The sequence below is a fragment of the Gymnogyps californianus genome, chromosome 8 (genome assembly GCF_018139145.2).
Source record: "Gymnogyps californianus isolate 813 chromosome 8, ASM1813914v2, whole genome shotgun sequence".
In the NCBI taxonomy this organism is placed as follows: domain Eukaryota; kingdom Metazoa; phylum Chordata; class Aves; order Accipitriformes; family Cathartidae; genus Gymnogyps; species Gymnogyps californianus.
The window spans coordinates 33,534,289-33,590,000 of record NC_059478.1 but is presented as its reverse complement, the minus strand read 5'-3'; the positions used below and the strand labels follow the sequence as shown (position 1 = coordinate 33,590,000).

At 39.5% G+C, this 55,712-nt stretch overlaps 1 protein-coding gene across 1 annotated transcript; it reads right to left on the bottom strand.

Annotated features, from left to right (window-relative positions):
• Positions 1–23,688: 23,688 nt before the first annotated feature.
• Positions 23,689–50,616, bottom strand: ATG4C (autophagy related 4C cysteine peptidase). Its single transcript, XM_050901273.1, has 11 exons — positions 50,555–50,616; positions 46,860–46,990; positions 45,466–45,549; positions 44,077–44,310; positions 40,602–40,932; positions 38,559–38,629; positions 36,942–37,078; positions 33,221–33,299; positions 32,482–32,558; positions 28,062–28,181; positions 23,689–24,049 (listed from the first exon to the last, which is right to left on the bottom strand). Exons 2-11 carry the CDS (start codon positions 46,933–46,935, stop codon positions 23,879–23,881), a joined length of 1,380 nt encoding a protein of 459 aa, XP_050757230.1. The 5' UTR covers positions 46,936–46,990; positions 50,555–50,616; the 3' UTR covers positions 23,689–23,878.
• Positions 50,617–55,712: the final 5,096 nt, after the last annotated feature.

Genomic DNA, 55,712 nt, shown 5'->3' with positions numbered 1-55,712 from the left:
AAATTCTATTCAGTGCCAAAACCTGTGGGTTATTAGTGATATAACAAGCAAGATAATAAATTATTTCAGCATAACATAAAATTGCACTGTTAGCCTTAGATCCAAGGAGGAAAATACAAATAATCTACCCAGCTTCATATGTTGGATAAGCAAATGAAACCCCCCTAACTGGACTATTTATTTTTGTACAGAGATTCACATGATGTACATATTCTTTGTGATCCCTTCAAATTGCAGTGCTGCTCTCTTGACTAGGAAAAATGCAGTAACAAGTCATACTGCTGATATTCTTCTCTCTCTTTTTTTTTAAACACCTAAATGTTTTAGCAAATGTTACAACTGAGTATTCTGTGACCAAAACTGCTGCGCACAGGAAAAAAAAGGCACAGTCAAGTCCGTATTGCTTCCATGTTAATTTGCGTTTATGTGGTTGGTTTACATATTATTAAAGCCACCCATCTGATCTATAATGGCAGCCCTGCTGACACTGTCTGACCCAGTTTGACAATCTGGATAGAAATTGTAGGGCTGGCTGTTCAATGTCTGTGACTTTAACAGCATTGCTTTGGGCCTGGAATCAATTCTCTCTGTTTACAGACCATTTCACAGCCCTTTACCTGCAACATCACTTGTGTCAGTCCCATAAATACTTTGGTGTATATAATGCTTGAATTAGCATAATGGTTTAGGCACAGAGCTTTAAGCACAAAGAAGGACATGTCAACATGTTCTCTTCACTTAAGCAATTAAGAGCCATTATGCTGCTTCAGTGGAAATATCATCAAGGTTAAAGACAATCCCAAACACCCCTCTAACCTTTTTATTCTAAGTCTAATAAATGAGGCATAGAAATTGAAATGTTAGTAAACAGTGCTACTTGCAAGCTCTTTTTGTATCATGTTTAATCAGACCTCTCATTCACCACTTGTGAAGTGTAAGAAATATGCACGTTAACCATGGTCACAAGTTAAAAGGATTATTTATCTTTTTGCAAAAGCTCACCTCTCTGCAAAGGTTTGTTTTACCTCTAATGTCAAGTTCTAGATGCTCTGACATGGCAGTGTAAAAAAAATAAACTAAACGTATCCATAGGTAACACACAGACTGGGTCACACATACTAATTCTTGCCAAAATCTTTCTCTGTATGTGTAGGTGGGTATCATCTGATTTTTTTTGGTGTTTACCCCAGGCTTTGTATTTTTCTCTCCATGTTACTTAGGAAAACAAACCAGTGAAAATTTGTTATTACAATGGCTTTATTTTTATTTTAAGCTGGCAAGATTCAGCCAAGCCCAGAACTAAGCTGCAGTTGCTTATGTGTAATTCTGGTGAGATGCAGCACGGAGGAACCTAGGCACTGAATTTTCATGGCTTGATTTTGGTGTGTGTGGTGGTTTGTTCGTTTGTTTTAATTCATTCATAATGCTCAGTCCCTTGATTCTGAAGGCTTTGAAAAGTCTTAGGAAAAAGTGGGAAAGAAAGTGAGCAGCTGTAGCGCAGAGAGAGAGAGAGAAACCTTTGGTAGGGAAAGGCCCTAACAGTGCAGAGAGGACAGAAGCCTAGCAACACTCCTATAGACAACCCAGCAGCGTGCTGCCTGCAGACAACAGAGCAGCGTGGCAGAGCAATCATTTCTCTCTGATACTGCCATTGTGCCAGAAGACAACAGAATAACCGCTTCAAAGTGTGGTGGAAGCAAGGTAACCCCTAAAAACATGATGATTCAAAGGGAAAGAACTGCTTCTCTTGGGAAGGTTGACTGGCACCACAGACCCCAAAGTCTGTACCCCCCCTCCTGCAGCAGCACGTGCAGCCCACAACATGTCATTATATTGGCTAGGCAGCCCACCACCAGCTTTTGCACCTCACAAGCCTCATCTTTAACCAAAAGGGACTGCTTTGGTGGTCAAAAGAGCCACTCAGCTCAGTAGTTTTGAGTTGGTAACACCCAGGATGGAGTTACCTCAGTGCTTTCCTAGACTATGTCTAGGAACCAAGCACCCTCCTAAGCTAAATCCTTCTGCAGTATTTGAAGTATTTCATGTTTGGGAAATACTTGAGCTCTGTTGTAGGTTAACATAAACGTTGGAGATGAAACAACTTTATTTTATTAATGCTTTGATTAATTTTTAATTTTTTTATTAATGCTTTTATTAAATTTTTAACTAATGTTTTGAGTCGCTTGCCCAAATCTTTCGGAAGAAGAGAGTGAGTGGGCAGTGTGGGCTACCTCAGTTGTCTATAGGCTGTAACAATTATATGGCAAGCACATGTGGTGGCTAAAAGCCAGGCTTCTCGGGTGTTCATTGCAGTAGTTGTTCTCTGACAATTACATGCTTCCTACTTGCACCTCTGTAAGCTGTACGGCTGTTAGCTTTCCTATCAGGAATCTTACTGGGCATCTTGGCTACTAGAAGCGACACTGCTGAACGCCCAAAGGACCAGCAGCCAGTGGCAGCTCCCTTCCTATTACCCTCAGGAAAGGGGCAACGATCCCGAACCATCTAGCTGGGGCTGTGCTTAGCAGTCTCAGTGGCTGTGTGGGCACAACAGAGTTTGCAGAGTCTCACCTCCATTCTTAGAGCTTTTTTTTCCTCTCTTTTTTTTAAAGCATATGATTTTTATATGCTCTGAAGAGGACAGTTTGAAGCACTCTAATTTCAGTTTTCAAGAACCTCACCATTCTCCAGGAGAACATGCTGAATTTTTGTACGGATCATCTCATCCTGCCTGCACCTAAACTCCATCCCTCCTCCCTACTGCCGCTCCATGCTGAGATATGGCAGCAGCTGGAAATGGCTCTTTCACTCCAGAAGAGCTTTAAACAAATCTCACCTTCATTTCAATACCATCAGCTTAAGCTGCAAACCCAGAAGCCTGATGGAAGCGAATTGCCTTCTTATTTTATGCTACCCCCTCAGGACCATCCTGAGAAGATTGCCAAATTACAGCGGAGATTTCCTCAGAACGAGGCAGAGCTGAAATTAAGTTAGGCTCACTTTTAAAGAGATCCAGCTATGGTAACTTTATAATTGAGCCATTTTGTTCTGCTCTCAATCAGCTTCAAATCGAAGGACAAATTGCTCAGAGATAGCATAGGTTGCAGTTTGAAAACTGACAATAATAAGCAAACTTTACAGTCTGATTTGATCTGCTCTCACTCCAGTGTAATAACTTTCTTTGAAGGTTGGTTTGAGATACGTGGTAATGCCTGGAGGCCAAGAACTTGATTTTGTTCTTCTTACAAGTTCTGTGCGCTGCAATCTCTGTACTATATATCAGAGGATGCTTGGCAGCTTCTCTTGACTAACCATGAATGTCATCCACATTCTTCAGGTGAGAGAACCACAGAGCATAGCCAAGCTGTGCTGAGGCATCAGTGCGTAGCCATCCGTATTTCATAAATCATATGGTTTGATAAAAAGCTGCAGATTGCACGTCCAAGGTGTACAGGAGCACCAGGGAAGCTCCTGCAACAGGATTTCTGTTCCATGTTCAGATCTCGTGAGGCAAGTTGTGTTCTTTCCCATAAAATGCTGTTCCTCTTCCATTGCAAGTGTGCTCCCCTGTTTCCTGAGGAAAATAGGCTGGAGGACAGTCATTTGGTGGTGTTTGGAGCTTGGATGGGAAACCTGTTTTACAGAGGTGAGAGTCATACAGAAGGGTCATTGCAGAAAGGTCTCTGCTTTCAGGAATAGAGGCAGTACATTATAGACTCACCCTGTACACTTCATACAGCACCTTCCAAACTGACAGCTAGTTAATAGTCCCTTTTCTCGTCTATGTTTAGAGCTACAAAGATTGTTTTTAGTATATAGTAACACTTTAGCACCTTTTGAGGATCTCAAAGCAGATATTAATTAAGCTTCCTAGCACCTATGGGAAGGGAGTAAATAGCCCAATTGCCACTTTATGGAAAGGAAATGACTAGCCAAGGTCATCCACTGAGGCAGAGCCAGGAATAGCATGTAGGCAATAAAACAAGAATTACACAGCTGCCTTTTCTCCAAAGAAAGATGGCCCAAAATAAGAGCTCACCTGAACTTTTACTCAAATTTGGGGGAAAAAATGTGCAAAACAATTCATAAGAATTTTCCCATCTACACCACAAAATCTCTGTTACATTTTCCAGCCCTAAATCTGAACGCTCTCACTCCATCTGAGACAGAACCTGTGCTTGATGAATGAATACAGTAGATATTATGCTCCTGGTAGGAGTCTTGGATAAGTAATTTTATTTTTTTCTTTTAGCCTGATTTCCTAAACATATGGACACATAAAGATAATGTTAATTCTGATATGTTTTCTGTTGCTAAGTATTAGCCTCATTTACCTATTACAACAGACTGCAATAGATCCAAAATTACGAATGTACAATATTCCTAGGGATTTCCTGGTTAAAGAAAAAGAAGTCAATTGCAAAGGATTATGACTACGACTGAGGATAAATGAAAAGAAGAACTTTTGAAATGTATTATGTTGCAAGTCTTTTTGGGACCCAAACAGTGTTGACCCATCCCCCGGAAGTTACAAAGACACAGCTGTATTTGCTTCCAACCGGCTGCTAGGATCAATACTCCTTGGTAGAAATAAGAGCCAGAGCAGTCTCTGCGACACTGGGAACTGTTTCTTCTGTTGTCTTGGGCTGGAAGTAGTTTGGTCGTTACTTTTCAGGGATGTTCTCAGCAATGGAAATTGAGAACTAGAAACAGAATGCAGAAAACATTTTGAGCAACACAGCAGATCTTTGGCCATTTGAAACTGATTTGGTAGAGCTCCGTAACAGCAGTTGTGACTGAGATCACATCTTCGCCTTCTGAAGCCTAAATACATGCTGCTTGCATTCAGGTAGATTTACCATCATCTGTTGTCCATGTGGGACCTACTGCAAGAAGTCATTCCACCCAGAAAGAATGAGCAGACATAGCCACTAACATTCTCATTATTTTATATCTATCATTTGTCATTCAAACATCCCTGTCCACTTTCACCCTATAAAAGAAATTGTAATTGAAAGCAAGCGTCAGTTCGTATGTTTTGAGGCTAGAGTGACTCTGTGATCATTTAGCTTTATCCAGACTTTAACAAATGCTGCCACAGATGCTTATTCCACTTTTTTCTGCATGAAGAAATAAAGAGCACTTGTACAAATGACATGTATGTCAATCTTTAGGTCACAATACTTCCTGCAGTTGCATCCCAAGTAGGAGACATCAAGCTAAAGGCATTTAAGAATTAACAGCCTGTACCCAAGACAGGAAATGGAGTTTATAAAACAGGTGGATGAAGACCAGTATTCACTTGCATCACATTAAAGCAAATCCATTTATATTTTATTTCCTATATACTTACTTGAATGTGCATTTTTACAATAATCAGACTCTGCAGTTTCTGTAGGGTATGTGATATTTGCAGGTGGATTGGTGTGGCCTGGTAGACCTTCCATGTAAGAAATGGACCATCAGTCGAGGAGAGGGAGACACTGCCCAGACAATCCTGTAGCAATCCACCAGCCGAGGGTTTGGCTTTCCACCCTTAAACTGCACATAGATCATAGGATTCTTCCGTAATGCCATAAGTTGTACTTAAATGCCGGGAAAAGTTAGCACCCGGTGCTCTAGGCAGCGACAGTTCTCTAGATTTTTGTACGACTGCTCACTTATATTGGTATTGCTATCCTGGGTGCATATTAACCATGATTGAAACAACGCCCATTGGAAGTCTTAAAACCTTAACCACCAGTTTTACTTCTAAAATAAAGTAAACTGCCAAAAGTTCTGATAAAAGTGACAATTTATATTTTTAAGTATTACATCCGGAATTTTCCTATAGCTGTAGACAAAGGAATTCTTACCCAGATAAGTATAAGAGCACCAATAAATTTAAGGTAGCTTATGCAAGTTAGGCACTAATGAATGTCATCTTCTGTTTTGTCATGAAAAAAGATCTTTCTGCTGCTAAAGGAGACTGATTTAGATTATGAATAGCTGTAGTGATTTGCAAAAATGGCTCCAGAGAGATAGAGTGAGATTCCATATACTCATGGCACTTGAGGTTTCTGCCCTTTTTGTTGAAAATTAATTTGTCCTGTGGGTTATTGGATTCTAGCTCAGCCAATGTATATTGCTCAGTCATCACAAATTTACTTAAAATTTAGTGTAGCTGAAGTTCATTCAACAAGACAAAAGTCTACAGTTGAAAGCTTCTAAAAATCTTTTTAAAAAACTGGCTAACAGTGTAATTGAAAGCACTGGAATCAAAGTAGATTTACAAAATGTTTTGCAGGTATCAATATATGGTTTATTATATTAAATAGACTCTTCAGTTTCCTCTTTTGATAGTCGAAACAAATGGGTGGTTTACTGTCCCCTTGATGCAAGGGGCTTTTTGTGTTTGGCCCCATGCCTCGAACCCAAAACTTACCTTCCTGAAACGAGAAAAGGTGCCTTGTAACATAGTCTACAGCTTCCTACACTGCTTCTTTAATTTGACACATATTCTTTTTTATGGAATAGGGAGAGAAACTCTGGCTATAAAATGTCAAATGCCTCCCCTTACATACCATTTATTTTCTTTTTTTTCTTTCCTTTTTTTTCTTCTTTTCTTTGTTTACCTTTGATGCACGAGTAGAAATTTTGTTTGTATTCTTGGAATCCCCATCTAGTTAGTGCACTTACTTCTTAGGATTAAACATTGCTGATGCTTGTAAATTTGATGTCCCAAAGACAAATAGGTTAAGGTTAAAAAAAAAAAAAAAAAATCTAATTCTGTTCAGATCAGCAAGCTTCTTGTTTAAATTTAAAGGCTGTAACTAATTTGATTGATGGGTCCAAGTCATCTGTTAGCCTCCATGTTGGTGAATCTGACCACTGAATCGCCACCGATAGGGACCCGGAGGTAAAGGTTATCAGAAATGCAACCATACAAAGGTAGCTGTGGTGCAAAAACTAACATGGGCAATGATATGAGGAGGGATGATTAAAGAATAAGCAGATCTTAAACGTTCACAGGAGAGTGGTTTTTCATTAACTATAAAGGATAAAAATCTTCTTGAAGAGAAATAATTCTCCTTATTTTAAGCTTTATCGGAAACAGTTTCATGTCTCATTTAAATGATGGGGATTTTTAAAAAGAAAAATATAAAGGCAGATAGAACTGATGGCATATGGGAAAAGCTCATTTTGTGCACAACTACTGTGGATGGTTCCCAAGTAGTAAGTCTATAAACAGTTTGTTTGTGTTCTTTCTACCAGGAATTATGCTTTAAAAAAGACAAAAAAGAATTTAAAATTCAGTTTAAATTTAATAGTAAAATCACTTCATACACATCTCAGTAAAATAAGAGGAAACCTTCTGAATAAAAATTCACGCACAGTCCAAATCTCTGTTCAGCTGGCTATTTTTTATGTTTCAATTTTTATTTTATTTTTTTCCTAGCTCTAGTGATATATCTGAATACAACTGATCAAGTTTAAGCTATGAGGCTCTCATCTCTTTGCTTGATACACAAGGCTTATACAATTGCAAGAAATGAGATACAGTGCGATAACCAAATCATGACACAATGGACTGGAAATTTTAGATTAATAAACCTCTTTCAGAAGAGAACTAAATAACTTTTACAGTTTTATCTATGGCTATTTGTTTCTTTGAAGATTTATGGTCCTTGCAACAGATATGCATCTTATCTTTCACTCTTCAGATTAAAGGAAGATGATTTTAAACAGGATTCTGACTGGCATAATCTGGAATTGCAGATGATCTTCCTTTAAAAAAATGCTAAAAGTGAACTTGCGAGTCAAATGAGAATATCATTACATATGTCAAAGGGGTCTGAGAAAAAAATCTGCATACAGCTAAACAAGATCTAATCCTTATTATCGCGAGCCGGTATCCTCAGGCAGCACTGTCTCAGCCAGGTGCAATCCGTAATGCTTAACAAGGAATTAAAACTTTTCATGCTGCTGCTGCTTTAATTGATTGATGCTAAAAGTTGAGAAACTAAAATCTAACCAGCTATTACAAAGCTCCTTTAACCAAGCCTTCTCCTTTGAAAGCGGGATCCTCAATTGAAACTGGCAGCCCACATTTTTAGGTTTCAAGCAGCTCTGTCATTCTAGGAGGAATGTGTCTGCCACTTCACACGATAGCTTGAGCTGAAAGACATGTACTTTGAATCAGAGAATCAATAGAACACTTAATGGACAATTAGGAGAACAGCTGTAGGACTGTCAAAGGCCCATCTGTACACAGCTCAAACAGCCTCCGCCTGGACAGGGCACGGAAAACACAGCTTACTGCCCCAGGGCACCCGCTCCCATTACAAAATCCCCCTTTCATTTCACATTTAATGTTAATATAGTATTCTTTTTTCATTACAAATTTTAACACGTGTAGAAAATTATGGAAATTGCTCGGGCCATTTGTCAACTTATATCATGTGAATTGATCAATAAATTTCACCACTTTGTTGTTAATGTAGATAAATTTTGGCATTTAATTAAGCTACAGCGAAAATGTGGCCACTTTTAATTTCAGCAGATGCTACCTTTTCATCTGTAATACAGGAATACATTGGCAAATACAATCCAGTCGCTAAATATTTATAGACAACATGACAATTCCTAAAAGAGTTATCATCAATGATTTTGGTTCTGAAACAATTAACATTGTTTAAAAGAGCTCATGTGGAAAGCTGAAATAAATTCTAAACAGCAGATTAAGTTATGGCTACAGAGATACATTGCATATATATAAAGCACATAAATCTACACACGTTATAAACACATATGCCCACACTGATTATTATAGGAATACTGTCTATGGTATATATGTGCAGAAACATATATAAATTCTGATAAACCGAGGTACAAATTCCCGTATGCATAAGTACTCGTGCACTACACGTACATCTTTACAGATATCTCCATGAATTAGACCTGTATGGTGATATTTATCTTTAAGGGAGCTGCTTTTTGCAAAAATGTAATGACAGGGATTGATCTCAGGAAGTAACGTCACAGAAGGAAACATTTCATATATAAACAGTTTATGTAGAATAACTAAGAGTTGACAAAGGCATTGCTGTTTATAATAATAAATGTATTTAACTTTTAAAAACACTGAGTAAATCTCTAAACCACAATAATCAGGGATTAGCCTTTAAACTTCCGGATATTTTTTAAGCACACACAGATTTGGCCAGACAATAAGAAACATAAATGAACATTTTAGGCTTTCTATATGGCCTTAGGGACCCCAAGATGAAATCCTACCTCTGACAGCCAGAGGCCCTAGACACAGCACTCAGCAGCAAGGCTTGACATGATAAACTGCTGTATCTCATTTGAGTGGGTAGGGGGAGGAGGTTGCCTGGTGGTGATATTGCCAGTGCCTCTGGGGTAGGAAAAGTCTTGAAATCCCATTGCTGGTTTTGCTATCATCCCCCTGACCAAGCAGGCTCCCACCCTGACCTGCAATTTTTGCTAAAGAGCTTGCTTATCATTTAGAGGACAACCGTGCTGGCAGCATGAACTTGTGTACAGGAGAAACCATGGAACAGGGAAATCAGGGCGGTCACACACACCCCTAATCCTTATGAAGGACTCTCAGTAACTTGAGCAGACAAGTTCAGCATCTTCCCACGCTCAGGCAACAAAACAATCCTATATTCAAGCACCAGGCAGATGGGCAGACATGCAGCATCCCATAGGTAAAATTCCTTTTGTTTGGCTTTCTCAGTTTTCACTGCTAGGTAAAATCATCTAACTTTTGATAAGGGGAAAAAAAAAAGAAACAGAAAAAAAAAAAAAAAAAGAGACCCACTCAGACACACCAATCATTTTTAAAGTGGAGCTTCTGGTTTTGTGGATTTGTCACCACTGCAGCATGTTTTATTTTCAGGTTTTCAGAGAAACTGGTCAGCAGATTTCTTGAAGTTGTTGGGGAGTGCAGGGAAGAGGACTGGAATACTGTTCAAACTGAGACTAACTAGCTTTTAGCCGAGGATTTGCAATTCACACAGAGAGAACAGGGAATCCAAACACAGTAACTGTGGTTTATGTATGGTATTTGAACCACAGGGAAATATCTGGACAGTACAGAATATACTCAATAAATATGGAACATTCTAACCAAATCTTGAGTCATTGAAATTATCTCATTGGCCTTTCCTCTTAAACAGAAAGCTTTGTCTCAGCTTACCAAGGCTTTTTTTGCATTTCACAGCGTAGGCATTTACTCCTCCTGGACTGGATCAACACATGAGTTCATCAGTGCATGCCTGTGATTCCTGTTCCTGCCGGCACCGCGATGCAGAATCTCCTTCTGCTGAGAAGGAGTGCTGCTACAGAGGAGGTCTCACGGCCAGGCTCTCACTGCTGCTCCTGCGATGTGCCACCCAGCCTACCTGCGCACAGACAGGCTCTCCTGACGTGGCTACATTCCCAACACCCTCGGAAGAGCCTGTGCATACGTACGTACAAACGCTCACTTGTACACAGGCACACACATAAGGAAGAGAGCGGTTCCAGTCGAGGATGATCCAAAGAGAGATGGTGATGGATCTCCACAGCTTCAGCCCAGAAGTTGTAACTTCTGCATGACATGACACTCTGGTGAGTGGAGAGAGGCCTGTCGAGATAATATGTGTGAATTACTTTTTTATCTTTTTTGTGGCCTGGCACGGTGGCCCATGCATTTCATGACAATTTTTTCTGGTGAAGTTAGAAGAACTTTGAAAAAGAAGCTAGCTTGAAGGTCTAAAAAAATCTCAGTGCCATCTGCTGCAGTTAAATTTCATGTGCACCTATAGAGGATCAATGGCGATACCCACTGCTGAGTTGTTTTAACACTCACCCTTTCTCCCCATTTCTGTAGCAGAAACAGAGGCAGTGAGCAGATTGTGAAAGGACCCATCCCAGCCAGTGGCACAGCACCAAACCCCTGAACCCCAACCTGGCAACTACAGCTCCTACATCATGCAAGTCGACCATGCTGTAGTGTCTTCTTCAGTGAAGCGAAAAATGCTTGACAGTTTGAGACAGCAGTGCTTGTTTCTCAGCCTGATGGCATTATGAGGAATATTTACTAAGTTTTTAATAGTAAAGACCTAAACTGTAGATAGGAGAGGATTACACTAGAATGAGCAACAAGAAAGTCTATTAAACAATTTTGGTTTTTAAAAGATCACAATAACAACAAATCCATTTGTCTGTTTCACCAGTAGAGCATTTTTGTGGGAGATCCCTATTTATCTGATTTATTAGAAATGCTCCATTGAGACACAAAGCATTTTTCTAATAAACCTAGAGGTTAGCACTATTGTTTTCAGTACAGCTGACCCTTGGATTTGCTGTAAAACCAGAATCATTAGAAATGCTCCATGGGTTATATTGGAGCATTTCTAATGAATCAGAGGGTCAGCTCTATTGAAATAATGTAAAATATCTAGATTCATGAGAAAAACTCCATTGAAATGCATGGAGCGTTTCTAATAAATCCAGATTTTAGTGGAGCTCAACCCTGAATCCATTAAAACGTTATGAAAAAATAGTTACTGAGCATGCACCTTAAGTACTTTTTTTCTGTGTTAATCTCTCATTTATTTTAAAATGCGTTGTAAAAATAGCAAAAGGCATCAGCAAAAATTTGTTATTTAAAGTCTGCCATTTCCTCTACTTACGTATGAGCAGAGTCACTGTTGCCACCAGAAAGACAGCCCCTGGTACCTCGTAACGTGTACTGGGCTCGCGTTGCACTCAAGCAGCTTCCAGGAAGGGGGATGCACACGCGCAGGGCTGCGAGCACGTCACACCACGCCGGGTGCACGCACAGCCCTGGATTTACTGTGGTCTCCCCCACATTAGGCACATACCACATGGGAGTGAGTGTTGTGAGAGTTACAGAGCTTCAGGTTGCAACTGTCCGGAGAGGAGCTGTTTGTTGAGAGCTCTCAGGTATCTCAGTGTGGGACTTCACTGCAGGAGGGATCGTGGTTTTTTGCAGAGCCACTTGACAGAGACTGGAGCAATGCTGGTGTCATTTTCCAGGAGAAAGCTTCCTGGGTCCCCACAGCAGGCTGTTCTCAGCAGGATCCCCTTGTTCAGGGATTGCTCTGAAGGGAAGGGCCAATTTTTAGCTGCATATTTAAGTGCCAATTATCTGTGGCAGCTGAAGGCAGTTAATGATCCTAAGCAGCAGGTTCGTGGGTATTCTCCTCCCAGAAGTACATTGTTCCTGACTTCGCAAAGGGCTAGCTCACTGAGAATAAGAGAAATGCACGTATGATGAAGGGCAGGTTAGAAGCGTTTGGCTTGTGTATTCTATGAAAGAAGCTGAGCCTGAAGTGTCTTATCCTTTACTGAATAATAGATGTAGAAGAGGATCTCTCTATGGCTTCAGGAAGGGACATCTTAAGTAAAAGCCTCGGTACCAGATACAGGTGTGATGCACTTTGGGCACATGTCCCGGGATGAGTTTCCAGGTACCTTGAGGCTTCCACAGTTCACCAGCGTAATTACTGATGGAGAGATTATGTTGTCTATACTTAAAGAGAAATCACACTCTGCTTTCCCCTGCAAGTTAGATGTTTATTCTTAATTTACAATCACAAAGCCAGCAATAGAATGAGATTTTTTTTATTACTGCCAAGCTGAATTGGCTTTTTCTACCATTTTTACTGTACAACACTACTCAAAGCCTGGCGGACTTTCAAGTTAAGTTAAAGGCAGATTCAACAGCTGTAATCTTCTAAGAGTGCGTGTCCTAAAGATGAGGTGGTTTTGGCTTAATGCAATTTCAGACTTTGTTCTTGCCATACAGCTAAATTACATATCCATGGCAGGTGACATCTTTAACCTATTTGTCTATTCAACATTGTCAGCTTGGTAACTCCCTGAAAACTGAAGCCTATGGTAATAAAAATTAGTTATTAATAGTAGCACGTTATGGGCCAGAACATGAAAAAACAAACAAGAAGCCTTTCTGATTTATTGTTTCACAACATAACAAGAAGAAGTAAACACTGGCAAATTTATTTTAAGGGCATGCATGAGTCAGTCCCTCAGCGCCTCTCTTGGACAGTCAGACCCCTCCTCAGAGCAGAGTTGAAGATAATTTTGTCACTTTTGCAGATGAACTTCAGGTGAAAGTTGCTGTGGCAAGTTTTCATGATGATGACGATGATAATGCCCACTTCTCTCTTTTTTCAAAGCTAGTGCTTTATTATTGCACCTCTTATCTTCCAGAATACTACTGCTGAAATGCACCTGCTCTAGACATGGCGCTGCACGTACCAGCCAGGTACAACACTGGGGAAGAGTTTCGAGAAGAGTTTGGATCGGTGACCCTCTGACAACCCCCTGCATCTCAAAAGCTCTGAAAACACAGGCAATTTATGGGCTCAGCCAGTAGACCCTGAGTGAGTGGCATGGGGTTCAGCATACCTGATGCGGTAGGTGAAAGAGCTGGATTGATTGTGCCGGAATTGATTAGACCAATGTTATGTTAGGCTGCTTTCTCCTTGGTGTTTTTGATGACTGTCTGAAGGCAGGGTAAGAAAGCACCTGGAGGTTTGGACATAGCTGCTCTGTAATCCATGGAGCTCTCTAGCCCAGGTCCCAGTTTCAAAGCAATTGGAAGACGTTGTAAGAAGCTTCTTTTTAGTTCAAGGGCAAGTCACGTGCCACTGAAAAATGGCAAACCAGTTTTGGACAAAGGAGAATCTCCTCTATGCTGTGTAACACTGGAACCTCCAATGCTCAACAATATTGATTGTTAAGGGGTCACGACGGTAGCCACACCAGCGCGGCGTGCAGCAGGGCTGTGAAGTCCTCAAGCAACTTCTCACTTTCGCAGCTTTACAGCCTACCTTAAATGTATTTCAGAATAGTTTGCTTAAAATTAAGCACAGAAAGACAATACATTCATCACATCCCCTTTACAAGTCTGTTCAAGGAACTAGGCTTGTGTGTGTCGTAGCGTTTTATAGCAACGATCTTTCTATAGGTCTCCATGCTTTCAGCAAATAACAGAGAAGCTGGCTCTCCTCAGATGCAGACTAGGTTCTGTTTATTTTATGAATGCATACAGTCAGTGTATCTGCAGTTTGTCAGCTTATGGTGCTGTTCGTTTAGCTGCTTTGTACCTATACACACACACATATATAAAATGTATATGAAAAGTATATTAATATAATTCTATCTCAACAGATTTAATTCTTAAATGCTACATATACTTGTTTAATCTCTCGTTTTAGAAGTAGGAAAGGTTAGATTATAACATCAGGTTAGCTCTCTTTGAAGCAGGTAATAATTAAGTTGATTCACTGTTGCAATTACTGTCAAATCCCCCTTAATTACCACGGATTTTATAGCAGCTTCATTATACGTCTGCTGTAATGCATTGTGGCCCAAAGGAGAAGTGTTGCAGGAAATTCTGCATAGCATGTATAATTCTAACCTGCAGTTAAAGCTTCTAGTGAAAGCCTCTGCACTAAATTTATCTTTTTTTGACATTTTTCCCCCTATTATTTAAAGCAGTTGAACTGCAGTAACACCACTAAAATATACACCTAACTTCATAAGTGAAAATTGATCTCTTCACAGGTATTAGGAATAAAAATGGAGAAATGATAAAATTAGCAGTGAATTATTCTTGGGAAACTGCTCAGCAAAAATGAAGAACACTTCTGGTCTGGCGTCATGGCGGGGGGGAAAACTTCTGCCCTATCCTGCAAATCATACACCCCTGAACAACCTTTCCTCGCTTGAGTAGTCCCACTGAATACAGTTTTTAAGATGGTAAGAATTTGCCAGATCAGTCTGCTATACATCAATATTTTCATCCGTTGTTCACTTTACATTTTATAAACTGGATTATACAAATATAAGGCACACGGACAACCAGTAGCTTTGACGGTTTTTATTTCACCTGCATATTGAATATGCTGTTACAGTATATTATAAAAATATTTGATGAAAATAGCAATTTGGACAATTGTAACACTATTTTATTATCAATCACGCAAGAACTTTTAAAGCAACTCTTCTTTAGAACTGACCTTCCAACTAACTTTTGTAACAACATAGCCTCATGAAACTGCTGCTTTATGGCTCATGTGTCACTGCTTGTTTCCATTGGAAAAATCTTTACAAATCAGGGTCTGTAAATTGAGCCTGCAACAGTTCAAAACAGATAACTGAATAATGTGTCCCATGGATTCTCTTGTAACGAAGGAATTTACTCCACAGAATATATTAGATGCAGAAAGGGCTTCAGTGTCAGTGACACTATTGGCAGCTGTGTTAACAGTTAAGGAGCTGGCTTTGTACAGCAGTACAGTTATTAAATTTCTCCAGAGACCATGACTCATTAATCAAATATTCATACATCTCTGTAAATACATACTGAACAGAGAATACCCTCAGAGTTGAGCATCCCAGCACAAGTGCTCTTTCATGTAACGCTGACAAAATCCTGAGAACATGCGGTCATGTTTTGCATTTCTAATGCTGTATGTACTCTTTAGTACCCCAATTCCTAAAAACAGAACACAAATGATCTTACTGATCGCAAGTGTTACACAGTCACAATTAAAATTGCTTCACTATTGCTTCATACCATCTTTTTAAAAGTGAAGACAGTGAATCAATTCTTCTGTTCTTTGTTTACCATCAGACAAGTAACTTTTTCCCATACGGATGGAGAAACCCAAGGCCATGCTCCTATTAATACAAGAATTTGTATTAGCATGAAAACAACAAACCGCTGGTTGAACTGTGAAGGCCAAAGAACTTCATATATTTGCAAAGACATGAGCTGCTTGTATTTAACAAATACTGTATTTTTTGTTTCCGCACTGCCATAAAACAGCACGGCTTCTCACCTGCTCCAGGAGAGGCACAAACACGTCTGAACTGAAGTTTTGACCTTGGTCAGGTTGAGATCATAGTTCAGAGCTGCAGCATCTCTCTGTGATCAGCTGAAGCTCTTCTCTATAAGCCTTTGAAAAAATTCAGCTTTCTGTTTGAATTCCCCGTCCTAATGCATTCATATCTAGGACTTTGGGTTTGACTGTTGAAAGTTCTGATTTATACTTCTGATTCAGGCTCTCTGTGGTTTGAAGTAGTCAGATGTCTTTATATAGTGTTATTTGTAAATGCGGATTATCATATTGCTGAATGTAGATTTTTAAAATTCTGTACTATTGTGCTCTGCTGAACTCAAGGGAACAAGGGAATGGAAGGGAACGACCTGAGTCTTCAAGTCCAACCCCCTGAAAGTGTGGCCAGCACAAAATCCCAAATGATCTTGATAAGAGAAGGGGGATTTACAGATAAATCCTGGAAAGAGGTGAGTCTCAGATTATATTCCTTTATAGTTTTTAGAGGCTGGGACATAGAATTCACCCCTGGAACCAGTCCCTAACTGCAGATTTTGAAGGGAAATTTGTAAACTTGCATAACATTCTTATATTCTGTAAGGCACTTGCAAATGGCCCAGTTTAAGGATTGAACTCTGATCAGAAAATACTTCCTTTTTTAGTTCCCTTTCTAATAAATATAGGTACTCTAGCTTAAGCACCTCCACAGTTCCTACCACACTCATTTCAGTGCATTTTAATTTTCTTTAACAAGGCTTGACATTTACATTTTTAAAAAGAAAATCCTCTCCTATATTTAATTAGGGCACTGATTGAGACAGGATGGCAATAACCTCCCGCACTTCTTCGTGTAAGACAAAACCCACGCCACCTTGCTCCACGAGTCAGCGCATGCCAGTAAAGCAGTTGCAGGTATCTGCTGTGTGCCATGCAGAAAACAGCATGAGGCGGCAATTACAATCTCCCCTGCCTCTTGTCCACCTAACTACAGGGCCCCAATCCTGGGCATCCTACACGTGATCCCACTACTCTGCATGACCTTATCCACTGACCCAGCAAGCTGCTGGATGTGGATAAATACCTAAAACATTGACTTTAATAATGTTCCCTTGGGGCACAGGGATTCACTGGCAGGATCAGAGTGTAGGAAAGGAGGAGATGGAAAATAAGAATAATGTGTGAAAGCTGAGCGGAGAGCCCACAAAGCCTTGGTTTTAACACATGCCTAAACACCCACTAGAGCTAGGCGAAAACAGCAAACATTTATTTGCGCATCTTCTTGCATAAATAAAACCCTGCTGATTTGCTTTGATGGCATTTACGACCACATTTATTCATAAACATTAGAGTGAGCAAGTTTTTATTTGCAGGAGCGTTCATAGAAAACAAAAGCGTTGTGAATTCTGGTGTGAATAAATACCAGAGAGCTCTCACACGAGAAGGGCTTCTGCAGTCATTAAGTAAAGCTCTTTTTACTATTCACACCGTGGATTCAAACAATTACAGCTGCCCGTGAACTGCTTACAAACAGGGAAGGGAACTGTTTATAAAGCTCAGTTCATCCAATTAGGCAACAGAAACCATCTCATGAAGATACCCAGTCATAGGGTCAAATGGTGATTACTCAGGGCTCAATCCTGACTCCCTCCAACGCCTCTTTACATCTTTTGGGCAATGCAAATAAGTTTCCAGCATTTTAAGACCCCTTTACATAACGTTGGCATGGCCTAACCAAGATGGTGGGACGCTGTAACGCCTTTGTGCTGCCAGAAAGCAGCTATAGGCTAACAGAGGCTCCAGCTGCAGGGCTCACGTAAGGAGCGTTAGGCTGAAATACTGCTGTGTGTTATACCTGACTGTGCCCCACAGCCTCCCGCACAGGGCTAGGGAAATGTGCTCCACGCACTGGGAAGAAGAAATGCATCCATACTCCCATAGTAATCAACTGCAGGGTGGTAAAGGACCGTAAAGGAACCTGGCATATTCTGCCCTCTTGGAGGCTCCTGGTAGCACAAGAAGAGCTGGTGCTCCAGCCTCCCTGAAAAGCCGTATCACCTTGAATGAAATTGTTGCATAAACAGAACGCGGGGCGGGCTGGATTTCAAATATGCTGTTTGTATTCATTTGTGGCATTATTGACCTTTCATAACTCACTGACGGTTGCTTTTCATTCCATCATTCCAGTTAAGAGATTGTCAATAACTCTGGAAATAAATCAGGTTTCCAGAGTGAGTCCATTTTCTTACTGTAATTAATGGCAAACAGGAGATCCCTTCCCTGCCTCCCCAAATACCCCGTTGTGTCCTTCTGGCTGCATTGTGCATAACTGAACTGCTCGCCTGCTTCTCATTACCAATGCTTCTGGGTTTGGAGGGGTAAGTTAAAGAAAAAAAAAAAACACAAAAGACTTTTCTTACAGTAAAAAATTTGTAAGCCAAGGGCAAGGGCAAAACCCAAGACCGGGGCCTGTTGTTGCCTCTGTAGCACAGCCGGGCAGTGGCAGACTCTGCCCGTGGCCGCTGCACAGCCAGGCAGCACTCGGGGGAGGAAGGGGATTCCTTCTCTCACATCCACACTCCCTATTTTCCAACTGCATTTTCCTGCCAATTGCAGATAAATGAACCTGATGTTTAAGTGCCAGTTAATGTACGTAGAGCAACCACTTGTTTGCTCTTACTGCTTTAACTAAGGAGCATGTCACCATGCTAAATGTCAATTGGGTGTATTTACCACATCGTTTTAAAAGTGCAAGGTCGTGTAGACTCCTCTGGGAGCCAGTGAACTCACCACAAACAGATCCAGACTCACATGGTCTTACCTTGTACAGGAACCGGGGAAGAGCGGGTTTTGTTCAGAACATGAAGCCGGTATTGGCTTTGACAATCAGGCGAGGGGATGCGTGGTGTCACCTCAACACCGGTTGCCACCATACCTGTAAGGAAATACAGCAGCTGCCTTTACACAGATCTTACAGTTACCTACTCATGTTCTTGCCATTTAGGGGTGTCTCATTAATACTGTGGGAAAAATGTAACTGCCAAGGGAGACGTGCTTGGGGGACTCCCACCTAGATGTTCTCACAGGAGCGGAGCTGCTTGGAGACCTTCAGTAACAAATTATGGGCGGCTTCACTTTTACAGCTCTGCTGAAGCACGGGGGACTGGCATGAGGGAAAACAAGTCTTTAAAGAAAGGCATCACAAACAAGCGATTCTGCTGGTAGCCACAGATGGGCACTGAGTAATGATCTTGAGTATCCTTCCGTTTCTAGGCCTTCTGGAAGTTGGTCTACAATTCTCCAGGCTCTGTTTCTTTCTGAGGTCAGTTGTCTCTACCAACATTAGTAAATAACCCCCTCTCCTGAATGGCCGCTTTAGAAATTTCCATTTCATGAGTGATTACAGGGCAAAACCAGCCTTCCAGCCTCATCTTTCCCGAGAGGCATCCCTGAGGGTCTGCTGGCTTGTTCCCTGTGGAGTTAAACCAGCGCACTGGGTTTCTCCACCAGTCTCCAGCTCAGTCTAAGACTTTGGGTTGCAAAGCTGTCAGAAATCAGCCGCTGCCTTTCGTGATTGCCTGCAGGGAAGGTGGGTGCTGGCCAAAGGCGCTTTTAAAGGCTGTGAGTTTGGCTTGAGATGCCAGCGGCCACAGAGCTAATGGGAAAGCGATGTGGTGGCTGGTGGATTTTTCCCCATGGAGGAGCTGCCCAGCCAGGTCACACGGAGAGGTCCTTTACCTTACACCACATGGGCTACCCGAGCTCCCAGTCCCAGCTACAGCGCTGCTCGGGGAGCGGCAAACACCGACACCTTCACCATCAGTTCTGAGAGCGTGATGGGGTTTTGGTCACTGGTCAGGTAGGGGCAAGTCAAAGAGGACCCTGAGGTCTCATGTTAGTTTGAAAAATGAGGCCAATATCTTTGCTAGAAGGGGAAGGCAGAGTCCCAGCTAATCATTTAGAGTCCTGAGGTTGTGTGAAGCCAGTAACAGATACTATAAACACACAAAGAAATGGTCCTTCTAAGGAAAAAGGAAATGGCAGAAAAGAAAAGAAGAAAAGGTTATTAGGTGATTAAAAGCTCAGACTTTGCAAAGAGCTACTATTTGCCACCTTCTGTGGTACGTGCAGTCTGGTTCCGTCAGGCAAGCGAGTAATCAGCCAGTGATTTGTGGAAGTCCTTCAAGAAAATAGGCCACTGCTGGGTGTGTGAGTAACTAATGCTCATTTGGTTTGTGTTTGAAGGCAGCAGCAGCAACAGTGATGACACAAATTAATTGCACGGTTTTCAGCAGATAATGCAGACAAGGTAAAGAGAATTACTATGCGATTAACATAGTTTCCAATTAAAGTCCCCTGTAGTTACCAAAAAACATTAATTTCTAGTAACTTGGTAATTTAACTTGTGTCACCACTGTGCACGAGTGCACCAGGGCAACTTATGGGCTTGTCTATGCTTAAGCCTTGTACGAAAAACATGAAAAAAAACCCCTGAAAATAGCTGTTACTTTTTAACAACTACTTGTAGCAGGCTTCAACTGAAACACCACTGTGGTAAACTAAAGGGTTTGCTAACAGATTAAAGGACGAAAAAACAGCTGCTGTTCTAGCACTGAAGTCTTTCTTGCCCTCAGTCAAAAAGGGGAAAAAAAATCCACTATGTAAATAAATTCAGCAAAGGTGTTTCAACCATTACATTTCCTTATCAAGTTGCAAAAAGACCGAGACAAATGAACCTATTTTGCCCTTCCAGAGAAGTTTGCTGTTGGGATGGCAGAACTACTTTTTTCTTTCTAACACTTACATGCTATAGCTCTTATATTTCCATTTGAGCATTTCTATTACAAGAAGACCAAACCAAAGGTCTTTTGAAGAGCAGCTCATTTCTGGAGACATGGCTCGCTTAGGTGGGTACGTGCACATGGGATTTTTTTAAGGTACCTGAACTTCAGCCAGTGGAGTTCTGGAAGAAGGAAAATTCATCCTTTAGTTCCCATCTCGGATAAAGCTACTGTACTGCAGCGGGACGGAGTGGCCCATGAGGTACTTGTAAGTGCACAGCAGACCAAGAGGCACAAAGGCCCAGACACGGAAAACTTGCAGAGTTATCAGGCCTGAGCAGTTTTGGTTCAGTCTGATGACAAAATGCAGTCACCAAGTAGTCTCATTACTGTTTTTATCATGGGCATTTCCAGAACATGTCTGTTTTCAGCCTGCCTGTTTCAAAATGTACGTGTACTTGGTGAGCAGTATGGGAAGAGTCGTTCCTTTGACATCTTCCCGATTGCCAGGCTTGTTCCCAGGAATGTTATGAAGGCTGCAGACTGCAGTGGGGTAGGATGGATAGTCTTTCAAAAGAGATGTGGGTCTTTGTCTATATGACTTGAGAGATATATCAATGTTATACAGTAACTTCCATTTAAAAAAACAACAATACCACATAATCGGGAAAAAAGCCCACTGTACAGCTCTATAGTTTTGTTAGTTTCATATAACTCAGCACCACTTTCAACTTCATTACAAATATTGCAGACTCCTGTGCATTAAAGCCTCTGAAGCTTATTAGATTTTATTATTATTACTACAACAACAGAAGCTGTAAATGGAAAAGACGTTATTGATTCAACTAACCCGCTGAATGCGGATTGTTCTTTACTGTGCATTTGTTAGCCTTTGGGCCAGCCTGGTTTTTAACAGCCTTGCACGGCAAGACTTTCAACACTTCTGGGGGAGAACGTTACACAGCCTCGTATTCCCCTGCAGGAACCTTCTCCTTGAGCATCTTCCCCTTTCCCAAAGATGTCTGTCCTTTCCCAGTCCCTCTTACTCCTCTCCCCCTCACCAGTGCACATAGACTAGATATTTGTAAACGGTAGTGCTTCCCTCCCTCCCTAACCTCACTCTTCAGCTACAGAGTACCAAAGTCACATAGCTACAAGTTAATCTTCCTTAAATCCATCCCTGCAGGCTCCTGATCATTTTCCTGTTCTTCTGTGCACTTTAATTAGTTAATGCCTTCCTTGTGGAAAGGTAAGCAGAAAGGAGAGCATCAGTGAAACCAGATTATACCAATTATATCCCCCTGCTCTGTGACAGAAGCTTTTAATGATGCAGCATAGGATTGCATTTTTTTTTTAAATGTGAAAGCAAAGTACAACTTCATGTCTAATTTCCTGTCCACTGTTACCCAAAGGAACCACTCAATGGTTTCGTATTATTTTTGCTAAAGCTACATTAACTTGTGCTTCACTAAACAGGAATCTTCTATTTTCTAGCTCTCACTGACATTTGCAATTCTCCTCATTTTGACGTCTAAATTCCATAAATATGTTGTTTACTCCCTCTTCTGGGCTATTAATGAAAAATATTAAGGAAGATCAAGCCAAACATCCTCACATACATGCAGCATCTAAAAGTAATATTATGCCAATTATTAGTAGGATTCAACAGTGCAGAGGTTACTAATTTAGACAAATTATGTCTGTGGGTTTTTTCCCTGAAAACAAGTGAACACAATCTCATTTTGGCTTTTTGGAATATTAACTCAATTAACACATGCAAATGCACACTCCAGCCCGGACACATACACATCCTTGATCTAGTTCTGCCTGAAATCTATCTATTAGTCACTTCTTTCTCATAAAAGGAAAAAAGGTGCTTTAATGAATACACGTGACGCTTATTATTTGGATCGGCAACATTTGTGCCTTCTGTGCCTGAACGGCACTTAGAATAGGTTAACATTTGGTTTACAACACAACAATAAAATTTGCCTTTATTGCAAATAAACAGAGTATTCACACCTTACAATATTGTTTTAGATGCAGGATTATATTCACTCTTAGAGGATCTAATATTAATATAAAAGGCACATGCATTTAATGTTTTCACACCTTTTTTATTTTCCAAGCAGTGTTAATATCTATTTTAAATATTGCCTTTACTTTGTTAAAACATGAAACTATTTATGTACATTTGTTTGCAATCTGAGAACACACACCATCAAGTAATCATTTGTACAGTAATAACATGTATCCAAAAAAAAAAAAAAAAACCCAAACCCACAGCCCAGAATTTTTAACATCCACTCCCCCATTTGCTTTGATTTAAAAGCTGCACTAATAGGAGAGGAGCCTCAACATTATAGTAGTTGAAACAGGAAACAAACACCGCTCTCTTCTAATAATAGTCTTTAGCTGCTTTGATTGGTTGCAGTTAATATTAATAGTATAACCTTTAAAAATTGTGGGGAAAGGTAATACTTTATCTTCACTCCTCACACTAAAGCTCCAAAGCAAGCTTAATGAGAAACCATTATAAAATCATACTGCTAAATAGTATCTTAACTCACAATTCAGCCTATATAATTATATCAGTATTGCAACTGACAATTACTACTGATATATCAAACTTACCTTTCTTACACTGTGCTGCTCAGGATGTGTGTCACGATTACAGCGTTAACTATTATTTGGGCTTACGTAGCAAGACAGATTAGAGTTCTACCCTTACCACATGAATACAGAACTCAAAATTTTGCTTACAAACAGAAACAACATGGTCTCAAAACCTATGGATCTGCGTCCATGACGTAAAATCCACACGTATCCGGCAGCCTCTGCTCAGGATTTGTCCTGGACTGACATGACATTAGGGTCACAAGTTAGGCTTTAGGGACTGGCCAAGCCTTTTAAGAGGGCAAGACCAGGACGTAGGCACATTTCAGCATACCTGGCTCTAAACAATGCCTTCTATCTTCACCAGCACAACGTGACATTAAACTCATCCAACTAGTAGTGAACAAAAATAATTAGTAAGTATGTTTATAAATGACATTTTAAAGACTATTAACATATAAAACATTATCATCTTTATGAAAATAGACCAATTTCAGCACAAGCTTGCCTTTTTGGGGGAGGAGGACACATACATTTTTTATTTTTTTAAAAGGCAAGTGTTCTCCTGGACAGCTGCCAATAATCTTGTGTAAAATGTCCTTAAAGCAAGACAAACTCCTCTGTACTAAATCTTTTTAATCTTTTCTTTTCATCCTCAGAGAAAAGGTCATTTTCTTCACGGAGTAGAGTGGAAGCAAAGTCATAGTCTCTAGAATGACCCTTTACAAAAGTAAACAAGGGATATTTCTCCTTAGATGAAGATTTCAGCATCTACAATGTAAAACATACCAGATAAAACGTTAATTGGAAATGGAGAAATACAGTAAGTAGTGATATTTATCTGATGATGACTGCAAAGTAAGAAATGCATTTTTCATCTTTATTATCATCATATTAAAACAAAAGCATTGCACCATCTAAACATCCCCTCCTCCCATTAAACAAACATTTACTTCCATTTCTTCTTCAGGAAGCTGCTGATTTGATGCCTAACCCTGCATCTTGCTCCATACAGATCACCTCGACGTGCTGTTTGTTTCAGTGCAGCTGGAGCTCTTGTAGGAAGATAAAAAATCTCTACAAAATAGTTAATGGCCATAACGCTCTCCTCAAGCACAGGTACGAATTCTGCGGCAACTAAGCATCTCGGAGATATTTTTATTGTAGAATCAGCATGTACAATAATCAATGTTTTTAGTAAAAGTTTAAACACATACACCTATGTAAATAAGCGAATCGAGAGCACATGGCTAAAACCAGACTGATGACAGTAACAGGCTGTGGTAACTACAGTGCCAAAAATCTACATTTATAAATAAGAAAACTGAGCATGTAGAAAGCGGGTGGTGGGGAATGGTAAATACTAAAACAGATCAGCAAAGTACCTTTAATAGCAGATAAAAATCCGCCAAATACCGAAAGACATTTCAGCCTTTCAGGCTGTTTTGGACACTTAATTGTTCACTGGGTTTTTTGAATTTTTTTTTTTTTTTTTTTTTTTTTTTTTAATTTCTTACCTGCTTTGAAAAAACAGCACAGTGATGCAGTGACATGCACAACTACATTAGCATAGAGGTATACACTGTGTGGAACTAAAATCACTAAACATTATTTCATGAGAACAATTAATCTAAAATAGTAAAAAAACCTAAATAGATCTTTAAACAGTAAGAACTATTTAAAAAAAAAACAAACAGCAGTCGGGGCTGAGGGGGGTGTTTAAAAAAAAAAAAAAGATCACACTCACAGTAAACCCCTTGATTTTTACTGTGGTCTAACATTTTCCACTTTATTCTTGTCTATTTTAATTGCATTTGGCTATTGTAATGTGAAATCTAGGTAAAAGAGCAAGGAGATATAGGAGAGAGACGCACACAGTAATAAGCAAAAGCAAAAGAGTAACAAGTGAGCATTAGAAAGGAAAAAAGTTTGTAAGATGTACAAATGCTTTGTTTCTTGAGAAGACCAGATAATTGGATGCAAACCTTTTCATCTCCAGGGGCTGCATACAAGCTGGCTTAGTAGGAACAGAAACTGATAGCCACCTGAAGGCTGTTTGCTGGCCTGTGAAGCTGACGGGTGGACTTAGGCCAGCTCCTAATTGCAAGTTTGCAACAGAAAACTCATCCGAATACCGCATCTCAGGGAACGCACGGTGACCAAACAACCATCACACCTTTAAAGACGGTCCCTCCAAATCAGGACAGAAATAAACCTGCAGTTCTACTGCGTTGTCTGTGTTCAACTTTCCCTGAAACTTCCTTCTCTACAGGTACGTGTAACACCTCTCTCTATGTACTAAGGGAGGTGATGAAATACTAAATACAGAACATAAACTGGACAGACAGGCAAATGCCTAAACAAGAGTCGAGTGGAACTTGGTTAAGATTACTACAGTTATTATCAAGCTACATCTCAGTGATCACAGATAATGTGAAACTCTAAAGAACTTGCAAGTTCTTTAGATACCACTGTGATGATTTCTAGAGAAGTTTATTGATAAACATCAATATTTTTTAGTATTTCAGTGTTAGACTCGGACTGCCACTGTTGTCACTGCAACAATGAATTCTTTGTGCTGAACTGCATCCAAGTTCAACACTGAATCAGTCCAGTTCTTCAGAGAACTTTTCATTTCTGCTAAGAACCTGGGCTACAAACAGGCAAATGCACTTGCAGCCCAAGCGGATTATTTAGTTGCTGTCATGGGTTTTGATAGGGAAACAATTCACTGCATTAGCCGAAAGACAAGCCTGGTACCAGTTAAGTAACGATGTAAAGTAGCAGCAGAGGCTGCGGCCAGGAAAAGGCAGAGCCGTCCCAGGTGCTGTGCAGAGGCCAGAGCTTCTTGCTGACCTCCTCATCTGCCACAGGGTGTTGAGAAGCCAGACAGAAACTGCTGTGCCTGCTCGGTGTTTGTGCTGGAAGTGCAAGACAGAAGTAAGACTACAGCCAGTCGGTAAATCCATCCTTCAAGTCTGGATGTGTTTCCAGGTCTCCTTAATCTATCAGCTATTTAATTCCAGGTATTATTAAACTACTTAACAATAGCTGCCTAACTAGCAAGTACAGAAACAAAGGATAACTTGAATGTGATTTGGATGGAGTTTCACCAGTCGCTCCATTTGGGCCCTTGATTTCAATGCCCTAATTTCTCTGTCACTGAATATATGGCTCATAAGGTTTATCCTCAAGTAATAAAAGCTAAATCTTTTCTCCCACCTCTTATTGCCCACAAAAGCGGCGAGAACCTGAATTTTTTAGTCTAGTCTACATAGGGCGGGCACACTGGGAGCATATTGTACTTCATAGTTCAAGAGTTATCGCACTCAACTTGCAAACAAAGGGAAAAATAATGGAAGAGCAGGAAAAAACAAAGGATGTGAAGCAAGGATTGAAAGATCACAGAATGTTTCTCACATGGTATTTGTATCCAAACTTTCCTCTATTTTCAAACTTACTGTGCCTGAAATATATTTATATAAAGTCACTAATATGAAAGAACTTCTATCTCAAATACCAGGATAATAGCTCCAAGACCTAGATCAGCTATGGGTATTTTCACCACCTATGTTCAGAAAAAGAAATGTACTTAATTCCAAACTTGAAAGAAAAGAAAGAAGGAAAAAAGAGAAAGAGAACTTCCAATGCAACCGATTCTGTAATTAGATTTTTTTTACCATGTTATTACATTCTTTCTTATACATGATAGAACAGGAAAACCTGGAAGAATAAAAACTTCACTATTTAAACTTTCCTTATATCCATTGCTTAGGGGAACTTCTACTTCTTTAAATCTATTTTCTACCTCTCTGTGTAAGAATCAAAGAAACAACTTCAGCATCAATCAATATCTACTAAAGATTATATACAGCATTAAGTTTAAAAATGCTTTTTTGGCTGTAATACTAATACCACTTAACAGGACATTCAAAATGCTGTACAAACATCAATTCTTTGTGCTGCTGTGATAACTACTGTGGTTAGAATATTCATATTGTGACCATCTTCTGCTGCCGCTGCATCCTTTCATAGACTATTTTTTTAAATCACAAAACACAGTTATTTGCTACCACAGCTAATACAACGTATTAATAATGCTGTATTTCATACACTCACATGCTGTAATAATCGAGAAAAAAAAGTCAATTACATTTGGACCTAAGTGAACCTATACCAGTGTTTTTCAAGTGGAAGGACATGATCAGACAGATTTGCTGGGTGATACCTGCTCCGCAGACTTCAAAACATTGTTACCAAATCATAAACACACTGCTTTACACTTAAATGCCATCAGAAAAAGCACTTACGCGAACAAGAAATAATAGACAATTTTGGCTTGATCAAATACTTCCATTTAAAAAAAAAAAATCCCTCCCGAGGGACTGACTGCCTTTTCAAAATCCCTCTTCGGGCGGGGGGCAATCCCTGCGGCTCGGCAGGGCTGGCTGCAGAAATATTCCCATTTCACGAGTGCCACCTCGTGGGCCCGCCTGTGCCAGCTCGGCCGCCGGCGCCCACTCTGCCCGCATTCCAGCAGCCTGCTCCTTAACGGACTGTCTCTCGCAACGCAAGCCAGGTTCTCCCCAGGTTTTACGTACTGGTAAAATCGGATGAAATGAAAAACAAGCTGGATTTCTCCTGATTATAAAAGCAGCAATAAATATCAAGAAAAGAGTGATGTCTATTTAGAAGAGCGAAGCTGATTCTCTCCTCTTATCCATACGCAGTACACACACGCTGTTCTGGCTGAGGAATCGATTTGGTAACTTCGACCACCTACCTTTGTTATTTCTTCAGAAGCCTTCTCAAAGTCCTGCACAGTTCTACAATAAAATCCTATTGTGCAGCTCGGATCCATTTTTTTGAAAGACATCTTTTTGGGAGAAGGACAGTGGAATGACTGCAAGTTTCAAGATTAAAAAACATGAAATACACGGTTAAGGTTGACAATGGTACAGACCAATGCATTTACTTTTTTTCCACCAACAGCTTTAACATACAATCCCCTGTATCACCTGAATTAAAACCTAACACACACTTTTGAAGTCATTTCTTCCGCCCCCCCCCAAACATTCAAGTAATTCCACTCTTCTCCACATGTATAAAACCTCCTGCTCTTTACGCTGTATTCACCAAACTTGCACACAACACCATGTTAGTTTGAAATCTGTCAAAGGTCTGCCGCTCCGAGCAGTGCTTTATGAATATTCCCAAGGCAGAGGAGGTGAATGCTCTTCTGCAAATTGAATTTGTAACAGCTTTTGCACTATCTTACAATTACTGCTTTACTACCACCGCCCATTGCCCCTTTCCCTCCCCCAGCCTCTATAAAAGAGACATAATGGAATAAACCAACCTCATGCATTTTCCTTTAGTAAATGAAATGGGTTAAGAAACCCACAAAAACCACAAAAGCAAAACCCTATTACAATAATCCACAAGTAGGAAAAAACCAAACAACATGCCCTGCTTTATAAATGGTTTTTTCCTAACGTGAAATCTCTTTTCATGACAGATGATGCTCCGACAGTGCTGTGAACTGATACTATCAGCAGCCATGCTATAAGAAAAAACAAACAAACAGACAAAACCCTTCCCCACACTCCTCATTCACAGCTTACGAAAGAAAAGACAAGTATATGCAATCTACCCTCATTATGTGTTTGTTTATTACAGGAACTGTAGCTCTGGTGAAGCTCATTGTCTAATAACTGAAATTATTTCATTACCACTGACTGTCTCGCAAAGGTAGTCCTTTCTATTCTGCTCCTAACGTGCAGGACTACCCTGTCATCCTACCTCTATTAAATCACTAGCAATCCTGCTACAGCTGCTCAGTAACAAATGCTAACACACCACGTCTGCACCACACTGCAACGGAGGTACCACTGTACTAAAATGCGGATTTTGTTTTTCATGAACTTCCCCACGGATCAATATTCTCCAGTGAATATTCTGTGCTATTTCCTTTCACATTTACATGTAAGCTGTGCACAGCTCGCAGCTCTCCTGGCACAGCGCTGCTCAGCGCAGGACCAGGACAGCTTACTAACACAACAGTAACACCAGGACAGAGCAACGCGGGAGATTGCTTACCAACACCACTGTGTTTCCTCTACAAAGGATAACTAACAACTGTTACAATCTTATTTGACTATAGCAACAGCACCCCCGGACAGCTAACATCAAGCAGTCTGTATATTAGAAACCCATTTTATCTGTTTTTTTGCCAATCAGAAAAGTCAATCTAGAGAAGATGACAGCACTAGTTACCTAATCTCAGAGTACCTGTCAGTGTAATAGTTTTACGTATTGAAGTATATTGTTCTTCACTTGTGATTACAAACCTAAGAGAGGTATTTCTATTAAACCTCTGCTAAAAAATATAAGCAAAGATGAGAAGTACTATTTCTACAAGTCGGATTTTAGTCACTGTTTTTTCTCCTAATTCTGCTCAAATTTTATACGCAGAAATTGTATTTTAAATACTCATTCCTGAGTCATCAAATACATAAATCGAACCCTGCCTCACATACCACATTTCAGCGACAACACTGTAACTACAGTTGTGCTGTGCTGTTCAGGGCAGTAGTCTTAATGCTACACAAATCACTGTACAACAAAGAGAAGTGGGTAGGCTTTTTTTTTTCTCCCTTCACTCCTCCAAACAAATGGATTCTGGAAGCCAATACAGACTGGATTGATTTCCAACTTATTCTGGACAATTTGTCAATTTTGAAAATACTCCCTACAGATAAATCTAACAAGCAACTATCCACACTAAGAAAGCAATTTCTGTTTACTTTTGACATTTCTGGACAAAGATATAATACTATTAAATGCACTAAGCATTAAATTGCAATATATTTTCCGTCTGCAGAAAAGCATTAAGATGCGATCAAGCCAAGCTGGCAGCTCGCGTACCTTCAAAATACATTTTAAAACCTTATTATTATTTGGAAATTCATATTAATGCCAGTCTGCAGCACAATCTGGAGGATTAGTCATGGGAACAGAAACCAAAAAGGTGTATTTTTTGTAGCTTGGCCACTGAGCTACGGTGTGACCTTAAGGAAGTCACTTCAGCTTTGCTTCTTTGTGCTCTTCCCATCTTTTATCTGGCTTACCCAATTAAACTGTAAAATCTTCAGAGAAGGCACTGTATTTTACTACAGTTATTAGCACAAAGGGGCAAGGATCTTGGTTATAATCTCTGGCTGCTGCCACAATACAAATAGGTAGAGCTGGGACTTACCAACTCTTCTTCCAAATATCTCAACGGGGTAAATCTAAAGGCATCTCTGAAAATAATGCAATTTCTGTCTAGGATATTTTCTGATACATTTTGCTGCTATGTTCCTTTTTTTTAATTCAGAACCTTCTCATTTTCTAGAGAATCTTATACTTCTGTATTATATGTCATGCTAATTACAGCATCTTGTTAAGCATAAATACTGAAAAATATGTAGTGTTTGCTTTAAGTCGGCCCTAGGATTTTACATTAGCCCTGTGTAAGTCCTTTGATATATGTAAGTACTTTTTCTAAATACTATTGGATGGTACTTTGATTAAGGTATTGTGATCAACTTCAACGTACGTTAACAGATCTTTCTTTTCATGATAACAGACAGGACCATTGCCGTTCACTCCACTGTTCTCAGTTTAAGTTAACTCTTAGCTGCTATACAAAAGAGAAGCCATGAAGATATAACTTCATTACACACCATTTGACTTACATTCTAAGTGTAAACAGTCAATTTAAGATCACTACTCAGTTCCTCAGGTGTGAGTTTAAGAGTTGCGTATGACTCACTTCCACTGTTTACAGGACTTTACTGCAAACCTTTAAGAATTCTACATTAAGTAGCTAGTACTTTAGAGGCGGTGGAGATAAATACATATTCCTCTTATTTAAATGCAATATGTTGTTTCTGAAGCTGTGTTTCCACATTTAGGAGTACTTAACTTCACAGAACACAGTGGCATGAGGAACCACTACTAATAACCAACTCTGTTCTAGAGCAGTTGATCCTGTCCTAAGCAGTGGATGCACCCAGAGAGTGTTTCTACACCAAATGAAGAGTTGCTCCGAGGAGGCTGGAAGTTCACGTGGAAGTTGGACACAAGATCAAGAAGGAGAGTTTGTATGGATGGCACCGAGTACTTCTACTGTGAGTACTGTGGCTATTGAACACTTACTTCTGCAACTGATTATGTTTTCCCATGGTACTTGTAAATTGAGTTCTTTAATAACCTCCTTTAGCTCTATCTATTTTCAATGCAAGTTATTTGGCAAGAGGTTAAAGAAAAGGGAAAACAATATTGTAAAAAACTCAAGCATGATTTTTAAGACCTAGGCATAGCCTGAAAAGATGCATTCACTACATCTAGATGCACCCAGAAAGTCGTGGCCTAGAAAGGGGTTGGGGGGGAAAGAAAGAACAAATGCAGCACCTACACTTTCAGACCAGTCAGTTTCTTGGAAACCACTATTCCATAAAAATAGCTTGATTAAAAATAATAACAACACCCATTAAAAGAAACAGTTCAAAAGACTTGAGTAAAATTCATCTAGTCAACCACAAACCTTGCTGATAAGCCTCAAAAATTGCCACTTGTATGAAGCTAAAGAAGTGACCTGGAAAGTTGTTAGGAGCAAAAGTTACATTTAAAATGATAACCACCTACTCCAGTATAGAAATATTATGAATTCCTGGATAAAGAGGCAGCAAGTAAACCTATAGGAACTCTGGTTCCAAACTGACAACAGGCTCCTACTATTGAATACTACAGTAATTCTCTCCATGATGTTGATTGCAACTTGAATTTAAAATAAAATAAAAATGACCAAAAAGACAAACTAACAAAACCAAATCCAAATAACTCAGTTTTAAGATCTCCAAATATTGTCTATTTTCTTTGATGGAAAACTACTTAAACGAAGTGATCATCTATTTTTGAGGTTTTCTGATCATTAAAAAGAAACAGACAAAGATTAATGAAGTAAAAATTAAAACCTCATATTGAGTTTTTAACCTCTGGTCATTTTTGTTGATTATAGGCCTATAAAGAAGGGCAGAACTTTGATAAATAACATGTAACTGTAAAACCATAAAGATGCAGCTAGCTAGAACATCTCTAAATAATTAGTGTTTGATTCATATGGGAAGAAAACAGTGCCAGGTCTATATCCATACTACCTCAAGAGGGAAATCCTTTATGCTGACATCTACAAAAGATTGGCAGTAATGAGGATCCATGTAAATCAAACTGTCATCTACAAGGACAAAACAGAAGACAAGTAATTCAAAAAACACCTTATTATTACACTGCTTACAATCCAATTTCTATGCAGAACAGCTGAAAAAAAAGCCAGCAAGTAACTGCTTGCCAGGCTGATATTCATTGACTGAAGCATAGGTTTTTGCAGGACAGATTAACTTTTGCATAATCAAATATGCTTGTATAAGCAGAATTTTTATAAAGTGATGAGACTGTCATTTAATTTTTGGTGATAAAATTACTTTTACAAACACACAATTATATTCTGGAGTTTGCATATGAAAAATGTATTGTGCTACTTCATCCTGACAGGAGGAATATATTGCTTGTCATTTAAGCACCAACTAACACCACTTAAACTAGTAAAAAGTAAATACGTAAATAAGAACTGCCAGATAGTAACAGCAAACACTCCTGAAGTTTGGTGAAACAGATAAATTATGCCTTGTTTATGCAACAACGGAAATTAAATGTACATTTTACAGAATCCAATTACTATATGGGGTAAATGACAAATGACTGGACTCGGGTAGATATGATGAATTAATAAGGTACTCATTTTGCTATTTTAATCATGCTATTTCCCACTGGTTTGATATTAACTTCCTAACTCTTAAAGAAAAATATTGAAGAGACATAACATATTAAAACACTAACCTTGAAATCCAGCAAAGTAATATGACTGCTTGGGTTTGCCACCAATAATACCAACACAATACTCAAGGCTTAAAATTCCCTACAACAAGAACATTAAATAATTAGGACAGTGTTAAACAGAATAAGTATTAAACTGAATTAAAATCTTTGCTCCTTCTTTACTGTTTTTAGGCAAATAAGCTTTTTTTCTTTTTTTTTTTTTTTTTTAAAAGACTGACTTCATGACTTTCTGGGGCTTGTCTCAATTTTTAGAGGCTTACAACTGACCAAAGTGAAAACATACCACCAAATATTCCAGAGAAAGTCCTCCTTTTTCGTGAGATGCCCATACATTGAGAGAATTGACAGGATCATTTTCGGGGAGGAGACAAAACGTCATGTCATACAAGCTGAGCACAGGTTGCTTAGTCAAAAGGTATCAAAGTGTTCAGATTTACAGAGTTCATATACATTTACATTCTGTGGCCCTGGGGGCTCTCTTCTTTTTGCATTCAAATGTACAAGCCTGTCCAGAGCGTGAACTTTTACATCATAGGCAGAAACGCCAGTTGAAGCAAGAGTAATTACAAGATACAGCTCTAAAAACAGCAGCCCAAAATACAGGAGGAGAGACAGATACACAACAGACAAGCCCCATAAATCTTACTGGATGTTGACTGTGAGGGTAGAGGAATTAGAGCAACTTTGAGAAGGAGACATTACAAATACACCTAATGGGATTTAAAGAGGGACATGGGGTGAAATACAGGAATCATTTCAGTCTGGACGTGTAAAGAAAGAAATATACTCCTCCACCCACGGCAAAGCTAGGAGCCACTAAGGACAGAAAGAGTTGGGATATCAGCCGTGGACTACAGTCACACCAGTGCTGCGAGCATATTTCTGTTCACTCAGGTTGAAAAGAGTTGGGTTCTGTAATCCACGTGTCTGTGCTAGCACACAAACCTAGCAGACTTATCATTACATAATAAAATGTTGATTTTATGGATATACCTTCTAGTGCTGGGGAGAAGGATTTACCTGTATACACGCAATTTTGCCTAGGTAAGAATGCTTCAGTAGTTTAACTGACTGAAATTCCTCTATCACCCACAAGCTCTGGATGCAGTCACAGACAACAGACACCAAAGAAACCACCTTTGATCATTTCTCTATTAAAAGTACCTAGCAAAGGAATGGAAGAAGGCATGGAGGACTTTCCTCCCTTTCCCTTCAACATATTTCTACTCTTCTCGCTTTCATGAAGTTCTCTTTCTTAACAGGGCTCATTAGGATTTTTGCGAATATTCAGTCTTGGCTTAACACAGTTCTCCATTAGTCATCCCATCAACTCCAGTGGGAGCTGAATTTTGCCAACATTGAGCACTTTGGAAAGCTGAGCCCAACTGTTCTAATGCAATTGAAGCCCAAGACCATTAAATACTCTGAAAACTGAACAGCCTTTAAAGGTCCATAAATCACAGTGGTTTTCTGGTGGCACTAGACAAGTGTTGGGCCCAAAAACTTGGACGCTGGCCCAAACTGGGACAGCAATCCAGAAGACTATCAGTTGAGCTAAAGTAAAATCTCCGTTAGCCGGCAGTCATATCTATGTCCTCTCCTCTAAGAGATCAACCATTAAAAGTATCACCATGACATTATCATTGTGTAAGTAGTGAAAATTTCTCTCAACAAAATGATTGATATTTCAGGTACTAATAAGACCAAAGCTTCTCGAGATAAAATTTTCTCTGCTTAGACAATGATAAAATAATGTAACATAACAAAAACTATTGTACTCCTCACCCGAGATGCTAACGAAGTCAGCTTCAGCATGGTTTATATGGGTTAAGAGAAAGTGCTGCTTATTTAAAATATGAATGAGAAGGCTTTTTTAGAAAATGCTCCTCCACGGCTGAGCTTTACGGAACGTTTAGGCAGATCAGAGGCAAAGGCTGAAACAGCAAAGGAGGAGACATCCTCTGCCAGTGAAACAGAAAGGGAGCAAAGCTACTTAGAGTAATGGATAACTATTTAATCTATGGGAATTTTCTTGTAAAAGTGAATTATAAAAAATTTATCAATTTTCATCCATAAATATAAAATCCTTTGTAAAAATTACGTCTTGTACTACATTCTAAAATCTGCATTTTTAACTTAAATCCAGACCCCAAGAAATTTAGTTGCTTCTTGTGAACAGTCAAGATAGAGATTGGAGTGACTAATATACGCAATTGAAAGCCCTCTTATCACAGTCTCCATTAAAACAGACTGCAAAAGGCAGTACCAGGCTTGGTAAATGAGCAGCAGAAATCACCCCGGTAAAGCCAGTTGTACAAGGCAAGCTTAGATAACATGACTGTGCTATGAAAGCCAGTGCCATGCAAACATATTTTACTCCGGCAAGAGTGTTTTTGAGAGCTAAATTGAGAAAGCCTCTGCAGGGTAAAACCAGCCATAGATATCTGTCAATCATAAAAGCCAGTATTAAAGAACTGGAGTCACTTTTCTTTCGCTGAGAAAGCCTTATGGAAGTTGCAGAAGCAACTGTTTGTTAGCTTACAAACGAAGGCACTGTGTGCTTTCCTGGACCCGACTGATTCAAAGGCTTTTTTGCAGCTAACATTGAAAGTAAAGTAAGGTTGCTGTAGATCATGTCTGAGACCACAGGCTTATCTTAACTGTGTCAGAATTAATCAGAAAAGAACTAAAACTTTTCCAAAACCAACTGTCTGAAAATACAAGGAAAAGAATCAGGAAAGAAAAACAATTTAGTGGTTCATCACTTAAATAAAAGGCTTCATCACTCTGTTTCCCCATGCCGTTAAAAAACAAACATGTTTCTTAAAATTTTACAGAGAAGACACAGTCACAAAAAAAAAAAAAAGTAACAGACTCTCAGATTTTGTACATGCTACTAAATTGCGGTATTTTAAAAATTAAAACAAGAATTTAAAGACAGATAAACAGCACCATGGAAAACGATAAAGCAGCAGGGCTAAGAGAACAATCTCTTCCCTCAGAGAAGTATTCTTGTGCTCAAGAGGTACGACTACAGTACATCTTCAGGTATTAGCACCATATGCAGAACCTCTGCTGAAAAAGAGGACAGCATAGACCTTCCTCCCCTCTGCTTTCTCCTTGAATTTTCCTTTTTTTCCAGTTTGTTTTTATTTGGGGTAACTGCTTGCTACTCCTGCATCACTATCCTTAGAAACATTCATCCTAACGTCCAGATAGTCAAAAAACCACTTGAAGTAGTGACTAAAGATATAAAAAAATTCTATCCCCTCTCTTAAGGGGAAGAAAAAGACAAAGGAAAAGGGGAAGAATAGACAAGCAACAACCTTAAACCATTTGACGTTTAAGAAAATAAGAAACAGAATAGGGAATTTGGTATATTTATATTTTAAAATGCTGACTGATACTTAATATAGCACAACTCTAATAGCATATGTAACTAAATTACCATTTGTAATTTGAGCCACTGCATTAATGTCTTTTCAGGTAGCTACTTTAGGAGTAGGACAGTTATCACGGTTTTACCAAGGGACATCATGTGCTCTGCAATTATGTCTGATCTTGTAATAGGGAAATTTAAAATCTGTAAAGTCAAACTTTACAACCTTCAACTGTAAAATCACCACCACACATTTAATAGGTAGAAGATTACCATCATGAAGTCGCTTTTCATATCACCTAGTGCTACTATTTGAAAAATGATTGAACTCCCATTTCTTACCTTTACAAACTCTAAGTAGTCCATGTTTGTTCTCTCTCCACCGAGTCTCACAGGAACTAATATAATTACAGCTTTTGTGTCTGCTTTTCCAGAATCCATAAAAGAACACTGTCTGTCGATAACATCTGAACTGTAGACTGAAAGGAGACACACAGAAGTATTCATATTTAAAATATAACGGCTACCTTTTACAAAGACACACCTACATGTCATCACTTAGCTTGACAAACTAAAACTGCAGTCCTTCAAAATCTTAATGTCCTCCTGCAATATAACCTCCTGAGTGACTCTGATGAAAAACAGTGTTGTGCCTCCTTATTTTCAGCAGTATTTTGTAGAACGGTCATCTGCTGCTGCTGAGATAAGATACATTGTCAGGAAAATGCAGAAGGGGTAGGTTACGAGAAAACCAATAAATATTGATTCGCTTGATATAAACTTCTTCTAAAATGAGTAATTTAAAACTTGAAAGCCTACAACTTACAGAAACATCTACAAGTTAAAGGAAAAAATAATTGAGTTTAATAAATACTCAAGTTCACTGTCTAAAGTTAACACAACAGTCATTGAAAATGAGTGAAAAAACTTAATGTAGTATTACTGCTTATTCCCTCCAAACTGAGAGAGATGCGAAAATCATCACCAGAACAAAGAAGTGAAAAATTAATAGAATTTTAAGTTTCCACTGTCATTGTAAGTCAGGTGAAACTGGTCTGTAGTGTATGATTAAACAGTGTCTCTTTAAAACCAGTTTGATTGATTACCCAGGGATGTCGGTCTCGTCTGTCCTATCCCAAGATCGGTTATGACATAACTAAAATTTCTGGCAGCTAAACATGGCTACTGAAGTAATACATTGTGCTGAGGTTTGAAAGACTACAGTCATTAGTGTAAAGTTTCACCGCACGTTTAGTTTATCTTGTCATCATTTTCTGCTCCTGAACATCCAGAGCTCTAAGCTCCTCTGCCCGTTACTGATTATTTAAAATGCCACGCTGGAGCAGAAGAAAGGTTACCACTGACTCGGGTTCACTATCCTGCTCATATCTTTGAACTCCAAGCGAAAATGACTTCTTACTAGTCTGAGAGACTGGTGCAATGGTTTTTTCCCACTAGAAAAATGGGTAAAAGAGAATCCTGTGATGCAAAAGACAAATAAAATGTAACTAACAAATCTAACTGAACTGAAGTATTCTTCAGTTGTTTGGTTCATTTTTTGGGGTTATTTTTAGTAAGATATGGAAGTTCTTACCAGCTTATTGCTAAAACAACATTGAAGCGAGTACAAAACAGATTATTAACCGATGTAAATCCAAAATAAAAAGTTACAACAGGCAGATTGTAAGGAAAAGTTATCTTGCTGGATTTGGAATTCCACTGTCTTCCACTATAAGATACCAAACAAGCAATGTACGAAGCTTTCAAGTTGTGACGTCTGATTCTCAAAGAGAACAAACGCCTGCATATATCAAGAACCCCTTTGTCTATATAATCTCAATTTTGTGGATCCATTTTTGAGTTTATTTTTTTCCTTTAGATGTCTATTGTTAAGTGCTTACTGAAAGGCATAACAAGCATCTAAAATGTTTGCAAAAATTACATAATCACAACATTTACCTGTACAATCCTGAGCAACATAGACTGTTACTCCTTGTAGCTCAGGGTCTCTTGCTTCTTCAACAGCTTTTCTAAGTACAAACACAAAACTATTTAACTCATCTCTGATTTTGAAGAAATTATCAGTAAATAAACATAAATTATTTGATTTTTAGAAACAGGTTGGTTTTAATTGTTTTTTGTTGGGTTTTTTGGTTTTGTTGTGGGGTTTTGGGGGTTTTTTTTGTTTGTTTATTTTTTAATTCAAGACACCTTCCATTCCTGATAAATACAGATGGGGGGGTGGGGGTGGGATTTTTTTGTTTGTTTTTAAACACTGTATACCAAGATCCAGTGTACATGGCAACATGTTTTTCCCAAGCAAAGATGACAATGTCTGGCTATTTAGAAGAAACAATGAAAACCACAAAAAAAAGCCCAAAGAAACACATTAACATACAATGAAATTCATATTCAATACCTAATTTCTTTCTGTTTATAACAATTTTCTGTCATGTATATTGGGATAATAAAGGCTAAATTTGTTGACAAAAATTTTATTTTCAACTCAATAGATCTTATTAGTTGACCTCAGTTCATACAACTAGCCACAAATTAGCACCTCATGTCTATGGAAATAAAGGCTAGCACACAAAAAGCTGTAAGGTTTCACCAAAACTTTCAAAAAGATAATTGCAATATTAGGCTATCCTCAAAAGAGTAAGAGTAATGGATCTAAAAACTAAAAAGAAAATATATGTCCATAGTCTGAAGCATGATCGTCAATCAAGGATAACATTTGTAAAGAAATTAAACTGTTCAAAATAGAAGATTAGCCTTTGACTTCAATACACGCTTGTATTAAATGGTCACTATCCCTTTATTTCACAATATATTTTGAGGAATCGTTTAATACAGTCGTTCTCAAGTTATGAGAGCGCTATACATTGTTAGTACTGCTGTAAGAGAGAAAGGAGATCTAGGAAAGGAAACCTTTCCAGGGTTGGAAATCACCAGTGGGTTTGTGTTGAATGTAATTCTGGACCAAATCCCCCCCGCTCCCATTAGGTAAACAGGCTACTGCAATTTCAAGCAAGCAAAAAGAATTCTGACAGTTTCTATCATCAGAAAAAAACAGAAGAAAACACATAAATAATGCTAATCTCTCACATCACTGTATGCATTTGCATGTATGCACACATATACACCTGATTATTTCAGTACAGGTTCACTTAAGATTAATATACTTTTATACTAAATATCAAATTCTTCTATTCACATACATATACAGATAAATGTACGAACTTTGGCTTCTGCTGCTTAAATGACTTACTAGTGATTCAGTTTATAGGTAAACTGGAATTCACTAAGAACATAAGCATATAAGGCTATAAAAAAAACCAAAACAAACAGGAAAAAATCGGTAATATTCAAAGAAATGGCATATAAAGGCACATAGTATGGAGAAATTTGACTTTCGACTTTTTTTTTTTTAACCACACTGAATGTCAAAGACCCTTTACTTTTACTGTGATATAATTATAATATTAATAGTCCCATACATTTACAGTTTCACAAGAATTTGATGTGTGCAAAGAAATGCTGAAAACATCAATTTTAGCTCTGACATTTCATTACACTATCAGTACATTACAGCCCCCAGGTTACAGTATTAAAAAAAAAAAATCTATAATGTTATGCATGTTCCAAGGTTGAAAGAGTGGTTAGTTTTTAGAACATTTCATTAAATGCAGCTCTACTTAAAAGCCTAGGTTTGGAAGAGATACTTGGGACTTCTACTGCCCAAAGTACAGGAAAGCAGGAATGTCGTTTTTTTCCTGAAATAAGATTAAACAAAAGCTCAGAGTTCAGTTCCTGCACCTACTGCTATTTCCCTTCCTGCCTCTGAAAAATCTCTAGAATTGCTACTAATATGGACATTTTACAAAGCCAATAATGAACAGTTAGATGCTCAATTAAGCTGAAGTAATCTCATGACACTTTGAAATGCTTCTCCTGTAATGTGTAAGGCATGGTAACAACAAAGAATAAAGGTGTTTTTACCTTAAAATGTGTGCAACAACTGCAGGCCCATACCAATCGCCAGCAATTTTTCCAGACTTCTTTCCATATTCTATTAGCTGATGTAAGCCAAAAGCTGCCAGCGGAGAGTCACCAAACCAAGAAATTATTTTTCTATGATAAACTTCATTTCTCATTTCATTGTCATCACAGTTTCTCTTTAATGTTCCCTGATGATGATTTGACAGGATCTTGGGTTCTCTTTCTGCTGTAAGTGATGCTTCGAATGATGCTGTCAGCTTTTTCACTGTATGGGCTGTCCATGATTCAGAATCTGAATTGTCAATGTCCAATGCATCTGGCCAGACCCAGGCTGCAGCAAGAAATTTTAAGATGCATATTAGGCTTAATATTAACTTTTTGGTATAATGAGCAAAGCACATCCCTTTTTCCCGCATGTTCCTTAAACCAATAATATGTACTTTACATACTGAGATGCAAATGTCAGTGTTAAAATGTAAACAAAGAATTCAAGCGGAGTATGATTTGCTTTTATTTTCTGCTGAATGATAGGTGAAACGAAATACCACTAACAGCACATTTGTTAGCAATTTAGGCTGAGATAGAGGTCAGACTTCATGATCCCAGTCAGTTAAATATACAAGATGGACCTGATTACAAGGTGCAGGTTAGAACTATTTTATATATTAAAAATATGAAAGTTAGCTATTCAGTACCATCTAAAAAGTTTTACCCATGTCAAACAAGAAGTTTCAAAAGCTGTTTTTAATTCTTCTGGTTCGTCAGTTATTAAAAAAAATAGGCAAACATGAGGAATTATTCATGTAAAAACAAACACTTCTTCCTGGCAAAATGTCAAAGCAGATCAACAGAAAAACAGACAAGATTTCTTTATTCACTAAATTTGTGAATTCTTTACCTAGATTACAAGACAAATTTGTTTAAATATTAGTCAGCACAGTATCTACAGTCTGCATTTCTAGCTAAAGGTTTCTCTAACAATGCATCCTACACACAGTGTTCCTCTTACAGCATAATGGTGGTTCAGCATATCTAGAGAACCGCAATGCTTCCCTTGTCAGATGACTGAAAGTCTCTCCCACAAGTTCAAACAACTACTTGCAACACAGAGCATGTGAGGAAACCTCCGAAACTCGGTGAACGTACTGTGAGATCAGAACGTACCCGGAAGGTCTACAATGAAAGTGCCAGAAGGCAAGGGGAAGGCTGCCACGTGCAAGCAAGGAACAAACCCTACAGATGAGACGGTTTTGCTCAGTGAGCCAGATTTGGGTAAGCTCCTGGAGGTTTAGAAAGCTGCCGTTACAGCAGCGAGAGGAACCTTTTCTGACAGAGAGCAAGAACTGCAGCCCTCCTTGTAATTCCTACTGAAGTATCCGTGTAAAAGTCTTTGAGAAACAAAGAGGAAGCACAGAGGCAACTATGTTTTAATTCTAAAATCTAACTTAGGGCTCCAGTAATGTCACAAGTATTGCTGGTGATGGCCATAATCCATGTCACCCACTCTTATTATAGTGTGACAACCACCCTGCATCAATGCCTCTTACCACAAGAGGCACCCCTCTGTGAAACCTCGTGTTAATTTTTCATTGCAGACCCAGGCAAACATATGCGTAAGCTCAATGTAACAACATCACAGGCCTTGCTATTTCCGTACTGTGAGCTTCAAATTTATGTCAGTGTCTTAAGCACAGGCATTTCAAAGTAAAACTTACCTGTACCTTAATATTTAAAATAAAAACTCATTTACATCATTCAGCAGTATCTGGAACATTCCACATAGCAGTGGAAGTATTCCAGCTAGTAACTGCAGTCAAGTTTTGCTTTGTAACAGAAACAATACCATTAAACTATAATGAAAACATCTCTGGGAAAAGAGTAAACAGCGATGAAAAACTTCATGTAAACACTTAAATATGTTTCAAAAGCTACCCAGACCTCATAAAAAGCTTTTCAAAAGATAATTCACCAGCTGTCAGAATACTAGGTGATGAGAAAAGTAGTCCAGAAAGACCACACATATTCTGTTTTTCTATGCGTTTGGATTGCCACAGAAACACAAGCACTCTGGAATCACCAAATCACTTTCCAAATTAGGATGCACGGGGGACAGCGCAAGGAATTCTTTGTAACCATGGATTTTAAAGATATAAACCTGGGGCTTTTTTGTTTGGGTTTACTTCAGAATGAGCCATTATGCATTCTTACTCACAGGTAGCCTTCTGATCAGATTTAAATTTTTTTTTAAATGTATGTATAACAAAAGTTATATTTAAGGGGTTTGTGTTCTCAGCAGAAGTACTTTCATACGTTTTGATATCTGCAGTCAGTTGAAAGGGATAATGAATGTTTTGTGACTTAAATATCTACAGCAAAAGGAACATTCAGTAAGCCCATCTGACAGTTCAGTCATGACACTGCCAAGAAAGAAGACTTTGTGATGCAGCTGGCTTGGGACTATGTTCACAGCTTACATCATATTTGCACAGCAAGTACAAAGTATTATCAAAACAGGCTTTCAGAACTATCTTCTACTAAAGTATTCCTGGGATCCAACAAATGGCTGAGTAAACAATACACTGTATTCTCTCTAACTAACATGTCTGGGTGGCTTCAGGCCCATGTCTTGGATCATTCTGACAACAAGCAGTGGTGACAGAGGACATGAACGATTGTTTGAAAGGGGCAAAGTGGTAGATTATGAAAGGGACTGAGAAGAGGATGGAAAGAAAAGGTGGTTAACTATGAGAACCAAAAATACCTCTACGCAGGACATGGCTCGGCTTGGAAGAATGGGGAGGACATGCATGCTTAGCCTTTGAAAGAAGAAAGTGTTCCAAGTCTCCTAAAGCTACTTCTTTCAAACAGCTGTGACTGGAGAGTATTTTGAGATAGACAATGGTAAGAAAAAAAAGGGAAGTTCCTCTGTAAGTACGTGGGGGGGAAATGGAGGAAATGAAATGGTGAAAATTTCAACACAAAGAATGATGTATTGAAGTTAGATTAGAATCCTTCTCAATATATTAATACTAGAAGAAATTGAATAATGTACAACTTTAAAACTGATAAAAGAACATCACTTTTGCCATAGCCCACAGCTATGGGCCGTGGAACTCAATTCCACATCTTGAGTTCAAGAAACAAGCACGTTTCAAGAGAACTGGACACTTGCACGGATAATAACAATACCCAGGTATGGGACCACAAATTTTTGTGGTATTTTACTTCACAGTTAGCTTCTGTGGAGTTTCCAGTATCTTCCTTTGACGCACTTTGGTATTCCCTTTTTTAGAAATGGAAGACTAGGACAGCTAGATCACTGCTCTTATGCAATGTAACAATTTCAGTATTAATGAGGAGTCCAGAATCAAAACCACCTTGCACTTTAGATTTGGGCTACATAAAGACCATCACACTCTCTACAGAACGCCCATGCTTATCATGCTGAATATAAAGATCTTCTCTCATAACTTACCTCTACCAAGAAAATGAAGCATAAGACCTTGAGCCAGCAGCATTTGACCAGTTCTCAGCGTGCAACCCCAACCACAGTCTGTTGTTAATGCAGACCCCTTTATCTGAGGAAATTCCTCTCTGTAAGTCAGCCATATTCTAGAAATAAAATCTTTACGAAACTCCTCAACATTTCCTGAAATCTCCGTGTTGATTTTATCAAAATTGGACCCGTCTGTAGAGAGTTCACCAGATCCTGTAAGGCAAAGCACAATTTAAGTTATAACTTGGTACGGCACTTCTGTTATTAGAAGGAAAGTAAAACACATACAACTATTCTATTAGAAAAACAGGGCAAACTTGCAAAAAGTAACAATCCCTTCAAATACAAGAAAGGAAAATTGGAAGGCAAACATAATAGAAATGTGCGAGCGAGGAAAAAGAAAAAAGAAGAGAAAAAAAAAAAAAAAAAAAAAAAAAAAAAAGAAAAAGAAGAGAAAAAGAAAAAAGAAGAGAAAAAGAAAAAAGAAGAGAAAAAGAAAAAAGAAGAGAAAAAGAAAAAAGAAGAGAAAAAGAAAAAAGAAGAGAAAAAGAAAAAAGAAGAGAAAAAGAAAAAAGAAGAGAAAAAGAAAAAAGAAGAGAAAAAGAAAAAAGAAGAGAAAAAGAAAAAAGAAGAGAAAAAGAAAAAAGAAGAGAAAAAGAAAAAAGAAGAGAAAAAGAAAAAAGAAGAGAAAAAGAAAAAAGAAGAGAAAAAGAAAAAAGAAGAGAAAAAGAAAAAAGAAGAGAAAAAGAAAAAAGAAGAGAAAAAGAAAAAAGAAGAGAAAAAGAAAAAAGAAGAGAAAAAGAAAAAAGAAGAGAAAAAGAAAAAAGAAGAGAAAAAGAAAAAAGAAGAGAAAAAGAAAAAAGAAGAGAAAAAGAAAAAAGAAGAGAAAAAGAAAAAAAGCAATGCAGCCAACATTACTGTGCCAATGGAATTGTTGACTTGCAAATAAGCTACTGCTTAATTCACCTAAATGTAAATGGTCAAATAGAGAGAGATTCTTAGAAAAGTGCATACTGGAAAATGGTAACGAAGGTGTTGGTGTAGTGACTCTTTGTACAGGTATTGTCACTATTTCAATCAGAGATTTTAGAAAGAAAATCTCAAATTGACAGGTAAATGAAATAAAGTGCAAATTACAGCACTAATATTTACCGAAAGAACAAGACTTCAGTGTAAAATCTGAATAAAGCAGGTTAGGATGGGTTGCATTAGTGGTGGTGTTGGACATTTAATGAGTATTTTCTAAGCTTTTCATATTTACATTTTGAATTTGGTAATTGTTAATGATGGTCTTTCTAGAAGATTAACAATATATCCACAGAGCTCCTGCCGAATAAGATTGGAATGAGTTAAGTGCTACGTACGTACCATCAGTTTTGAAGTGGTAACATTTTCCCAGCAGAAAGACCGGGGAGTTTCTACTGAAGTAAGTTTTTGTTTTCAACACCCAACCTAAAATAGACGCAAAGCAAATACAAATTGGTGACTGAAGTATTCAAAAAAGGAATTGCTAATAGCATCTGGTTAAGCCAAAGGTAACCCTTGAAAGGGGAATATAGAGAAAATGTACTGAAATTGGGTTTTGCTTTCATAAATAACAAAAAGCTTAATAGTTCTACAAAACACAGATTAGAGTTCTGGTTTAGAAGTAACAATGTTACCCATATATGAATGTTTGAATGTTAATACAATGGTACTACTGCACAGAAATGGTTAGAATACAGAAATGCTAAAGCTGAGCTTAAGTTGCTTTGTCTCTATTGTGAATTCATTACTGCATAGTTTGATTCTGTGAGGTTTCCAACTCCTATAATAACATACAATAAGCTTCACATATGACCAGTGAAAACGCATGAAGAGTACTGCTTTTCCCATAGGATTAATTAAACATACTTTATCGCAAAATTAAATTGCAGATTTCAGACACAAAAAGGGGAGTATAATACGCTGTACAAATTCAAAGGGCCAGAATTCAGTTTTTAGGTTTTGACAGTGTCCCTAGACAGCAGCTTTTTCACTGAAGTCTAAATCCTATGGTCTTTTATATCCTAAATCCATAGAGTTTCTTGAACTTCTCCTATCACATATAGGGTGTAATGACTACTATTCCCCTTCAGCCACGTGGTAGCCTTAAAGAAAGTAGACGAAAAGTATCTTTTCATCTTGCCAGACATCTCCAAGGCTCAGTTATGAGAATTAACAAAATTTATCAGAAACCTGGTGGTAAATCTGAGCAACCTCAGTCCTAAAGGGAAAGTAGAAAAATTAAGATTAAGGACAGATAGTAAAGGGCACACTTGAAAATTTGGTTGCTTATAAACAAATACTGATGTTCTACTGCATAGAAGTATGTTACTCAAGCGTGTGAAGTAGATTTTCAGCGGAGTTTGTATTTCACACACCATCCTATTTTTTCCAGAAAAGTACATATAAAAATAAAAAAATCTTTGTGCAGATGATTCCATATTATCCCTGTTTAAAAGCCTATGCAAATCTAGTGTCATTTACATAATGTATTTACTGTTTTCAAAATAAGTAATTTAAAAAGAAATTATGCAAATTTATTTGAAAAATGAAAAGCTAAAGAAGTTTGTTTACTCGGGCTGTTTATAGTATCAAAGTAAAAATGGTTTCAAGGGCCATATTGCATTTTTAGTATTAATATTAGTTAAGTTTCTGAATCATGATCCCATTCATGTCAACAAGAAATATTCCATTCATTTCAACGGAGACAAGATCTTACCATACACTGTTTCACTTACTGTATTTCATGTTGTGCCATGCAGACATAAACTTTGATTTTATCTTTTCTACTTCATCTGTCCCTGTGGCCTCCATATTCAAATTCTAGAGAAAAAGCCATCGCTGTCTTGTAAGACGTTCAATTCTGCTACTGTAAAAACAAAAATATAAACATATCCATGGGCACTGAGAACATAGGGTATAGTATCACCACCAGCGCGCTTAGGTACTTAAGCCTAACATGACCAGAAGCAGTAATAAACTTGCAGGATCCTCCACTACCTGGGACTGAGAAGCAATCACATGTTCCATGAATAAGTAATAAAATAATTTAATTCCAAATATACACCAATAAAATTACTACACAAAACTAAATAAAATATAATGTTCTCCAACAGCTCTCTATTGCACAACAAACTGATCTAGAGCATATAACCTGTGCTGGCATATGAGTACACTCATTCTAATTGGCAGTGAAATGAAGAGCTACGATGCGTTTCACTAAATAGAATAGATGCTATTCTTTTCTGCTGAATAGAATACAATAATCACTTTTTTCCCCCACATCAGGAGTTCTGAGCACCAATGAACAAAAAACAGCATTAGTTTCAGATTTCTAATCAAGAATTTTCTAAGCCAAAGTTTACAGGCATTGGAGGAACTGAAAGAAAAAAGTGCAAGATGTTTTGCTGTACATGTGCAAGGCAGAAAACGTGTAGTACTGAAAACATGTGTAGTAACAGCGACATAATTTTGTACAGGATTAACTTGCTAGAGAGGTAACATCAAAAGATGATTAGAATACTGTCATAAAATCCGTGTTTACTTTGCATCTCTTCTAATTATCACCTGCCGTGCAAAAAAGGCTCTCTTCTGATTTGATTGTGTTGTCTACACTAGTCCAGCTGTATTGCAAGAATGAGAGTGGTAAAATGGTGGTAAAAACCACTACAGTGCAGAATAATTTTGTAAAAACTGCTTATAAATTTTCCAAGGGGGAGGGTGGGTGGGAAGGAATGCATTTTTACTGACTTTTTCTGAACTGCAAGACAAGACAGACTTTACCTTAAAAGCAACCTAAACTGGTAATAATACAGAAAGAAAATATACTACCTTTTTCCCTGTTTCTAAGAAATCTGAGAAAATGGGACAGAACTCCCTTTGTAGTCCACTTGCACCATTTGTAACAGGAAGTTTGCTATTAATTAAATAGAGCTTCCTTCACTGCATGTATTCTGCCAATGGTTCACTTTAAAATAGCTGATACAGGAGGTTTTCTTGATGATATTTGGTAGCTCAAACCCTTGCATAGATAGCTGAAAAATTAAGAGCTCCTGCTTCAACGGGAGCTCTTGTAGGACATCAGAAGTCGATCAATAGTGGTACATCACTGCAACCTTCACTGAATCTTTAGTGAAGTTCTGATAACATCAGATGATGACGTGAACAAAAGTGAACTACCTCATTTAATTAATAAACCTGGACCAGGAGCATACACCATCACTGATGCTATACATAACCTCCATACTTTAAAAGGAGAATCTTGAACTGTATTTGCCTTTCCATGTGTTATTCTCTCCACTGGGAGCATATTTTAAGTAAAACCTAACCACTGATAGTGTAACTGAAGAGAGTGTGAAGATGTCAGGGTGCCAATGTCTTCAGAGCCTGAGGGTACTCACACAGATGCACTGTTTCTGGGATCTGTAGGTAGGGCAAGGAAAACAGCAGTCTACCGCCCAAGCCATCCCTAGCATGTTTTTCCGCTACTCCATTGTATTATTTAATAAAAGTCCGTCAACAGCTTTTTGACGGAACAAGAGGCAATGCAAGCTCACAAACATGGGGGAAGACTGACATTTTTTTGCTAGTGAAAATAACAAATGGCTACAACCCTACTATGATGAGCCTTGTGTTGAGCTGGAGTTTTGTAAGGGAAGAAAGAGAAAGACAATTTAAGGTTGGGTTTTAATTTCCTGCCTTTTCCCCCTCTTTTTTCTTTAGGAGGAAAACAAAAAAAAAGGAAAGACTGACTGTATCACTGACTTTAGATGGCAAAGCTGGTAAGATGAACTTCTTCAGGAGGTGTGTTTGGTCCAGTCTGTCCTCACACGATCAATCAGCGACAGTCATTTATGCACAGGCCACTGATTGCCTTAAAAGCCAATACCTATAAAAGCTCCCTCTGGCTAAAATTAGAAATGAAACAAACTCTACTGTTCCGAAAGGGCCTGAAAGAAAAATTACTGAAATGAGAAAGAAGCTCATTTTCCTCTAAAAGACAATGGTCATCGCAGCACATTTTTCTTTCATCCAGTTACATTTCTTCCCTAGCATTATGCTGAAGATGTGAAAAGGACTTCTAAGAAGAATGCTAACACAAAACAGGCACATTTATTCCACTGGAAAAACGAAGGCTCTTCCCATCAATGTAAGAAGGCATCAGTAATAGTTCCACTGAAATTAATGGAACAGCATCAGGAGAAGGTCACAGGGAATACAGATTCTAGCCCAGCGGGCACAATGCAACCCCCGTTATTAAATCTAAAGCTAATGGTTTTATACTGAAGTTGTCTCATTTAAGAAGTTATCTGGAATGTACATTACTAGGATGATGTTACTTCACAGAGTGGCAGGACACACCTCTTAATGAAGTCCTGTCCTCTCAGAGCCCCCATTATCCAGTCTCTGAGGCGGGATGATTGCAGCGAGGTGGCTGTTTGTTAATAGTGATGGAAAAAAACCTCCCTAACAACAGAATTTGTTTGTTTTCGTTAACAACAGAAAAGCAACCTAACCTGCCGATGCAACTGCACCAAAAGGGATGAATGAAGTCTAAAGGTGACTATTAATCAATTTAAGAAGGAAGATCTCCTTCACTTTTTTCCTACCTGGAAAGAAACTCAACTAGCAGCGATGACAGTCAGCAAAACACACACAGAGATCCCTGACAGCAAATAATGTCAAGAGATCAATTTTAAGGAGTTACCCCTTTCCAGCTGTAAACACAGATTAAGACAGTTAGAAATAATACTTTGTAAAGGGCAGGTGAAGAAAAACAGCTTTTTTTTTTTTTTTTTTAAATCCTGTAGCAAAGACCAAACATTTTACCCATCCAGGATTTAAAGCCAAGCAAGAGCTGTTCGCAGAGGAGCCGCCTCTCTACTCGCTCGTTACTACTCCGGCTCTCCACAGCCGGTGAAGCAGGTCTTTGTATCCTCACAATGACTCCTGCGGGCTTTGTCAGCAGACGGCCGGGGGGGGGGGGGGAGGCGGGAATCCCGAACCGCCTCCCGGCGGGAAGCGAACGCGACACCAGCTGCCTGGCGGCCCCGGTTATTCCCTAACCCGCCACCCAGCCGTCGGCCGCAGCGCGGTTACCACAGCCGCCCGCCGGCTGTACGAGCACGGCGGGCACACGCCCGCCCACACACACACCCCGGGAAGGGGCATGGGGGAAGCGGGAGAACCCCGAGCGCGCTCCTGACCCTACAAGACACACAGACAAACGGGCTGGCCGGGAGTGCAGCCCCGGGCCCGGGACGCCGCCTGCGGGTACGCCCGGCAGCGGCCGCCTCTTCACCGCCACCATGGAGGCGTTTCATCCCGCCCGGCCCGGCGCCGCGGGCCGCGCTCCCGGGCAGCGCTCCCCCCCCCCCGCCCGCTCTCCCGCCCCGCGTCCCTCCGCCGGCCGCGACCGCCGCCAGCCGCTCACCCCTCACACAGCCGCCGCCGGTGCGGGACGGCGGGCGGTTAACGCTTCCCCGCTCGCGCCACCGCCGCGGCTGCCGTAAAGGGGGCGGAGGAGCCGCTCGCACGGCGACCCGCTGCGAGCTCGCCGCGCGTAGCCGGAAGGCGGTGGGGCCGCCGCTTACCCGCCCGGTGAGCCCCGTGGCGCAGCCGGCCGGGGAGCGGCCTCCCGGGGCTTCAGCCGTGGGGGAACTACGCGGAACTACAGCTCCCGGCGGGCGCTGCTGCGGGAGCGAGCCGGGCCCGGCGGCGGGCCCGCGCGGGGCGTGCTGGGAGCTGTAGTCCGGCGGCAGGGCGGTTGGTTTCCAGCCGCCGCCTGTGGAGGAGGGAGGAAGGGGCGCAGCGGGAGGCGGCGGGGCGGGCTGAGGAGGAGGAGGCGGCGGCCGCGCCGAGGCGGGCCGGCTCACCCGGGCGGGACGGGCTGCGGCTGGAGACGAGCCCCCGGAAAGGCGGGCGGAGGGCGGGAGGCCAGAGGCCGGAGGCTTTGGGCGGGAAGTCCAGCCCCGCCGTCAGGCCGCGGCGCCGGCCCCGGCCCCGCCATCAGCGGCGGCCGCAGCGCGCTGCCCGTCACGGAGTTTCCAGCTGTCGTTTCAAGGTGGTTTTTTTTGTTTGTTTGGGTTTTTTTGGTTTTTTTTTAATTTAGTGTCTTTTGACTCCACTACAGCAAAATGGTTCCTAAATCTCCACGTTCTCTGGAGGCCGGTAGTACTTAGATCTCCAGCCTAAACACATACGTGTTTGTTCACATGCCAACAGTGTTTTCCAGTTCAACTTGCTGCTTTATTTCTTTTCTAAAAGTACATCAGAGTAACTGCATCTCCTCTCACTCTCCTAGGCTAGACGTGCTGAGGGTTTTTTGGTTTCTTTTAGTCATTTGTAAAGTAAGTTCTTCATTAATCTGTTTGTCTTAAGCTGCTTAAAAATAATCATTGGCTGTATCAGGAGCCAAGGGTTTAAAACAAAAAAAAGTGCAGGATTTGGGAAAGATGTGACTTGAATTTCTTGACTGTCTGGAGCTGGCACTACTGCTTAACACCCTATAGAAGGACGATGCCTCTGCATTCTCCGTGTGCTCGGGACTCAACAGCACAAGTTTGGGTTCACGAAGAAAGTTAGGTGTTTTTTTCCATTTTGTGATTTTACTGCCTTCTGCTGGTCAAAGATGATCAGACTGAGTTTAATTTCTTACAATCAGCACATGATTATAGCACATGATCTAAAATTAAGCTTCAGTAGAAATACCAACAATAGATGTTTCATGTATTTCGTGTTGTTTTTTGTTATGTAATCTCACGGATCTAATATATTTCACGTAGTAGGGTCGATCAGTAAAGAGGATCTTAGGTATTAATGTGCAAAGCAGACAACATCTTGTTTCAAAGGTCTAGCTATTGGCTTGAAGTGGGGATGTAGGAGATCACCTTTCTAATCCTTCCCCTGCCTTTGAGCTCACTGCTTGCCCTTGCTAGCAGCACTTCATTTCTGTGCTCCTATAAATTAGTGATCACAATCCTCATCTCTTCTAGGAATTCTTCAGACTCTAGCAGCAAGCATCTCTCTATAGCAGAGTTATAGTAATAACACTACCATGATGATAAATCCTGAAGAATGGTCACATGTAGTTACTGTTCCTTTTCAAAACTGGAAAGGAGCGGTAATACACAGAAAGTGGCATGCACACCATATACATCTTTATATTCCAAGCAAAGATAAAGATTTAAAAATAAAACCCATGTTGCTGTTTGTACTAAACTCATCAAAGACTGTGGCCCCACAATAGTGGGTAACCTGTCAGTGCAGAAGAAAACAGGCCTGCTGCCTTCAGAATTTTATGACCTGTTTTAGGCATAATAGTTCTTTAAAGTTTCATCTTTGCTTTTATTCTCAAAGACAAAGATGATTGTGCTTGTCTGTTTGTGTATGGTCTCGAATATTGAGAGCTGAGTAGCTAAGGTGGCTTGGATTTGGCTAAATGTCGAACAAAGAATTATTCAGTTGATCAAATGAAATGGCTGTTCCCTTGCCTGAAATTAGTTGCTTGCACCTTCCTGCTCTGAAATTTAATAACCATGCCCTGATTTGATAGGCCACACAATATGCCATCTGGATATATATTGTAAATCCCTCAGGCAATCAGGTTATGAGAATGAAGATATTTATTTTCTGCTTTTTGCATCAGTCAGATCATGCAAAACAAAGCTTTGATTGCAAAATAATTATTCAGGCAACCATAAATAACTATCTGTAAAAACAGAGTTTTCTTCACATTCACTAATTCCTATTTCTGTAGGAAAGATTTGCAGAGGGAGTGGGAGAGAACATACTGCATTCAACAAACTTCTAACAAATGTCACAGAGTTTACACTTCCAACATTTTGATGGCATAAAGGCCATGCAAACCATCTTTGAGCTCTATTTGTGCTAATTTAATATCGTACTAGTAAGGAAATATTTAAAATCTGTGTTCATGGAAAATATAATTTGTCTTTGCTTTTTTTAATAGGTAAACCAAGCAGGTAACACCAAGAGGCAACGTCAAGACAACTAAAAAATAGAGAAGATACTCTCTGCTTTATGGATCTTAGAGATACCATGGTTACACAACGTTTACCCACCAAAAACTGCAGAATGGTAAGATAACACCGAATTGCAGGGCAGTCAGGGGAATGAAGCTTCCACTCCCGTATCTGCCACTAGCCTACTAGATCGCCTCTGGGAAGTCATCTAAGCATTCATCAATAATCTGTAATATATTTAGAAAAGCCCGTTAAACATTGGGCCGACAGTATGTGCTTTCCAAAACACCCGTTTGTCTGTTGTCTAAACAGAGCAGACCTTGGGTCAAGGAGCAATAGAGAAGGGAATTTTTCCTCGTTTATTTTTAGTTTCATTTCCTAGGGAAGTAAGCTGCGATCTGTTTCCCTCTGGAAAGTTTTGAAACCACTCTGCAATTTAATCAAGTTTGCAGAGCCTCAGAGATACTAAACACCTCCCGTTTTTGTGGAAATAGCTGCTCAGGTAAAAAGAGACCCTGGAATAGGATAAAGTGAGAACACTGGAATCCAGGCTGCGTTAATTCTGCTGCTCACAGAACGACTTGTTAAAATAGGTTACAACAAGGTTGCTCCCACCCATTTAAGAACAGAAAACCTCAGACGTGCTTGGGGAAGGGTTGCTTGCGCTTAGCAACGCTACTGGAAATAGAATGGCTAGATAAATGGTACAGAGCTTTATAAAGATGGGAAGCATTATTGATTAAAAACTAAAAGCTATGACAACTATTCTGTCTCTGAAGCAAATCCATTACTCCAGAACGTCATGGGTTTCACAAAGAAGTTGGGATCTTCAAGGTTAATAGGCAATGCATGCACACCGTAAAGCAACGAAGAACTGTGTACGCTTGAAGGATCCTTTCAGGGAACAAAGGATTCTCCCAAGTTGCTTCTTGAGATGTTCCCACTTGCATGCACAGACTCTGACTATGCTGTCTGCTTGCGGGTGGCCCTGAGGTTCTTCTCCAGACTAGACTCACCTATCTACCCAAGTGCTCACATGTGCCTGGTATGTCAGTCTGCCTGTGGCAGTAATTTGTGCACCATCCTTTCAAGCAGTAATGCAGGATGAAAGGGACAGAGTGAGCATACCCCCTCACTAGACTGCTGTTGAGGTGTTTGTCTTCACTGATTTAGCCAGCGTGCTTCTGCTTGTACCACCCACTCCCTCCAAAACCAGATTTTCTTACCCTATCCCAGGATTAGGCTAGGGAAGAGGAGGCTCCAGTAGGATACCTGTAAGAATCTGTGCCAAGGCTACCCTTAAATTAAGATATTAGTTAAGTAACTGGAAGAGAAAATGAAGAGCACATTAGTGGCATTTACAGAGTATTAAACTGGGAGAGATTGAAAGCTGGATTCAGGATAGAAATAAACTACCTGAAAATTATAAACATGAGCAGAAATTAATGGAAGCTCAGTTGGGAAGACTGCAAGTCCTTGTCAGAGGAGATTTAAGTTCATGAACTCATCTATTAAAATGAAGAAATCTGAAAGTAATAATGCCAGGAGACAAAGAATAAAGGCAAAAATGAAGCAGACATCAAATACTGGTGTATGAAGAAGGCTGCAGAGAGGCTAGTGCAGTTGAGGATTCGAATTTCCATTTCTCCCTGAAAAAGGAACTTTTCCTGCTGTAGAAGTATGAGTCTGGCCACCATTCCTGCTGCAGTGTCTGCTGATCTACCCAGCTACTCCACCTAAAATAGTGGAGGTAAGTCCAAGAGAAAGGCAGGAACCAGACACCACTGCTGCTTCCCCCATCTTCAAATAGCACCGGTGCCTGGAACTGCTGTGCTTCTCCCTGGGAGAGGAAGCATGATCCTCCTGTGGGTCAGGCTCACAGGCTGGGAGGTTCTGCTCTAGAATGTTTTACACACAGCTGTTTTACTTCATGCAGTAGGTGATATGACTTGATTTGGTATCCAGAACTACAAAGTATCTCCCTTGCTGTGTGGATCCCTTGTGATCTTCTGATGTCTGGGCTGAAGAACACCATTCCCTATAAAAACGGTCTTTGAAACACTGTACTCGGGGCGCCTTGGCTCTGCTTCCAGCTCTGCTGTCATTAGCTTTTGCTATGCCTGGCTTGAGCCACCTATAAAAGAAAGAACATGGATGTGAGGGATGTAGTGAAGGCTGCAGGCACTCAGAGAGTCCTCACTCCTCCTTTACTCTCCTAGTTTCTCGTTCACCTAGCAGAATCTGGACACTGGGCAAACGAGGCTGCTCCTTCTTGCTCTGAGAACACCAGCATCTTCAGTCTTGCCATACATGTCTTGAGAAGATAATTATGCTTGTACGGTTTACATTACCCATGTGTAGTTCCTTATCTTTAAAGAAATTATTTGCAAAGAGAGGCAGAGAAGATTTGGCCCTTAATGAATTTAATTCGTTTCACTTAGCTGCCAGTAGATGGCTCTCTGAATTTGCAGTCCCTTATTTACTACATTGTTTATTGAATTATGTTGGACACATTTTCCGTGGAAAATGTTTTCAGTGTGTTTGCTTTGAGGAAGTTTACGTAAGACGAACAAGGAAGCAATGGACTGGGTAAATAGACCGGTAACA

What these genes read in the sequence shown, in the direction of transcription:
- ATG4C (XM_050901273.1), bottom strand. Translation starts at nt 46,935, where the DNA reads ATGGAGGCCACAGGGACAGATGAAGTAGAAAAGATAAAATCAAAGTTT. An exon ending in ACTACTTAGAGTTTGTAAAG is followed by an intron (nt 33,300 to 36,941) that starts GTAAGAAATGGG and finishes TTCTTGTTGTAG; the next exon opens with GGAATTTTAAGCCTTGAGTA. An exon ending in TAAAGGATTTCCCTCTTGAG is followed by an intron (nt 28,182 to 32,481) that starts GTAGTATGGATA and finishes TGAAACTTGCAG; the next exon opens with TCATTCCACTGTCCTTCTCC.